Below are 72,089 nucleotides of genomic sequence, written 5' to 3' on the forward strand. Positions count from 1 at the left end.
CTTGGGAGGGGTGTGGGGGGAGTTTTTGTCTTTGTCCAGTCCCATAATTGTTCGATTATAACGACATACCAGTTGAGCACCACCGCAGTTAAAATGTATGACCCATTTGACAATGGTTATTATTTCAGTTATCTCTATTAATATCAGAGGGTTAAATAGTCCTATAAAGAGAATAAAGTTGCTGGATAACTTAGATGTGGCTCTAGTTCAAGAATTACATCTGCATACAGTAGATGTTTCTCGCATTCAGAAAAAAAATGTATAAGGTCGCTACAGCGTCTAGTGATGACACAAAAACAAAGGGGTCCCTCATACTTGTTAAACGGAAATTTCCTTTCATTATTGAAAAGACCAGTGACGAGAAATCGGGCAGGTTTAGTTTTTTGATAAACACATGAACACTGCTCTAATTTCTTTAATACCCAAAAAAAGATAAGGATCATACAACATTTTCAAATTTTAGACCAATTTCATTGATAAATTTGGATTTGTAACTATACGCCAAAGTTTTAGCCTTGCGTCTCGAAAAATAGATATGTAAACTAGTTCATAGTGACCAATCTGGTTATATGCCTCAGCGCCTAGCTGCGGACAATATATGCCATTTGATCCATGTTATAAATGAGTGTAAGGATAAAAAATTCCCCTGCGCAGTTTTATCTTTGGATGCAGAAAAAACTTTCAACAGACTAAATTGGCATTATCTATGGTGGACACTAGAACAATTTGTGATTGGGGAGAAATGTATAAATATGATTTGTGTTATTTATGCTAATCCATCTGCAATTATAACAACAAATGGTCTCAATTCCCAGCCATTTGATATCATGAGAGGTACAAGGCAGGGATGCCCCATTTCACCCATGTTATTTGCATTGTCTCTTGAACCTAATTCCTGGCTCATTACAATCTAGAATTGCAATTGTAAAGATGAACATACTACCACGACTCAATTTCCTCAATGCAATGATCCCTCTACCACCTCCTTCATTAAAGTGGTGGAAATGGCTTGACTCTTTAATTCATAAATTCCTTTGGAATGGTAGACAACCATAGATGAAGCTGGCTACGTTGCAACGACCCAAAATGGAAGGGGGTCTTTTGCTTCCTAATCTTGAGCTGTATCAAAAAGCTTTCCAGATGCGTTGGCTTGAACATTGTAAGCTATCATTTGACCCCATTGTGACAAATATTTGAGCTGGCTTCAAATCACCATGTGTGCGCACACTGGCATCCTCGCACGCCCAGGACCAGAGCCGGAAGGGATCGGATGAGTGGATGCGCTTCTTCGGAACCCCCGGACACCGTAATGAGTCGCCGGGGGTGAACTGCTCACGTTGCCGCCGACAGGCTAGATGCCGGGCCGCCTTCCCCTCATGCTTGCCACGGGCCTGGGAAGACAGGCCGCCAGTGATGCCGCCGCCCCATGCGCCATGGACTTTGGAGGGAAGCGTGAGCGGCCGACTGACCCAGCCCGTGCCTGGGCTTTCCTATGGACACTACCCCACCCCTTTCACAGAGCCCCGTTCACCACGAGGATGCCAGATTCCCCCTTTATTATGAACACTATTCCTCCTTGGACACTTTATTACCAGTTTTTTGGACATTTACGTTTATTATTGTTTCCAATAAATGCCTCTCCAAGGCTTGACGCCACACCCACTGTGTCTGTCTCTTGCTCACACTGCCACAGCTGCTAAAAAATTAATTGCTCAGAGATGGCTCCCCCAACATAATTTAAATGTATGACACTGGATGTTTCAGTTTCATGACATAGTAATGTTAGAATTGTCAGCTGCTAGAATTAATAAGGCCAGAGATTGTACTCTTGAGGCATGGAAGTCTGCTGCAGAAGAACTGTTGGAAAGACTCAATAACATAGCGACCTAAATTTTATACAAAATAGAACTCCTAACTTGTGTGCATATGTAATATGTGTTCCCTATCTGTCACTCACTCGACGTTGTGTCGATGTAGTGACACTAGGGGTCACTCTTGGGAGCCCGAGACACCTCTGGTCTTTGATAAAAGGCCAATGAAAATTGGCGAGTGGTATTTGCATGCCACTCCCCCGGACATACGGGTATAAAAGGAGCTGGTATGCAACCACTCATTCAGATTTTCTATTCGGAGCCGAATGGTCATGCTCATTAAGCTGAATTCTACTGTTCATTCACCTCTGCTGGATCTGACGGCGCATTTCAGCGGCTTCTCCCTCCTCTGCATTGGTGCACTGCAGAGAACGCCCCTGGGCGCTTCGGTAGAAAACAAAGAGAGTATATTTTGTGAAAGAGCTTTTTCCTCTAAAAGAGTATATTTCTCTAAAAGAGCGGCACACACGGAAAGTCTTTTTAAAGACGCGTCTTTTTAAAAATGCCTTTCCGATTGTGTGTTATTCCTGGTTGTGGTCGTTATCTCTCAACTTCGGATGGTCATGATCGCTGTCTTTCATGTCTGGGAGCGACCCACATGGAGGCAGCGTTTGTGAATGGTTCATGTTCTCATTGCGAGAACATGACCATGGCATCGTTGCGGTCGCGGCTTGCTTTCGTAAGAAAAGCCCTAAGTTCCTGTCCAAGCCCTGTAGGCTCACGTCGTCCCTGACGGCTAAAGCCTACAGCGCTGCTAGACAAGCTGCTTCTGCCCTGCACGCCATGGCTCTCCTGCAGGTCCACCAAACCAAGGCGTTGAAAGAACTGCACGAGGGTAGTTCCACCCCAGATTTGATGCAGGAACTGCGCTCGGCGACTGACTTCACTCTCCGAGCAATGAAGGTCATGGCGCAGTCTCTCGGGCGGACGATGGCCACATTAGTGGTCCAGGAGCGCCACCTTTGGCTCAACCTGGTCGAGATGGGTGAGGCCAACAAGACACGATTTCTTGCTGCCCTCATTTCCCAGGCTGGCCTACTTTGCCCAGCAGTTCTCGGCAGTGAAGCAGCAGACAGAGGCGATCCGGCACATCCTGCCCCAGCGCGGCTCAAGATCCCGCACCCCATCTGCTCGTCGCCAAGGGCGTCCCCCTGCGGTGACTGCACTGGCTCCGCCACAGCCCCACCTTTGGCCCGGCCCCGGTGTGGAGCCCACCGCAGGAGGCAGATGCCACCCGTCTCACAGTCGGCGCCTAAGAACCCATAGAAGTCGTCAAAGTGCCCCTGAGACGGGCGACCCAAGGACGAAGGAACCCACTCACCTGGAGCTGGTAAGAAGACCACTCCATCCCCCGGTGGAGGGCCGGGTGGAAAATCTTTTGTTGCCTTTTTGTTTGATTTCGCCGCATGCCTAAGTGGCTGCGGTACCCAACAGTTCAGCAAAAGAGCGGTTTCCTTCCTCCCTGGGTCGAATACCCGGTGTGCACGGTCGTCATCACGACTACCGTCCACAGGTTTTTTCTTGCAGGATTGGCGCTCCAGCGGTGGTCTTTCCGCCCCTGAGCACCCAGCTGTGGCACACAGCCGCCCCTGATGTGGCAGTCTCCACGGGTTATGAGGACAGGCCTCTTCCTCCCCCGTCCCAGGCTGTTCTGGGGGTGGTCACAAGGAGCCAGGTAAGTGCTTCCATGTCCCTGACTCAGCACGGTCATGATGTGGTATGGCACCTCGAGCTCCGCCCCACCGCGAGGCCCCACCTGCCGATATATCCCATGACGTTGTCCCCTTGGTCCCCCTTGCGCGGAACATGGAAGCGTGGCTTGCGCTTTCCAATCCATCGCGATGGCTGATCCGGACTGTCCGACTCGGCTATGCAATTCAGTTTGCCAGGCATCCGCCCAGGTTCAGCGGTATTCACTTCACCTTGGTCAAGAACAAAAAAAGGCGGTGGGTTGCGACCAATCTTGGACCTGTGAGTACTGAACTGGGCCTTGCACAGACTCCCGTTCAAGATGCTGATGCAAAAATGCATTCTGGCGAGTGTCCGGCATCAAGATTGGTTCGCGGCAATAGACCTGAAGGACGCGTACTTCCACGTCTCGATCCTTCCTCGACACAGACCCTTCCTGCGGTTTGCATTCAAGGGTCAGGCGTATCAGTACAAAGTCCTCCCTTTCGTCCCGTCCCTGTCTCCTCGCGTCTTCACGAAGGTTGCAGAGGCTGCCCTTGCCCCGTTAAGGGAGGTGGGCATTCGCATCTCGGTGACTGGCTAATCCTAGCTCAATCTTGAGACATGTTGTGCACACAAAGGGACTTGGTGCTCTCACACCTCAGCCGACTATGGCTTCGGGTCAACTGGGAAAAGATCAAGCTCCTCCCGGTTCAGAGCATCTCTTTGACTGTGCGCCTTACGAACGAGCGCGCCCAGTCGGTGCTGGCCTGTTTGAAGGCGTTCAAACAGAAAACAGTGGTTCCACTGGAACTTTTCAGAGGCTCCTGGGGCATATGGCATCCTCGGCGGTAGCCACCCCGCTCGGGTTGATGCATATGAGACTGCTTCAGCACTGGCTCCAGACTCGAGTCCCGAGATGGGCATGGCACCACGGGGCACATCACGTGGTCATCACGCCAGTCTGTCACCGTCTTTTCAGCCCTTGGACCGACCTCTCGTTTCTACGGGCAGGTGTTCCTCTAGAACTGGTCTCCAGGTGCATCGTGGTAATGACAGACGCCTCCAAAACGGGCTGGGGTGCTGTTTGCAATGGGCACGCAGCCGCCGGCCTGTGGACGGGTCCGCGACTGCATTGGCACATCAACTGCCTCGAGTTGTTGGCAATTCTGCTCGCCCTGCGGAGGTTTCGGCCGTTGATCCAGGGCAAGCGCGTGTTAGTTCAGACAGACAACACGGCAACGGTAGCATATGTCAACCGCCAAGGCAGTCTGCACTCTCGTTGTATGTCACAACTCGCCCGCTGTCTCCTCTGGAGTCAGCAGCACTTCAAGTCACTGCGAGCCACTCACATACCGGGCAACCTCAACACTACAGCGGACACGCTGTCACAGCAGGTTACCCTAAGGGGAGAGTGGAGACTCCACCCTCAGGTGGTCCGGCTGATTTGGAGTCGATTCGGACAGGCATAGGTGGACCTGTTCGCCTCCCAAGAATCCTCCCACTGCCCACTCTGGTATGCCCTCACCGAGGCTCCCCTCGGCATAGACGCGCTGGCACACAGCAGGTCCCCTGGCCTACACAAATATGCGTTTCCCCCAGTGAGCTTACTTGCACAGACCCTGTGCAAGGTCAGGGAGGACGAGGAGCAGGTCATCCTGGTAGCACCCTACTGGCCCACCCAGACGTGGTTCTCGGACCTCACGCTCCTCGCGACAGCCCCCCCCCAGCGAATTCCCCTGAGGTAGGACCTTCTTTCTCAGGGACAGGGCACCCTCTGGCACCAGCAACCAGACCTCTGGAATCTCCTGCGGTGGTAGACATGATCACTCAGGCTAGGGCCCCCTCTATGAGGCGCCTGTATGCCTTTAAGTGCCGTCTTTTCGCTAAGTGGTGTTCTTCCCGACGGGAAGACCCCCAGAGATGCGTAGTCAGATCAGTGCTTTCCTTCCTGCAGGAGAGGTTGGAAGGGAGGCTGTCCCCTTCCACCTTGAAGGTGTACGTTGCCACCATAGCAGCACACCACGATGCATGCAGAGCTTTAGGATCTCTGAGCAGCTCTTTGTCTTCTTTGGTGCACAGCGGAAAGGAAGCGCTGTCTCCAAGCAGAGGATCGCCCACTGGTTCATTGATGCCATAACTATGGCATATCACGCCCAGGACATGCCGCCCCCGGTAGGGCTATGAGCCCATTCTACGAGCCCTGGGCCCTGTCCAGGGGTGCCTCTCTAACAGACATTTGCAGAGCAGCAGGCTGGGCAACACCCAACATCTTTGCAAGGTTCTACAACCTCTGGGTGGAACCGGTTTCATCCCAGGTAGTGGCACACAATACAAGTGGACAAGCCCGGGATAGCCATCCGGGTGTATTGCTTGCACATAGCGCCTTCCACCTCCTTTTGAGCTGAAGACGTGCGCCATTAATTCCCAGTAGTGTTCACAAGCTTTGTTCCCTGGTTGACTTTCTCTGAGCCCTGTGGCAGTTGAGTTTTTGGAGATACTCGCTGCCGGCCCAGTACACGTGCTAACTAAGAGTCCTGTTCTGGGGTAGGTGCTCCGCATGTGGCGGTTCCCTGTAAGGCTAACCCCATGCGATGTATATCTTCCGCTAATTCGTTTCCCAGAGCCCCTCTGCCCCAGTCTCCATGTTCGTAGTAACTCCTCCCCCGTTAGGTAGGATCTACCTTGAAGACTCTCCACATGGTTGGAAAGACCATGTGACATATTCTGCCACTTAAATATCCCCCCCCTCTCTTTGGGTGAGGTGTGGTCTCCGCAGTGTCTTCCCCTTGGGAGACCTGGCGGCCCAGTCGGACAATCCCCCTTCTTTTTTAGGGAGTGAAAAAAAGAGAAGGGGAAAAGAGGCCACGACTGGGTTAAGCCTGTCTCTATCTCTTGGGTAGTCGACTTGTCCCCAAAGGGCAGTTCGACACTCATAACTATGTTGGGGGAGGTTACGTGTTGACCTGGTGTGCTGGCTATGAGGCACACAGTAGTCTGCCCACCACACACTGCCAGTTCACATAACACAGTTCAGCCAATTGTGGCGTTTCGTATAGGGACCCCTAGTGTCACTATATTGACACAATGTCGAGTGAGTGACAGATAGGGAACGTCATGGTTACTTGTGTAACCTCCGTTCCCTGATGGAGGGAACGAGACGTTGTGTACCTCCTGCCACAACGCTGAACTACCCGCTGAAATGGCCAGATCTTATATCGGCTCCTCAGCATAAAACCTGAATGAGTGGTTGCATACCAGCTCCTTTTATACCCGTATGTCTGGGGGAGTGGCATGCAAATAACACTCGCCAATTTTCATTGGCCTTTTATCAAAGACCAGAGGTGTCTCGGGCTCCCAAGAGTGACCCCTGGTGTCACTACATCGACACAACGTCTCGTTCCCTCCATCAGGGAACGGAGGTTACACAAGTAACCATGACGTTTCTCAAAGTGCACTTTTATTTTTCATTATTTGGTTCCTTCTATTGTTTTCTTTTCCAACTGTCTACAACTTGTGTTTGATTGTCATGTCCTGTTTGATAGCAGAGCAAAGCAGGGACTGAGACCTTTGGGGACAGGGGACTGTTGGGTTTGGGGGCTGGTAAGGGGGGGAAAGATTTATCTCTGTTCTGTAAAGAAATTTTTTAAACATGTGCCAATTGACTTTGTGTTGTTGAAAGAAACCATCTTATGATAACCAAAATAATAGGCTACTATGAATAGGTAAAAAATAAATATAAAGAAAGTAGGCCTACTACAATGACTGAAAGAGGGAAATGGACTTAGTCCAAATGATGACAGAAAAACCTCATGTAAATAACTACTGTAAAATTTGTGGCTTATAGTCATATGGGGCTAGTTCAGTGTGACACATATTGTAATATACAGGCATATTAATATAATTTTTTACTTAAAAAAATAAAATAAATCTCATATGAAGTGATGCACAAAAAAACTGAAAACAGCAATTAAAAAAACAAAACAGAGGATGAATAAAAGAATAAAAAGCACTCAAAATAAAAGTGTAATAAAAAGAGATAGAAAATTAAATGAATAAATTGGCCTAAATATGTAAATATGCAAGCAAGCTTAGTTAAAAATCATTAATATATTACTGTACATTGTTGCCACATGACCTTACTACTTTATGGCATCCAGTTATCATCTCAAAAATGTATGTTTATTTGCTAATTTTTTGTCAAAATGTATTATTCTTTGTCACTACAATCAAATAATGGGTAAAAGTAAGAAAATGTTTAAAATTTTGTTAACATATTAAAATATTGTAGTTGACCACAAACTGCCTTCTATTTGTCTTCTGCCTGTCAAGAAAAACATTAGTGTCCAACTCCACATCTAATTTAAAGAAACTAGCTATTCAAATTCACTTAGATTAGTTAAAAGTGAAGGTATAGCACTTCAGATAAGATAATAATGACATATCACATGTAATTCCTCAAATTGTGCCTTGCCTTTATAAATATGTATTCTAAAAGTATTCCTGTATTCTGAATATGATACTTTTTTATTTGATGTATTCAGAATACTTTACTGAATAAATTTAAGAGAGAGTATTCAGTATTCAGCCCAGAATACTTTCTTAAAATGTAAACTGCCCAACCATGTCTGCTGTACACATACTGTAAATTCAATTGTGTGGATTACCACAAAAAAGAGTTATATCTACAAAAATAATTCTGCTTCTCTATAATAAAATCTTCTCAGAATTACTATTTGGAAATATGCACAAATGACTTAGAAGCTTTAAGGGCTGAAACTAACCTGTTTGAGAACATCAGAGTAGCAGCAACCAATTAGATTTAAAGTTAAGTTGTAATAACTGAATTGTTCCAAGGGTAAATTTTGCACCTACTTCCAGTTGGAGTATTCCTTTTGTTGCTTGTTGGCTGAATTTAAATTCTAAAAAGATAAAAAGATACAGAGAGATGATTTTTACCCCCCCCCCCCCACAGTTTAGAAAAAATGGCACCACATAAAATGTTGCAGATAAAATGTCCAGATCATTTATTATAAATTAGTGGACATGTTTTTCTTGTGCTTGTTATATGTTATTTAAAGGTGCACACAGTGTGTATATATACACTACCGGTCAAAAGTTTTGAAACACTTAACTGAAATGTTTCTCATGATCTTAAAAATCTTTTGATCTGAAGGTGTATACTTAAATGTTTGAAATTAATTTTGTAGACAAAAATATAATTGTGCCATAATATTAATTTATTTCATTATAAAACTAAAATTTTATAAAAAATAATTAAAATAAAAAATAAAACATTTTTGAAATTGATGACTTGGACCAAATAATAATGAAAAGCAGCCAATAAGTGCCTAACATAGATGGGAACTCCTTCAATACTGTTTAAAAGCATCCCAGGGTGATACCTCAAGACGCTGGTTGAGAAAGTGTCAAGAGTACATTTCTGCAAATTCTAGGCAAAGGGTGACTACTTTGAAGATGCTAAAATATAACACAGTTTTGATTTATTTTGGATTTGATTTATTTATTTACTATTATTCTAAAATGTGAAAAAAAAAAATAAAATAAAAAAATAATATATATATATATATATATATATATATATATATATATATATATATATAATAAAGAATGAGTTAGTGTTTCAAAACTTTTGACCGGTATTTTGTGTGTGTGTGTATATATATATATATATATACACACACACACACACACACTGGCAGTCAAAAGTTTAGAATGATGTACAGATTTTGCTCTTATGGAAAGAAATTGCTACTTTTATTCACCAAGGTGGCATTCAACTGATCACAATGTATAGTCAAGACATTAATAACATGAAAAATTACTATTACAATTTGAAAAACATGTTCAGAACTTCTTAAACTACTTCAAAGAGTTCTCATCAAAAATCCTCCACGTGCAACAATGACAGCTTTACAGATCCTTGGCATTCTAGCTGTCAGTTTGTTCAGATACTCAGGTGACATTTCACCCGACGCTTCCTGTAGCACTTGCCACAGGTGTGGCTGTCTTGTCGGGCACTTATCACGCACCTTACAGTCTAGCTGATCCCACAAAAGCTCAATGGGGCTAAGATCCATAACACTCTTTTCCAATTATCTGTTGTCCAATGTCTGTGTTTCTTTGCCCACTCTAACCTTTTCTTTTTGTTTTTCTGTTTCAAAAGTGGCTTTTTCTTTGCAATTCTTTCCATAAGGCCTGCACCCCTGAGTCTTCTCTTTACTCTTTACTCTTTACTGTTGTACATGAAACTGGTGTTGAGTGGGTAGAATTCAATGAAGCTGTCAGCTGAGGACATGTGATTTCTCAAATAGGGCATCTATTTCTCAAACTAGAGACTCTGACATACTTATCCTCTTGTTACGTTGTACATCTGGCCTTCCACATCACTTTCTGTCCTTGTTAGAGCCAGTTGTCCTTTGCCTTTGAAGACTGTAGTGTGCACTTTTGTATGAAATCTTCAGTTTTTTTTTTTTTTTTTTTTTTTTGGCAATTTCAAGCATTGTATAGCTTTCATTCCTCAAAACATTGATTGACTGACAAGTTTCTAGAGAAAGCTGTTTCTTATTTGCCATTTTTGACCTAATATTGACCTTAAGATATGCCAGTCTATTGCATAATGTGGCAACTCAAAAACAAACACAAAGACAATGTTAAGCTTCATTTAAAAAACCAAATGGCTTTCAGCTGTGTTTGATAGAATGGCAAGTGATTTTCTAGTACCAAATTAGCAATTTAGCATGATTACTGAAGGATAAGGTGTTGGAATGAAACAGCAAAATCTGTACATTATATATATATATATATATATATATATATATATATATATATACACACACACTACCGGTCAAAAGTTTTGAAACACTTACTCATTCTTTTTTATTTTTATAATTTTTTGTTTTTGTTTTTTTTTTTGTGCACATTTTAGAATAATAGTAAAGTCATCAAAACTATGGAATAAAATAAATGGAATTATGTTGTGACTAAACAAAATAAATCAAAACTGTGTTATATTTTAGCATCTTCAAAGTAGTCACCCTTTGCCTAGAATTTGCAGACATGTACTCTTGACATTTTCTCAACCAACTTCTTGAGGTATCACCCTGGGGTGCTTTTTAAACAGTATTGAAGGAGCTCCCATCTATGTTGGGCACTTATTGGCTGCTTTTCTTTATTATTTGGTCCAATTCATCAATTTCAAAAACGTTTTTTTATTTTATTTTTTTTTATTACATTTTAGTTTTATAATTAAATAAATTAATATAGTGGCACAATTATATTTTTGTCTACAAAAATAATTTCAAACATTTAAGCATACACCTTCAGATCAAAAGATTTTTAAGATCATGAGAAACATTTCAGTCAAGTGTTTCAAAACTTTTGACCAGTAGTGTATGTATATATATATATATATATATATATATATATATATATATATATATATATATATATATATATATATATAAAATTAAAAAGGTTTTACTATGATAAAAATTGCATTTGAAAAATATGTAAAAAATAATCATATCCTGTATTCAATATGACTCCAGTCATATTAGTAATCTAATAAAAGCTCTTTTACTTAACATGGAGCTGGCTGTCTCATGGGGAATGTCATGTTGAAATCAAATGGCCAGCAGCAGAACACTTATTTGATCTGAGTAACCTACCCTCTTATTGGACACATTAACTCTTAGAATAAATTAATGTTTTATTTCTTCAATGGAAAATTGTTTGTGTGATGCTGCATCAGTATATATCCAACTTGACTATCTTATCAGCTAGCACAATATAAAAGATAAAAAAAATTATAATAAAAAAAATTGTGCACATTTTATAAAGGCCTCGAAATACTGTACCTCCGGAGAAGTTCCTTTTTGTTCTTCGTTCAGGGGTAAAAAGAAGTTTTAAACAGCCAAGCAACGGTATACTGTTTCCGAACATTCAGACAACACACACTGCTGTGGGGGGCAATTAGAAGTACATTTAAATATGAGGACACTACATGTAAAACCTTAAACAGTGTGTGTGGCAGCGGGGGCGTGGTCGAGCGTCCATCCGGAGAGAGAGAAAGCGGTAAGGGTGCTTGCACCTGAGCTAGATTATGTGTAACACCTGTCTCTAATTCCAGAGAGCATGGGGAGAGCGGCATATAAGCAGCCACACCACCAGCAGAGAGAGTGAGAGAGTCTGGCACAAAGAAGTTTACAGTGCTCCTGAAGCTGAAGCTGTTACGTTTAACCTGTTATGTTTATGAAGCTGATGTGTTTAAGTGACTACGTGTTTATGAAGCTGATGTGTTAAATGCCTACGTGCCTGTGAAGCTGATGAGTTTGTGAAGTTGTAAAGCAATGAAGTGGCCTATTAAAAGTCCTATCTGAGCCAGGAAAAACCTGCTTCCCTGTTGGCCGAGATCCTCCAGTCCCTCACCAGCCTACATCAGAACCATCAACAATCCCTGCTTGAACTCCACCAAGACCAGGATCGCCGCTTCTTTGAGATCCTGCGAGCTCAAGCAGAGGACCGGCATGCGATCCGGAGCCTTCTTGGCCAGGAGAGAGCCCCGGCTGTGACCCCGGACAACAGTAGCCCCCTGCCCCCACCCACGCTCCTGAAAATGGGGGCAGAAGACGACGCAGAGGCTTTTCTTGACCTTTTTGAGCGGATGGCTGAGGTCTGGAGCTGGCCGCGTGACCAGTGGGCGGCCAGGCTCCTTCTGCTCTTGTCCGGGGAAGCCCAGCTTGCTGCCCAACAGTTGCCGGCAGCTAACCTCCTAGCCTATGACGACCTGAAGAAGCCATCCTGCAGCGGGTGGGTCGAAGTCTGGAGCAGTACCGACAGCTCTTCCGGACATTGAAGCTGGGGAAGTCCGACCGCCCGTGTGCCTTTTCCCAACGGCTCCGATATGCGTGCCGGAAATGGCTGCTGGTGGGGAACCGCGACGTCATGGGAGTCATCGATCAAGTGGTACTGGAGCAGCTTATCCTTCATCTGCCAAAGGGAATGGCGGAGTGGGTCCAGTGCCACCGCCTGGCGTCGTTGGAGGAAGCTGTCCAACTCGCGGAGGACCATATGGCAGCGTACCCGAGGGCAGAAGAGCCCTCTTCTTCTTCTCTCTCTCTCCCTCTCCCTGTGTCCCACAACAACCTCCCGCCGAACATGCATCATACTACTGATGCCGTTACCGGCCCCTCTAAGCAACCCCCCATCAGCAGCTCGACCCAACTTGCTTTTCAAATTCACAACACATGCTATCCCAGGTTGGCCCTGCCCAAAGCCCCATACAACTCAGTGAGCAGGATTTGGAATGGGTTTCAGCAGTAAGAGACATCTGAACCAAAAACAGTGATGGGCTGAACCAACATCAGCAGGATGACTAATGGCAGGTCATGTCAGATTTCAAAGACATTTTTGTTCTTAATGATAATGAGGTAGGCCTCACCCATCTTGCGCAGCATGTTATTGATACCGGAGATGCCCGCCCCATCAGAGTATGACCATGACACCTTCCCCTTGCATGACAGGAGGTGGCAGACAAAGAGCTAGAGTTAATGTAGAAGGCAGGTATAATTGAGCCGTCTGATAGCCCTTGGGCCTCGGCAGTTGTCATGGTGCCCCGGAAGAAAAGTTCCAGATGGCGGTTATGTGTAGATTACAGGCTGCTAAATAAAGTTAAAAAAAAGACTCATATAGCCTACCTAGAATAGAGAAGTCACTCGACTTAGTATCCGGCTCATCCTGGTTCTCCACCCTTGACCTTCGAAGTGGCTACTGGCAAGTGCCACTATCACCAGAGTCTGCTCCAAAGACTGCATTCTGCACAAACAAGGGTCTCTGGCAATTTAAAGTTCTCCCCTTAGGCTTTTGCAATGCCCCCGCAACGTTTGAGAGGCTCATGGACAAGGTGCTGAGTGGAGTTCCCCGTCAGGAGTGCCTTGTATACTTAGATGACCTTTTGATCCATGGTGGGTCATTCGAGGCAGCCCTCAAGGCCCTGTGGCGAGTGCTGGAGAGGGTGGCAGCAGCTGGCCTGAAGTTGCACCCTGATAAATGCCACTTTATGAGACGTGAGTTTCTGGGCCACAAATTAGGGGGTGAAGGCATTGGCACTTTAGAGGAGAAGATTTGCACCATCAGAGACTGGCCGACCCCCACTGACCAGAGGCAACTGAAAAGTTTTCTGGGGCTAGCCTCCTATTATAGGAGATTTGTGAAAGGGTTCTCTTGTATAGGAGTGCTGCTCTTCCACCTCCAACAGAAAGACTGTACCTTTGATTGGTCTTAGGACTGCCAGAAAGCATTCAACACCCTCAAACGAGCATTGATTGAGAGCCCTGTCCTTGTTCCCCTTAACACTGTTCTGCCTTTTGTCCTAGACACGGATGCTAGCAACGTTGGCATGGGGGCAGTACTGTCGCAAGAAGGGCCAGATGGAGAGAAAGTCGTGGCTTACTTCAGCAAGGTGCTCAATAAGAGTGAGCGGCGCTACTGTGTCACTAGATGGGAGCTCCTCGCCGTGGTGATGGCCGTGAGACACTGTAAATGCTACCTGTGTGGGGCGACATTCACAATAAGAACAGACCACACTGCACTTCAATGGCTGATGTCCTTCAGAGAACCCAAGTGGCACGATGGCTGGAAGAGCTTCAATCGTATAACTTCACAGTGGTCCATAGAGCTGGGTACACTCACTCCAATGCAGATGCATTATCTAGATGCCCATGCGCTGCTAAGGACTGCCGCCACTGTGAAAAAAAAGAGACGTGTGAGAATGAGCTACGTCAAGAGGACATGGCGGCACAGCCCACCTGCGGGATGCTTAAGGTGGGTGAAACACCAGAATGGAGGCTGCAACAGGAACAGGACAAGGATCTGCAGCCCATGTTGAGATGGCTAGAAGGACAACAGAGGCCCAACTGGGGGGACGTTGCAGGATGCTCTCCAGCTACTAAAGGATTGTGGTCCAAATTTAACACACTGTGACTGAGCGATGGAGTGCTCCAACGGGCATGGAAGGAGCCTGCTACTGGTGAGGAGAGCTGGCCAAAAGAATTAAGAGGACCAGTAATAGCAGCTTGCCATGGAGTACAGGGTCAGGACACTTCGAGGTGTCCAAGACACTTCGCCAACTCCAATAGGTTTCTACTGGGGCCAGCACAGAAGAGATGTGGAGGATTTCTGCTGAAGATGTGATGCCTGCGCTACCTATAAGGGCCCTCTTGACCAATCCCATGCAAAGCTCTAGCAGCAGGCTGTAGGAGCGCCAATGGAAAGGGTAGCAGTGGACATCATGGGGCCTTTCCCCTGCACGGAGAGAGGCAACCGCTTTGTACTTGCTGCAATGGACTATTTCACTAAATGGCCCGAAGCCTACGCGCTGCCAGATCAGGAGGCAGAGACCATGGCAGATGTGTTAATAGAGGGGATGTTTAGCAGGTTCAGTACTGCAGACACCATTCACAGTGACCAAGGAAGGAATTATGAATCGAGACTGTTTAATGCCCTGTGTGAACGGCTTGACATGCAAAAACCCACACAACTCCATTACATCCTCAAAGCAACGGGCTAGTCAAAAGATTTAACAGGACATTGGCCCAACAGCTAGCCATCCTTACAGCTGACCACCAAAGAGACTGGGACACTCATCTTCCTTTTATCCTCATGGCCTATAGGTCAGCAGTACAGGACTCCATGTTGTGCACCCCTGCATTGCTTATGCTTTGACGTGAGCTCTGGACTCCTCCTGAAATGTCATTTGGGAAACTCTCTGACACACCAACTGTGCCTGCTGGACCAGAGTATGCCAAAAAGCTGCAGGATCGAATGGATACAGCGCATATATTTGCTAGGGATCAATTAGAAAAGGCCGGCATGAGGCAAAAGAGGAACTATGATGTCAAAAGTAGGGGGAGACACTTACATACAGGTGAGTCAGTTTGGGTATACAGCCCAAGAAGGAAAAAAGGACACTGCCCAAAGCTAGACTGCACTAGGTGGGCCCATGTCTAGTTCTGGAAAGAATACGAGAGGTGGTATAAAGGGTATAAATGCCACCTAAAGGGAAAAAGGTAGCCCTACATAGAGACAGACTAGCCCCACACAGTGGTCACCCCACCCCCTCTTTAAAAAAAAAAAAAAAACAAACAAAAAAAAAAAACTGTCCAACCCCCGTGACACACAGAACAACATAGGAAGTGACCCCCTGCCCACATCAGAGACTTCAGTGGCCCAAAATGTCCGTTCCCAAACAATCTCACATGCAGCCACCCCACATGGACTGTATATATATGCAGCAGAAAATGTTTAATTTGTCGTTTATATTCTGAATTCATGACGCTAATGCGCTAATACGCTATACGGGGCCATTATATGTGCCGATTACACTGTTATTGTTATAATGACACTGATTCAATTGCAAAGATAAGTGTATAAAAGTGATAATGTTCAGAATAAAGACAAAATAATAATCATGGGCATATCTTACTTTAGACAGATGTGTGAATGGCTTTCGCTACAGATGGCAAATGAGTGAATGGGCACTTGAGAGTATTTGAGAATATTTTATTACTTTAGTTGACAAATTAAACAAAAATAAATCGCATGACATAGTCTTTTAAAATGTCTCTAAGCAAACGATCATACAGATGGAGGTTAGTTGCACCATGTCGCTAATAACTCTACACACCGATGTGTTCATGTTGACTCATTTGGACTCACTAAACAACATAAACAGAACTTGCTGTCAGCATCAAGGTAGGTAGAGCTCTAAGTCACACCTACCGATGAAGTGGACCAATAGCAGTAAGGTGTATTGCTGTCAAATTGAACTTTTCCTAAAAGTTCACCCCAGCGAGCTGTTACTAACACCTGAAACGAACCAAGTAGTAATAGCTCAGTGTTGGGGAGTAGCTAACTACATGTAGCGACGCTACTAACTTAACTAAATTTTTCAGTAGCTTGACAGTAGCTCAGCTGCTTTTAAAACTGAGTAGCTTTTCCAGTAGCAAACTACTTTTTCCAGCAAATAGGGGTGTAGCATGACCAAATGCTACATAATGTTGGTCAGATTATAACTAATAGCCTTCCTTATTGCGCAGAAGACAAACTTTTACCGGCAAAACGTCCGACGATCTGGCAGCATATTTCTGTCTGTTATTTTTTCAGTGGTTGGGGTGCCATTGGGGAAAAACAATATAAAGGGGTGCCGCAGTTTTAAAAAGTTTGGGAATCACTGCTTTAGAGTAACAATTAGGTCAAGCTCTTCTCTTTCTTTGATTATGAGCTATACACAAAGCAATCTCATACTGTATATAGAAAAAGGGGTGCCATGAAACATGAATTGTTTCGTTTGGGATAACAAAGCCAGTGTCATTTTTAGCCTGACACCCTCTCTGGAGAGTGTTGTATACAGTATGTAAGGCACACATTCCGTTGCATACAGCTCTTTGAATATTGCCCTGGAATCTGACTCAGGAGCAACAGCAAGGTGTACCAGCCAGGTGATAAAAGAAACCTGGGTCACAGCTCACCCATTTCCCCCTTCCCTGACATTACATCCACAGGGGCTTCCCTTCTATCCCACATCTGACAACAGAGGGCCCCGATAGGGGAGTAGAGAAGAGGCTGGGGCTGGGGTTCCTACCTGTTCTTCCCTATAACTTCCTCTGTTGAGAAGGGGGGAGCTTTAAATTCTCCCCTCCCAAATTCAGAGTCAATTTGTTATCAAATCAAGCGTCTGCGCCTGATTCATTGCTATTCAGCACTCTTGCTGATTTATATGCAGAATGTAAAACAGATGCCTTATGCGATACATATTTATGGTGAGCCCTGCTCTCGCAAGATTTATTATAGCTTTTTCATTGGGGTGTGCATGAGCAGCACCATGATGACTTGTATTTCCTCTCAGCTCTCAATGGCAAACTCATTAAAAAGAGGTGCGACTATTAATATACATTGTAACACTGACAACTTCTAATTTATAACCTCTCTGACGGGGTGGAGAGAGTATTTTTTTTCTCTCCTTGTCTTGGGGGATTCTTTTTAAAGTTGGGTATACATTTGTGTAGAGAGGAGAGACGTGGAGTTTGCATTCTATGGATATATGTATCGTTTTCAAGCCTGTACTGTATGTGTCTATAGATATCTGCTTGCATGTGTGTGAGCATGTGCTTCTCTGAATAGGGGCTGTGTAGCAGGGCCTGCTGTTCCCTTCTATTGATTTATGGGGTTCTCTTCTTGTGTAGGCTCAGGGTTTTATATGCCTCAGGCCCAAGCATCTCTTCTCATATGTCCTTAGATCAGTCAGAACTGCACATGAGCTGATCTCCACATAACACCACTGTCCAGAATGCAAGCGTTTCAACCAAAAGTGTCATTCTATATGTCTGCCAAATTATCAAGCAAAAAAGTACAGCAGAGACCACAGTCATGTAGAATGTGCAGTGCTGGGTATTAACAGATTACATGTATTCTGGATTACGTAATTAGATTACAAAATCAAGTACTTGTGATTAGATTAAATTACATTTTAATATACTCGTAATTAGGTTACTGTTACTTTTTATGGATTACATGATTACACATTAATCATGCGACTGCAGAAAACTGTTCATAATTTGTATATATATATATATTTATTCAAAATCAGCCTACAGTTGATATACTGTATGTATAGTAAGTATTTTGTGATGCTGATTCACAAATATAACCAGTCTAATCTGTAACCACTCATGGATGCCTTTGTAATTGCTAGACTGAAAATATTTTAAGTGCCTTTTTTTATTTCACTCAGAAACAGGCAAATGGCATGTAAAACAGTTAAGGCTTTTGCAATGAAAGTGAATGGGACCAGTCCAAAAACACTAAAATACACACAATTTCAAAAGTATATCCACAACACGTAAACATTATACACGTTAACATGATTTTAGTATGATAAAATCTAACTAACCTTATCCGTGTAAATTGAAATCCAATATAACAACTTTGTTGTCATGACAACATAGCACCAATAAACACTGCAATCAAGGTATTTAATATAACTTTACACAGATAAGGTTAGTATGCCATTTTATCATGCTAAAATCATGCTAACACGTATAATGTTAACATCTTGTGGCTATACTTTTCAAACGGTGGGTATTTTAGTGTTTATGAACTGCCACCATTCACTTCCATTGTAAGTGCCTCAACATAACCCCAAATTTCAGCCTGATTTCATGAAATTTAGGTGAATATGACTACATTTCTGCAATTCAAAATGTACATGCTTTATAACACCTTTGGCTGCAGGTTTCCAGTTAAATGTACAGCTGGGGGCGCCAAAAGCGAATAAAATGGTGTCGTATCAGACAAGGTTTTTAGGTGAATTTTAGATGGATGTTTTTAAAACATACCTCCCTAATGTAAAACTTTTGCCTGAACCTAACCAATAGTGTTTTAAAATATAAATGAGACGTTTTAAAAAAGACATCCTTGCCAAATCAATGCATAAACCTAAACGATAGTGTTTTAAAATATAAATGTGACATTAAAAATGACATCCTTATCTTATCAATGCATAAACCTAACCGTTAGTTTTTAAAATGCAGAAGCAAAATGCAAAATGACACTTTCTGAACCAACCACCTCATTTCATGCTGCTTCTATGACTCTGTAATGTCACATGTCAGCTAGAGTCCAACGCCCCATCATGTGAGCTAAAATGTATAATGTATCATTTTTTAAAAGATGTATTAGAGTAAAAGTGTGTTGAGATCATACAATAGCAGAGTCTGAGTAATAGAGAGAAAAATAAGTATTTATAAAGTCATAATCAGCCATTAAAATCATGATTTGAGTGAAAGTGAATAAAATACACAATTGTTGTAGCACCTCTAGTGTTCATTTCACCTGGAAACTTCAGGGAATTGTACCTGGAGACATGTATAACAAGTTCTGCAAAAATTTATATAGACTCACGGTTTCACTAAGAGACCAGGTTGGCAAAATTTCCTTTTTATTATATAAACCAGGTGACGAGTTTATTTTATTGATTTATTTATTATTATTATTATTTTATATATTTTTTTTAATTAATTAATTTTTTTTTTTTTTTTTGTGGTAATCAACATTATGCAACAAATGCCATTGATAAAGCTTAATGAGCATAACTGGAATGCTCTATTGACCAATCAGCTTCAAGGACCAAAACTATCCATTTTTCTTTGGGAAATTAGACATTATTGTCTGATATAGAACATTGAAATCAGTGTTGAAAATGGTGAAATTGACCTTACTTTGGGATTTGCGCTTTTATTCCATTCCTCTCGGTTACATAGCTTGGGTGTGATGAAGATCACATAAAAAGATGACATTTTAAGACTTCTCCATGACCGTAGAGGGTTTTGACAGTTGTGTTCTGATATAATGGGCTGTGGGTGCTTTGTGGCACCTTCCCTTGCTCAGTCCACTAATTGAGCTTGGGCAATGCGTTTTTGAATCCTGATGTAGGCTAATGATATTTTAACCAGCAGCTCTTCTATTGACGAGACAGGGTATTCCCTTCACTAAGACTAATGAGAAAAGGTAGGCTGTTCTACTCTGCTGGCAAGCTATTCATGCACTGGGGGAGATGGACACAAAAAAGAAAGGGTGTTAAAAAAAAAGTTTCAGTCTCAAAGGCCCGTAATGGGTGTTTTAGGCCCTGTCATTATGGCATAAACCCTTCAAATGAGTGAATATTGGGGTGCTTAACTCAGCCCCTCATGGGGGCCTTTATGTGTGGTGGTTGACAGCTAAATGTGAGAGAAGCCTCCTAAGTCCATTTCTTTTCTATTTCTTTCTTTACTATTTTCTCATTGGAGTAAAGCCGCCAATAGGGCGATTGGTAAAATCCCTTTCAAAATGAGCTGGTTCCCAACCAGTACGATTAGCTTCTTATAGCAGACTTTTCTGTCACTCATTTTTTATTTGCATATACACTTATAAAACCCTTAAGAAGTCAAATTTTTTGCATATACTGTATAAAGCAGTAACATGATTAGTGTCTGGGATGTAATAAAAAACATCCTCCACACTTATACTCTGTGGGTGTGGATTGATAACCACCTCCCTTTCGGGTGTCCATCTTAAAGGAATTGTTCACCAAAATATGAAAATTATACTTTAATTATCTACTTTCTTTCATCTGTGGAACACAAAAGGAAATGCTAGACAAAATGACTCAGACACCAATCACTTTCATATCATGGAAAAAAATGAAAATGCAATGAAAGTGATGGTGACTGAGACTAACATACTTCCTAACATCTTCTTTTGTGTTCCTCGAAGAAAGAAAGTCATATGGTTTGGAACAACATGAGGGTGAATGAATGATGACAGTTTTCATTTGGATAAACTATCCCTTTAAAAGTATGACAAGCCAATCTGGACAACCTAATTATTCATACAAGTGCTTGACAGGAGGTGCTCTGTAATATTATGCAATGTATATGGCACAAGTCAACAATTTTACTTCAGAGGACAGCTGAGTGATATGCATGGAAACTGTGATTTTTTTAATGCAAATTGAGCATTTTAAATGGATAATCTGACTATTGACAATGCTCAATTAGCATCATTCCTAAAATAGAAATAAGATCAACTGCAGAGATACACAAAAGTACCACTACTGATCAAATCAGAACATTAAAGTGCCTCCTAGTCACAAAAACGTTCATTCACTTTGAACGTAAGCTTAAGGACTGTGAGCAATACACATAATGCCATATTATCCTGTAGTTAGGATAAATCAGATCAGTCCCTTGACAGGCCCTTTTGCCTCTGGGAAAGGACCCTGTAGGTGCAGGTGCATCTAAAAATATGCATGCATCAGAATAATAATATTCAGAAAGGATTACAACATACGCATTTACTGGGGTGTAACGGTTCAAATTTCTCACAGTTCGGTTTTTATCACAGTTTTAGGGTCACGGGTTCGGTACAGTTCTGTATTTTCCATGTTCAGAAAAAAAAATCTCTATATTACTGCCAAATCCAAAGTAAGAATACTATATTTGTTAACAAATACTTCAACAGGTTTGCCCTTAATGAAAATCATTGTTTTACAGTAACCATAGTTTAACTATGGTATTTGTAGTAAAAACTTAGTAACCACAAATCAACATGGTTACTGTCATGTTTACAATACATAGTATAATCATGGTTACTGTATGAAAACTACAGGATTACTGTTGTAAAACCATGGTTAATTGTATTAAAACCATGATTTCTGCAAAGAAAACCATGGTGACAGCAGTCATGGTTACTACAATATTACTATAGTAAAACCATGGTTTATTTTCGTTAGGGTCTTTAAAAAACCCTTTTCTCTAATAAATCAAAATTTTAACTTAATACCTGCACTATTATGCTAAATGCATCAACATATAATGCATTTCAAACTCTACTGCACATATATTCAATATTCTGAAGTTGTACATTAATATACAAGGAACTTTGCTATTAAAATGGATACGAGGGATGTTGTGACGTGGCTCGAGTGTTTTAATCATACGTGAAAATCACACATCATCATCAGCGGAGCAGGGAAACATATTGTTGGCAATGAACACCCCAATCGCTTTAGTTATGGTTTTATGCCTGTCCGAATCAGCCTGTCCGAGTGCTTGCTTAAAAACAGAAGGGAGTTTGTGCAGTTTCGGCTCAACTGCGGCTCTGTGTGCGCCGCGCGCTATCTTTCCCCGGTGATTTTGGCGTAAATGATCATATGTCGATGTATATTACCAGTATACAGCACTCGTGTTAAGCGATGCCTACAAACAGTGCCTGTTTTGTAAAAAAAATTTGACCATCGCTGATGTAATTGTATGCAAAAATAAAACATTTCCAGACAGGTGACCTGAATAACGCAGGAGGCTTCTCTATCAGCGGCCATTTTCAACTACACGCAACGCTTGCAAAACAGTGATGTCATCAAGTTGACCCACGTGAAGCACAGGTGGAGTGTATCCATCTACAGATCCATTCAGGTGTATTAGCAGAGGTTGTAACTGTGCGTGTCTATTTGACGCTTTATTTTCTTCACAAAACCTTGTGCTCCAGATGCGTCAATAAACTTGAGGTGAACCGCGGTGCCAATGCTTACCGAATCATGGTTTTCATTTTTTTTTTTTTTTTTACCGAGAACCATTACACCCCTAGTATTTACCTTGATCTAAGTCACAATTTCTCTTGTTACATTTGTAACGGATGTGAACACTACTTTCTCTAATTGAAATTAGAGAACAGGCAAAGTTAAAATATAAAGCATCATGTTGTGGTCTGCCCTGTCTCCCACATTTCCCAATAGAGCAATCCACACATGACATGAAGTTCTAAACCCATTTGGATAGGTTGTAATTGTTCTTTAATGCATTTCTTCAACATTTGGAACTGGTGTTTGAAAGTAAAAAACTGGTGATCTATGAAAAGTATCCATTTACTTGCTTTGTGAACAGCCAAAGCAAAGCAAACAAATGCTTTTTCCTCTGAGGGCCCTTGACCTGCTTTCTTGCAGAGCATGAAGTTTCCTGCAATTGATAAGATAGACCCGATTTTGCATTTTCATTTATTTGGACTTGACCCTCTTAACCTGCAGGGAAAATAATGCTGACAAATTGATATTCCATTTATAGCAGTGTGTTTGTATAAGTGAGGACTTGAACTATTTAACTTCATTAAGTTAAGGCCAAACAAATAAAGTCAAGTAATAATGTTGCATTATGATCACTCATAGCTGGAAAAATATTAACTCTTAAAGAACAGAGAAAGAGATAGCACTGTGGAAAAAATAAAATAAATAAACATTAAAGAGAGAAACAAGTGGAGGGATGCTTTTAAGTTTTGAACACATTCTGTCTAGCCCTGTTCTGCCTCTCTCAGCCCACACTTTAGAGGCTTTTATGTTACACGATCACTTGAATTTGAGGCAATAGGTCTCTGGGTGAGAAAGCCCCAAACAAGCTATAGACCAGATGTATGATGTTATATGGTCAAACTGGCAAATACAAAAGGACCAAAAACAAAAGGCATGAATTAAAGGAGAGGATTTCAAAAGTGTGTTTTCAAAACAGCCCAGCTGAGAGCTCGGTTGCCTCTCCTCCCTCTATCTATCCCCCTCCCTCTCTCTCTCTCTCTCTCTCTCTCTCTCTCTCTCTCTCTCTCCTTCAGCCTCTCTGCTCTCACTCCCTTGTATTTTCACTACCCCCCGAGACTAAATGCTTTAAAGGGGGAGGGAAATAAAATAGAATAGAGACCATTTTTGCTAATTAGTCGAGGACTTAGCAGGCACAGGATATGCCGCCATAGTTTTTCATGTGCTGTCCACGGGCCGTCACCCGGCCTGTGAAGTCGAGCCTGTGTGGTTAAGAGCTAAAGAAAAGGGAAGGACTTTTACACACAAACGGCTCACTGGAGATCCTGAACAGGGCTCTGGTGGGGGTACCGCCACAGAGCAGAAAATGGAGACGAGACGAACCATTAGGATTTCAGACTTTAGAAAAAGGCTTAATAAGAAGTGTAAATGGCTCCCACCCCCCACCTCAAGCCCAAGACAAACTCTCATCGGCAATGACAGGGAATAGGTCTAAGTCCAAGATAAACTGGGCCTTTTTTTCCAGCAGTCACGGTGAAATGATCACAGACATACCTCTACTCCAGGCTTTATGGTGTGGGAATAGTGCACGAACAGAGCCAAAGACCCTTGCCATGTCTAAGACATGCAGGATTATAAATAAATAAAAAATATGGAAAAGAGGAAAAAAAGAGAGCATTCTACGATCATATTTTATCACATTTACATTATTTTTTTTTACTGTTATTGTTTTAAATGCATACTGTTTACCATTTTTTTTCTTTTTTTTATGATTTATTGTAATTTTCTTTACCTTTTCAGTGTTGATTTTTGTAGGTTTATATTGGACTTGAGCACCTCTCTCATACAGTTATGAGGTAATTTGAACAACTTTAACAAAATGAGTAAAGCAAAATTAAAACTTTCATTATGTTTTATGTTTATAAATGGTTCTCATACGTAATATTTAACAATGATAAGACAACAAGAGGAATCAACTTTGTTAATTATTTTAAAATGTTTTAAAATGAGGAAATTATTTTTTCCAAGATTATTTTTTTTTAATTATTAATAATTAATTAATACATTTATTATACAATAATTACAAATTATTTTTACGCATTAGATTAGTTGAAAATTGCATTAGATTAATTGTGACATAGTTTGACATTTGTCCTGAAATTAAAAAGCTTTCTTTTGAAGTTTTGTTCAATGAAAGAGTGTATTTTAAAAGGTGTACACACACACACACACACACACACACACACACACAAAATAATAATAATAATATTAAATAAATAAAAAAATGCAAGCTATAAGCCTGAAGTTAACAAAAAAGAAAGAAAGAATGAAAAAATTCTGTGTTCAGACCATAAATTATTTGGCCAGCACTTTCCCTTGAACGCTTTGTTTATCGGTTCCACAGTTTGTCATTAACAGACACCAAAGATCATACTTTCTGGTTTGATTTTACCGGTCAAAAGTTCAAATCTTTCTTCTAAATCTGTCAACTTTGAACATAACTTTGTTTTAAATAGAAATTGCATTAGCCCTCTGATGAAAAACCTCTTTTATTTGTTTAACATTTGGGACACATACATCTGAGGTCATGTAATATGCGTATAACAAGCAGTGCCGAAGTAAAAAAAAACTTCCAAAGCAAAAAGTAAACTTCAGGGCATTAAATTGATTTACATTTTAGAAACCGTCAGGTCAAATACAAGGCTGTCCTTAAAATATGTGTTAATAATCACAGTGAGTAATATATGCAGAGAGATGGCAGACAGCATTCCAGTCTAAAACCTCTTAATACCCCTACAGTATTTCATGTCATCTATCAGAGAGACAAGGGGATGTTGAATAGCAGATCCTTAGAGGCCATAGTCTACACAGAGACAGCAGAGCATGAAGCCTTAACAAGCAATCAGTCAAATGTAACACTAGCGAGAGTCTTTCCTGGCAGCAGAGGAGAAAAGAGTGGGAGAGAGGGAAGACAGAAGGGGTGAACGGCCGTGGCGTTCCCTTTAGTTTAGGAAAGTGAGGACAGGAAGTGAGGGCTGAGGAAGAGAGACCATGAAAGCCAAGGTTCAGTGATCTCTAATAAACCAGGGTCACCATGTCTGCAACTACTAATAACAACATGGCTTTCTTATGTCGACAATGGCGTGTGTTCTTATCTTGTTCTGGTGTAATCAGCAAAATAAAAGGGAAACACTTCATTTTACAGTGTCTGTGTTACACATATTCCATAGTGGTATTAATTATTGTCGTAATAAGAATATCCAAACAGTTCCACAAAATAAGTGCACCATAAGTGCATGTAATTAAATGCATAGAAACATGAAACTGTCTTTGGCTAAATTGTTTTTGGTAAAAAGATGTCTTTCTATTAAAACCTGTTTGTTTGTTGTTGCTGTACATCACAATAGCCATTATGAAATGATATATGGAGCACCCTAAATAAATACATACTAAATATTTGCAGACTTCAAAGGAGTTTGGATTTCTCTTTCTTTTGTAGTCACTGTATATCAGAGACATCTGACACGCTCTCTATTAAACCAAGGGCACCGGAGAGATTCCTCACACTCACTACAGCTCCATAAATGTCTAGGATCAAAATGGAAGCAATGCCATATGTCAGTTATATGGCGCAATAACAGGTTTTAAGAAGTGAAGTAATAGAGCCATTCACCTGATCCTGACAAACAGTAAAGGCAAAAAAATCTCAATGCCAGCTCACATTTTATTTAGTAATGAAGCCTCTATTATTTTGTTGGTTTCATTTTTTTCCCCCCACCAAATTTATATACCTGGACATGGAATTCAGAAATGATCAGAAAAGATATGGTGTGATGTGGTGTAAGTGAGCGAGAGAGACAGATGGAGAAAGACAGCGTGAGATGCAGATAGAGACAGTCTTGCCACGTTTTCTTGTTTTTTCGTTTTTCCCATGAGATGAGACAAGACAGGAAGCCAGTGAAGAAGTGCCAGGAAATATAGTGGTGCTAAGTCAGCCTCTGATTAAAATTCACACCACTAATGGGCGACAGGACAAAGGATGCACGCAACTTGCTAGCAGCGCAGATCAATCCTTGTGTAATTTCAGTTTGTGCTCGGTATTGCTGAGAGTCCTGTTCTATTGGAAAAGTCAGTAGCATTAAAGGGATAGTTCACCCAGAAGTGAAAATTCTGTCCGAATTTACACACCCTCATGTTGTTCGAAATGCGTGTGAGTTTGTTTCTTATGCAGAACACACAATGAGATGTTTTGGAAAAAATGCAATGCATGTAAATGGTCACTGAGGCTAACATTCTGCTTAACATCTCCTTATGTGTTCCATGGAAGAAAAAGAGAAGTTTAAAACAACATGTGGGTGAGTAAATGAGGATAGAGTTTTCATTTTTGGCTGAACTTTCCCTTTAATACACACATTTTCTGTTTTTAGCACTGTCATCTCCCAACCAGCTCTTACATCTGAGAACATTCCTCTCACAGACTCATTTCGAAACAGAAGTCCAGTTGCTGTCATCAGGCAGACCTGAGTAGATGAGCCCCTAACCATGAGCAAGTGAAGCGCAGGGCTGTTGAAACAGGTAATCATGGTGGAGATGATGGTTGGAGAGCATAGTTCAGCAGGGCGTCTCTGAGCCAGACTGAGCGACAGGGTGAAAGCGCTGAGTAATCCTGCCACATTAAAAGCAGACAGGCACCAATATCACACCACAATAGAACATGTACAAAAGAGAGAGAACATTCTAAACTGGCCACTTATGTCATCTCTCTGCAGCTGCCACTCACTGCAAGACTATAAGCAGCCCAATCAGACTACAGCCAGCATGACTGACAGCGAGTAACAAGGAATTTACCCAAGTAATATTAACAAAGACAGTGCTGTTGTTGTGGTTTGCTCTAGATATTTTGTGTCAGAAAGGGAGCTTGAGGTAAGTAATTTATTTATTTATTTATTTTACTGTTTTAAAAAAACAACTACAACAATAATAATAATAATAATAATAATAATAATTATTATTATTATTATTATTATTATTAATAATAATAAACAGAACAATATTGTAAGTTTTGAGATAATATTTATATGTTATATTCAGGCAATATTTATATTATTTGCTAAATTAATTTGAAGTATTAAAGCACAAGAGAGAGTATTTATAATTCAAACTATACACAGAATCTGCTTCAAGGCTTGCAGCCGCTTTCACAGCAGGAAACAGTGAGTTTGTGTGCTGTGAATGTGGCCATTGAAACTGCAGTATAACTGCTCCCCCTGGTGTGCATTTATAGTAGCAGTCAGATGAGGGCATAGTTCACAGAGGGGAGGCTGTGAACCCAGCTGGCTCTAAGATGGCTGAGTGAGAGCTGGGAGACACTAATTCTGCTCAATGAATCCAATTAGTGCGTCTCACCCATTTGGAGGAATATGTGTCTGCTCTTCCATTATCCCACGGTTTCACACTGGACGTGCCAAAATGATTTGTTGTTGTTCATGCATTGTTATTTTTTGCAAAATTATTTTTTTTTTAAATACAACAATGGTGCAAATCATTTATTGGCTTCACAGGAATCTAATTTTTTTTTAGCACTAACAAATACTCCCTGATGCATTAAAACATTTTAGAATACTTAAACCTGTATTCTGAAAGAATAATTGTACTTCCTAAAATAAATATAATAATTTATATAATAGAAATAATAATTGTTTTCATATATATGCAGGTATTTAAAAAACAATCAATGCAGATTTTTTATTTAATCCTACATGAAACCTTTCAGTTACTTACCAGCATACATGAACCGCTAAGGCAGTGAATCACGTAAGACTGCCATTATGAGTCATTAGCGTGTCTTATGCTTTAAACTCCACTGCAGGGAGGAGACTTAAATATGTTGAGTTGCTTGGTCCCCTAAGGGTTAAATGCACATGTGCTCTCTCACTCCTGTTTTCTCTCTCTCTCTCTCTCTCTCTCTCTCTCTCTCTCTCTCTCTCTCTCTCTCTCACACACACACACACACACACTCCTACACCCTGCCATCCTGAAAGCGCACCAGGCTGGTTGTGCATACAGATGCACTCATCATAATTCATTTAAGCCCATAATTCTCAGCAGGCTAATGCCCCACAAAAGACCCTCAACATCCTTAAAGAGTTAAATCATCACTTTGGGGAAGGAACAGAGAAACAGAGAGGGAGAGAGAGAGTGTGTGCATGTGTGTGTGCTGTAATTTTTCAAGGATGACTGCAATTGCCTGGACCAGTCCCTTCAGTCAAGTATGTTGCCACGCAAGGGATTAGAGTGTGCGAAGCTCCAGGTCTTGACCTGCAAGCCTGGAAGCCAGGCTGTAACCTGACCCCATACCAGGTGTATGCCTCCAGGTCAAGAGGTTGGGAAAGCACGCAACTAAAGACAGCTCCTCCATAAAACCCCATACTGCTCCAATTAAATGTATTCCAACCATTTCAAAACACCAGACCAGAGGTCTGTAAACTTAAGCTCTAGCATAACTGCACATTAAATGTTTCTATTGCACAAGTGCACAGACAAACTCTAAAGGTCGCAAATATATCACAATGAAAGCAAAAGGGGAATAAATTAAATGCCAACATAACACATTTTAATAGAAACAAATTTTGATAGTGAGATTCTCCCTTCTCTCTCTCTTGCAGAAAGACTTTGCTTATACTTTCAAAATAATTTACAACATCTTTAAAAAGCTCTGTCATCTACAGCCAGAGACCCATAACTGTCGCGAGAGTCGATCATTTACCCAACGATCTCTTAAGTGTTAGGTGCTAATGGGAGGGAGCTGTACAAAACAGAGTGGAATGACTTACAGTATGTCTAACACTACATCTTATTTAGAAGGGGAGGAGGAAGAAGGGGAAGGGAGGCCAGTTATCATATCATAACACATTAAGTGAACTGCAGCAATTTAATTAAAAGGCCTGTATTACATGAGCAGTAGTGTATGGTGACTGGAGATTTAAAAACACTAAAATACTGCAGATCCCAAATATTGACCAGCTATTACATGCAGTAACTGCTTAATACAGCAACGGAAACCATGAACAACTCACATAATTCTTGCACAGATTTATCCTATATATGAAATGAGGAATGCTCATGATTTTAAAGTAATACTCACATTGTATAAGTATCTTGTCTGATACATCTTGTCAAAACCCTCAAAATAAAATCCACTCTAGAACCCTAATTATATAGAGGCAGGTGACATCATCACATTACCTGCCCACAGAATGTCACATGATGTCTATGCCTAAACTCCAATAATAATGAATGGGATCATTTACATTGACATTATTTTATACAAGTACAAATCAATTTGTACATGTCTCTTTATAAAACAGCATTATAATAAAAGACACCAATGTTCAACAGTTAAATGTATTATTATTATTATATTATTATTATTATTATTAATTATTAGAAAAAACAATGCTTTTGCCAAGTAAACAGAATAGACCTTGTTCACGCTAGTGCCATCTTTGATTTTTAATGGGAATTACAAGGCTGTGAGGGATAGATTTACCATCTCTTCAATGTCACGAATGGTATAAAGCTGTATAAAGCTCCTAGATCACATCTGAATTTCCACAAATCATGTTGTCTGGAGTTCTTTGTATACTGAATGTTCTTGGACAGATATTTTATCAATGTTTTGTCCGCGGAATGATCCAAAAACACTTTAAAGTGCAGTACAGCCCATTGAAGAGACTGTACATCTATCCCTCACAGCCTCGTTGTCATTCCCATTAAAAATCAAAGATGGCGCTTGCAAGAATAAGGTCTATACTCACTGTGAGCTTTTTGTGGTCGCCAAGCAATGTAGCAACTTGGCACATTAATATAGACTGTGTGGCCACAAATGTGCATTTAAGCAATTTTACAACAGCTTCAAGCATTACACATCCAATCTGTTTTATACATTTTTTAGACATGTTGCAGTGGTTTAATTAAAATTTTGAGCGTTAAAACAAGTGTGTGGACATATTGTATACCATTTTCCCAATGGTTTGTAGCATGGTGTCCTGCACCTGTACTCAACATGGGTTGAATGTGTACATTTTTAAAAATAATTTCTCCATAAAATCCGCACAACTGTAGTGAACCAGTCCAATCATATTCTGTACCTTTGAGTAAATTGTATCATAAATAATAATAATAAACAATTTAAGCATCAGAAGTGAAGTATGGTAGTTTAACACCAAGTCTTTGTTATTGTTTTGAGGTTTTAGAGCACTCAGTGTCAATATAACTTTGCAAGAGTGCTGCATATGAATTGCAAAAACAAAACTACAGCCACTCACTTTGCTTGTCTCTCTGTGATATCGCCACCTTTCTTGAATGACTTTTGACAGCAAGCTGAGAGCGTTGGTGTCATAATGTAACATCGCACCAGCTAATCTGCCAGGCCCTTTCCAGCTCCGGAGGATTAATTGCAGAGGTTTGCACTTGCTCACTGTGTTTAGGTGCTTCTTGTTGCAAAAAGGCAATCCTTTGTATCGCTTCACTTTAATCTGTGACTAGGGGCGGACTGGCCATCGGGAGCACCGGGAGTTTACCGCTGGGTAATTTGGGCCGGCCCGTTGCTACGTAAGTACCAGCCTGTCCCACAGGTAAACTAGGCAGCAGCCCTGAGATCGAACTCGCCCGCGCAGACCCCATTACATCTCTGCAAGGTTTAGCTAACGTAATAGCTTTTATTTTCAAAAACAATTAAATGTCTTTTATTTTGAAATTACTTTCACATAGGAGCTTCAATTTAGTTGACCAAATTTAAGTAGTACCTTATGTGGAATACAAATCACAGTAATGGTGACAACCAAAGCCAACATATTAAGTATAAGATGAGTTCTGAATAATCACGAAATGACAAATAACCGCAAGTTAAAACAAATACAATAACAGCAGCATATAAAATAACTGCAAACATTAAAGCTATGAGCAGTACATAGTCATTTGCATAATGTATTCATAACGAAGGGAGCTGAAGTGCAGCTTGCTGAATATTGCTCATGTCTGATAAAAATGCAGAAAATAAGATTACTTTGTGGCAATTTGAGTCTTTGAGGCTTACTTTGTTTAAAGTATACCAGAAACCCTGCTTGTAAAAGCATAGAGCTTTTCACGTTTTCTCAAGAATAATCTGGGGAAGGAATTAAAACACTGCAGATATAAAGACACAACAAACTCACATAGAGCGAAAATATGAGCAAAATATCTGCAAAGATCTACACTTTCAGAGGTATGTTTATTATTTTGGTATATATTTCTATTTGTTTATATCTACATATGTATATATTCTGGCAAAATTTGTTTTCATTGATTTTTTTTTTTTTTGGCTTTTTTTTTTTGTTTTGTTTTTTGGCTTTATATATATATATATATATATATATAAAAACATTTACAATTAGTTAAGTGGGTAACTGACATGAAATTTTAAGCATTGTCTTTAGTGTCCTGCTGTGTAACACATAATTTTATGATCTTTTATAACTTTTCAGTATATACAGTTGAAGTCAGAAGCTTACATTTCACCTTAGCCAAATACATTTAAACTCAGTTTTTCACAATTCCTGACATTTAATTGTAGAAAACATTCCCTGTCTTAGGTCAGTTAGGATCACTTCTTTATTTTAAGAATGTCAGAGTAATAGTAGAGAGAATGATTTATTTCAGCTTTTATTTCTTTCATCACATTCCCAGTGGGTCAGAAGTTTACATACAATTTGTTAGTATTTGGTAGCATTGCTTTTAAAATGTTTAACTTGGGTCAAACGTTTTGGGTAGCCTTCCACAAGCTTCTCACAATAAGTTGCTGGAATTTTGGCCCATTCCTCCAGACAGAACTGGTGTAATGGAGTCATGTTTGTAGGCCTCCTTGCTTGCACACGCTTTTTCAGTCCTTTTTCAAATTTAGGTCAGGGCTTTGTGATGGCCACTCCAATACCTTGACTTTGTTGTCCTTAAGCCATTTTGCCACAACTTTGGAGGCATGCTTGGGGTCATTGTCCATTTGGAAGACCCATTTGCGACCGAGCTTTAACTTTATGGCTGATGTCTTGAGATGTTGCTTCAATATATCCACATCATTTTCCTTCCTCATGATGCCATCTATTTTGTGAAGTGTGCCAGTCCCTCCTGCAGCAAAGCACCCCCACAACATGATGCTGTGTTACACCCTTGGAACAAGTCACTTCACCTGAATGTCACCAGAGGGCTCCTTCACCCAAATTCTAAAACTATCACACCTGTTTCTCCTTAGTTTAATCACATGTGAACTATTTAAGCACTGAATGCTATAGGATAAGTGCAAAGTATTGTTCTGCCCTGGCAAGCATTCTGAGCGTTTATTTTATGACTTAGATATTCTGTGTTTGACTCTGCTGTGTTTTGGATTCTGTTTATTTGGCCTTGCGATTTGGAATAGATGTATTGATTGGACTGATCTCTCTATGCTATGATCTCTCGCCTATTGGATTATTTACCCCTTTGGACTGATTTCCCTGTGTACCGACCTCTGCATGTTTGTACTATTTTGGATTATTACCCTGGACTGTTATTAATATATATATATATATATATATATATATATATATATATATATATATATATATATATCCTCTGTTGTTTACAATAAATCTGCACATGGATCCTTATACCACTCCTGCTCCATCATTACATAATACTTCACCAGACATGGATCCAGCAGATATACACAAATTACAAGTGGAAGTAACATCACAGGCTGCTTTGCTTGCTTCACATCATCAACAACTCTGCAAACTTACCTCTCTCACTGAGGAATTGGTAAAGACATTACGATCTCCAACAAATCCACCATTTTCACCACCAATGAACCCCGATGTTTCCAGCCTCAGTGTTCCAGTTTAATCCAGCGGTGATCCACGACTTGCATTCCCAGAGAAATATGATGGTTCACCTGCCAAGTGTGATGGATTTCTTATGCAGTGTCAACTATTTATAGTTCAACAACCACATCTTTACCCCACAGAAGAGGCCAAGGTTTCCTTTGTTATGTCTGCTCTAACTGGTCAAGCACTAAACTGGGCTACAGCGGTGTGGAAAAGAGAACCCGATCTCCTTTCCTCTTTTGCACATTTTCAAAGATTATTCAGAGAGGTGTTTGAACATCCCGAGGGAGGAAAAGATGCCGGTGAGATGTTATTAACATTAAAGCAGGGACGAGATTCAGCTGCCGACTATGCCTTGTCATTTCGCACTCTCGCAACGCAAACAAACTGGGTGGATGACACATTGAAACTTCTGTTCCGTCAAGGACTCAGTACTGAATTGCAATCAGAGTTAGCTTGCAGAGATGAAGAATTAAACCTTAATCAATACATCAACCTCGCCATTCGTTTGGATAACCTCATTAAGTCACGTCATCCTGTCAAGACGCTTCTCGCTCTGCCGTCACATTCAGCCTCCGCTAGTTCCCACGAGCCGATGCAAATAGGTCAAACATGACTATTTCAGAAGGAGAGGTCCCGTCGTTACAACATGAGGCTCTGCCTGTATTGTGGACAGTCTGGTCACTTCGTCGCCACCTGTCCTATTCGTCCTGAAAACCCCAGAAAGGAGGCGGTGAATGTGAACAGTTCTCAACTATTGCACAACAGTCAAATTATAATTCCCATAACCATTTTTAAGGATGATGTAAAAATACACTTATCTGCTGTGGTTGATTCTGGATCTACTGGTAATCTTACAGATCATAGTTGGATGAAAGCCCACCATTTACCCACTGTCTTTTGTGATCCCCCCTTACATGTCACAGTGTTAGATGGACACCCTTTAGGAATAGGCCAATAACAACAAATCATGCAACCTCTCATCCTACAAGTTGGATTGCTTCATGTTGAAAAAAATTCAGTTCTTGGTCATTCACTCTCCTAAGACACCAGTGATCCTTGGTTTACCTTGGCTATGTTTGCATGATCCTGCAATTTCCTGGAGGGAGGGACAAATTTCAAGTTGGTCTCATTACTGCTTCCAAAACTGTCTAAGAACTGTTGTACCCAGACAAAACAACACCATCGCTGTCACATCCACTTTTGTTGAAGAAGTTCCCGGGCTTCCTGCTGAATACAATGATCTCACTGAGGCATTTAGCAAAATCAAGGCCACTCAGCTTCCACCTCACCGTTCTTGTGACTGTGGTATAGATCTTCTGCCTGGGAGTACTCCACCTGGGGGATGCATCTACCCTCTGTCAGAAAAATAATCTAAGGCCATGGAAGAGTACATTGAGGAGTCATTAGCAAAAGGCTTCATCCATCCATCCACTTCCTCTGTCAGCGCAGACTTCTTCTTTGTGAAAAAAAAGACAGAGGACTTCGACCCTGTATTGATTACCATGGATTAAATGATGTAACAGTCAAGTTTCTATACCCTCTTCCGCTAGTACCCACAGCTCTTGAATTGCTTCGTTCAGCAAAGATCTACACCAAACTAGATTTACGTAACGCCTATAACCTCATTTGCATCCGGGAGGGAGACGAGTGGAAAACTGTGTACTCTACCAGTACTGGACATTATGAGTACCAGGTAATGCTCTTTGGGCTATCCAACTGTCCTTTGGTATTCCAAGCTTTTGTTAATGAGGACTACAGAGACATGCTAAACAGGTGGGTCATTGTCTACCTTGATGATATTTTGATTTTTTCATCAACATTGGAGGAACACATCAAACATGTCCAAGCGGTACTGCAACGTCTGATTCAGCATCAGCTCTATGCCAAAGCAGAGAAGTGTGAGTTCCACAAGACAACCATCACCTTTCTAGGGTATATTCTTAGTCCGGATGGGGTATCTATGGAGGAATCTAAAGTCCAAGCCATTCTTGACTGGCCACTACCAACTACAGTAAAATAACTTAAAAGATTTCTAGGATTCTCCAACTTTTACAGACGATTTATCAGAAATTTCAGTTCTGTAGCAACACCTCTCACGTCAATCCTCCAGAGGTCTACTAAGAAGCTAAAATGGAATGCAGAGGCCAAGAGGGCTTTCGAGGAATTAAAGAAATGTTTCACTACAGCTCCCATTCTTCAGCATCCTGATCCATCTCTTCCTTTTGTGTTAGAAGTAGATGCTTTGGATACAGGTATAGGAGTGATACTTTCTCAACGCCATGGCTCTCCAGCTAAGTTATTTCCATGTGCGTTCTTTTCTCGCAAACTCTCATCTGCAGAATGGAACTATGATGTGGGCAATCAAGAATTATTGGCCATGAAGGCAGCCTTCGAGGAGTGGCGCCATTGGTTAGAGGAAGCAAGACAACACTTCCAAGTTCTCACAGACCACCGCAACCTGGAATACATCCGTTCAGCCAAAAGACTGAACCCTCGCCAAGCTAGGTGGGCATTATTTTTCACAAGATTTGATTTCAGCATTTCTTACCGTCCTGGGTCCAAGAACATTAAAGTGGATGCACTTTCTCAAATTCATGAGAAGATCAATGAGGATCATACCAGTGAGACGATTATTCCTTCCTCAGTCATGGTTTCTCCTGTTCGATGGGAGATCATGGAGGAGATTTTACGAGCCAATACCGCACTCCCACCTCCAAACGATTGTCCTCCTCACAGAATTTATGTACCAGTGGTCTTGCGACCTCATGTGATACACTGGGTCCATTCTTCCCTGTGTTCCGGCAATCCTGGCATTCAGGCCACCATCAAACTTCTTCAAAATCAGTTCTGGTGGAATTCACATTCACAATTCACATCCCACTTATGGAAGGCTTTTTTCAAACAGTTAAATGTCAATGTGAGTCTCATTTTTGGGTATCAGTAGTAGTATGATGGCTGTGTGGACCCATGGTGCTTATACTTGCGTACTATTGTTTGTACAGATGAACATGGTACCTTCAGGCATTTAGAAATTGCTCCCAAGGATGAACCAGACTAGTGGATGTCCATTATTGTTTTTTCATTATTGGATATGTAAACTTCTGACTTCAACTGTACATATATAATATTATTATTATTATTGTTGTCTCTACAACCTCATATTAACTAAGACAATAGTTTATTTGCAATTCTAGAAAAAAGTTGAAAGGTGATTAATATATTTAAAAACTTTGAAGAAATGCTGACTTGTCACAGCACATTAAATACACATTTTCTCTTGATCTTTCAGGTACATTTTAACCTAACATCTGTATGTTGGGAAAAAGGTTTTTGCCCTTCCGGCCCCACCTGCCAGCAGGCTTTTCCCTACCTCTCTAGAGCTAGGGAGTGGGATGAGGGGAGGAAAAAACAAAAACAAAAAATAAAGAGGAGAGGGAAAGGGCAAGGTGGAGCGACAGTGAGAGAGAGGAGAGAGAGAAAAAAACATGCTCGCCGGTTTCCAGACACGCCGTCACCTGGTCCTCGACCACTCCTTCACTCTCTGGCTGATGGAACGCCACTCCGTGTTTTGGCGGCCGGCAGCGAGCCCCTCCTCCCCTCGTGAATGGCGGCCATTCCTCCACGTCCAGGCGGCCGGCAGTAACTCCTCCGTCCCCCGGTGGACGGCCACGGCTGCTCATTTGGGTGGATGGCAGTGGCGAGGACTCCACGACAGCACATCCCTCCTCCATCCCAGGCTTCGGCACCAATGTAAAAAGGTTAAAAATGGGAAAGGAGGAACGGTCAAAATAATATTTAATGAAACAAAAAGACACACAACACAAATGCACACACGACAGCTGCGTGTGGCTCTCTCTCTCTCTTGAACTGCCAAATACCATTGAACTTATCCCTCTCCTCGGCTGATTAGCCCGATTGGGGGCCGGGTGTGCGTAGTCACGGCCCGGCCACGCCCTCCTCCTCGTCACATATATGTTTTAAAGTTATGACAATTTTTGCACTGGTGGGGCCCAATGTCATGATTAACAGTAAATAGAAATGTCTTTTTTTTTAAACACAAAAATTTGAAATTGAGCCGGAAAATGAAATCAATGAGCCAGTGTGTTATAGTGTGGTGTGTTGCAGGCCGGGTTTGGTTTGGTTTTGTGGGCCGCTCTGGGCCAGAAAGTCCAGGGCCACTTTTTAGTCCCAGTCTGCCCCGTCTGTGACACCATTAGGGAAGGAAATGGGAGTAAATACAAAAAAACATTGTCTTTCTTTAGGGAGGGAGGCCACAATGCTTGCTTGAGATGTTGTGTAACTATCTTGTCTGTAATATTCATTACACACCTGGGTGTCTGCCTAATGGTCTCAATTATTTCACAGAGAGAGAGTGGAATGCACATACGTACATGCCAGTAAAATACACAATGTCCTGACTTGAGTCATGCTCTCTAATTTCTCAAGGAATGTCTTATACTAATATTCCTTTCTGTTGTTAGAGATGTACGTGTCAAAGCTCAGCATAGTCTCAACAATAACCTCACACATGCAGGCTGGGAAGACTAGTTTTAGAAAGAACCGGATGTGGGTTATAAACATATACAATATTTTTGCATGGGGGAAATTCTGGCAAATACAATATACTGAACAATTATGAACAATTAAAATTACCATAACTTTTGGCAGAGTGTGAAAGTGCCTGAAAGTATGACCAATGATGTTACCTAAGATTATCTCAGAAATCCCTAGAAAATTATAATTTTACAGTCCAATTCTCTGTCTTATACACTAGTGTAATACTGCCTCTTACATTGATTAAAAAGCTAAAAGAGATGTCAGCCCGTTGTATCCATACAGCTGGTGCTATTCAAATTCATCTCCTTCTTGCTCCATCAGTGTCTATCCCGGTCCCCTCCTATTTCCTCTCGTTCACTCTCCTCTCGCATTCTCCCCTTCTTAGTAAAATGAATTCTGTGGTGCATTTGCCAAATGACCCGTGACCATGGGCGGACAAGGTTACCACGTCTGACTTTTACTGCCACTCAGGTCTCCTCTCTGCACAACCCCTCTGCCTGCCTCAAATACAAAGGCAGATACCAATAATAATGAAAAACAGCAAGATGGGGAAAGATGGTTGGGGGGGTGGTGGGCATACAGGACAAACCTGCTGCTCCGCTACCCTCAAGGCCAGACCTGACAAAAACATCAGTATGATGACAGCAAAATATGCGAGGTATAAAATAAGCACTGAAAGAGGAAGTTGTGGTAGGAAAATGCTAGAGGTGAGGACGGAGCTGATAGTGGAAATACACTTGGTCATGTATTTTAATGATCAGATAGCTATATGATAAAAAAAAAATATATATAACAATTGTAGATGCTCTCCATTTCGCATTTGAGATGGACAGCAATCAGAAGGTGATTTGAGACATGCAAGGCATGACTCTGTGAAGTTTAAATGCATCTGGTTGTTTAGGTCACATATTTAAACTTTACTCCTCCAAAACGAAACTGCGGAAGTTTGGGAGCCCAACGACGAAAGAAAATGGGGCACATATTGTAACAGCAGTTGCCTTTTGTAATGCAATCGTCAAAGCAACTTTAGCCTCTTGTTATTAGTTTTTATGAGCCACATGATGTGCAGCAAAATTTTGCTGCTTGGCATTAGCATTATGCCAGAAGCAAACTCAGTGGATGGTCGGGAATAGAAGATTGGATTTATATCCATTTTGTGGTGACCCATTTATGTAGGTGAGTGTAAATGGAATTAAGCATACCTAATTTGAAAGCAATCTGATCGATCAAAAGAAACATTGGAGTGATTACATGTAAATAAGGCCATAGAAAATGTTCTCTTGTGAAGTGTAATGACATGTGCCTCAGCTCTGTGTACCTTTCTCTAAACACCATGTTTGCATTTACAGTGTGAATTTATGCTTAATTCTGCTTATGATTGTACGTCATTCCCCAGCAAATAACTCAAAGCGTTGCTGTCGATCAGGAAGATTTTTTTTTTTCCTCTAATAGGATGTTATGTACGCCTAACCCGGGCCATGGCATCCATACATCAAATAGATAATGAGAGTAGTGGCTCACAGATGTCTTCTATCTGAAAGACATATAATAAGGTTAGCAGCTCAGCAACAGAGGTGGCATTTTCGCCCTGATTCTTAATGGTTAGATATGGCTTTAACAGATGGAACTAAACCATCTGAAAAGATGTGTTTCAATCAAAAACTCTGGAACATAAGGCTCAGACTTCTACAAGAATAGTCTTCAATTAGGTTGCATGCTTGTGGATCTTTGTGAGTCTTGGCAAGATCAAAATGTGTCATAGTATCTCACAACCTCAATTGCAGTCATTCAATTATAGATTACGGTAGGTTTAGTAGGCCATCAGTACTTTTTACATTTGTAAACATTAATAGTTTTTCACATACACGGGAGAATTCACTAAATGAATTGTCCCAGCTCTCAAATAAACTGTATGCTTTTTAAATGTTTTCCAAACGTTACTTTGTGGTCATGGGAACATAAAAACTTCAGTAGAACATGTTTAAAAGGTTATCACTGCATTCATGAAAACTTCATTTGACTTTATATTATTGATGTCACAAGGATGTTCCTTATTATACTAATAACATCGTAAGGATGTTCCATTAATGTAATTTTAACAATATTTGTGTTCCTTTTTAGGTGTATTTTCTTATACATGTTGCACAACTATGCAAATCAGGTAATGCATTTAGCACGGCTCAATTCCCCAGCTTGCAGGATGGTTCTGAATGCAGCAGACCACTGCCTTAATCAACTGAAAATGTACACAAATATCTCCTTTTAAATTCCACTTATTACCTGATTTCCGTTAGCGGTAATAATGCAACATTAATTGCACTAGGTAAATAGCGCTCTGTTTTGCTGGTGGTTAGTGAGTAAAACTGTAAAAAAAGTAAAAAAGGCTTTTGAGCTGAAATACAGTGCTGAAAAGTGGTAGAACTATTTAGTTAATTATAATTATTTTAATTATAATCAAATCTTATGGTATTACTTTCTTCTATGGAACACAAAAGGAGATGTTAGGCAGTGTTAGTCTCGGGTAGTCTAATTTTTATTGAATCCTTTTTCAAAACAATGAAAGTGAATGGTGACTGAGGATGTCAGTCTGCCTAAATTTTTGTTTTGTTTTCCACGGAAGAAAGTTCCACAGAGTTTCATTAGGGGGAATAAATGATGAGAGAATTTTCCTTTTTGGGTCCCTTTAAATTTGGCTACACCTTATCCTACAAATGTCACCAAAATAGTCAAATTGTTGTCCATCAGCAAATAGCATAGCATGAGTTTTGCTGGTGGTTAGTGAAGGTTTTTTTAGGTGAAATACAGTGTGTAAAATTGTCACAACTGGTAAGTTATTTATAATTGTTATAATTATAAGCAAACATTCTTATAAACCAAATTTATCATAGTGACTTTTTGCTCTACTTCTGAGCACAAAAAAAAAAAAGTAAAAAAGTTTGTGTGTGTGTGTGTGTGTGTGTGTGTGTGTTTGTGTGTGTGTGTGTGTGTGAAACAGCGGCTCTGTGGTCTGCTCTTTTAGCCTGGTGCTTTACGTAAACACAGGAGAGTGAAGTATTCGAGCTGAGCCTCTTTCATGTCTGTGCCTGCGGCGCTGCTTTCTCTGCAGAGTGCTTACATTAAAACACTGATAAGACTTTAGAGGCCCTCATCAGGCTGTTAGAGGTGTGTGCGGATAACACTCTCCATGGTAAGGTAATTATTATACTAGTGTCCATCCTTTTGTTAGCACGCCTCAGGCTATCCGCTTTGACCATGCCAGAAAAGGAAATGTGAACTTCGAATAATCCTGCGCTGATTTCTCTCTTAAAGGGACAGCACACAAAAAATAAATACAAAATAAATGTACGCATCCTTATTTTTCCCCAAACCTGTATTACTTTCTTCCATGGAATGCAAATGAGATGTTAGGCAGTTTTATTTTTTTATTTATTTTTTTTTTAACAATGAAATTGAATGGTGACTAAGACATTCTACATAACATCTCATGAAAGAAAATCATACAGCTTTGGAACGACTTGATGGTGAGTAAAAGGTGACAGAATTTTAATTTTTTGGTAAACTATCCCTTTAACTTTGACTACTTCTTTTCCCACAAATGTCAGCAAAATAGTTGTCCACTGTACACATCTGTGAGCGACTGCACTAGAAGAGGACATGACTGTTAAAAGATTGTTTGTGCTGTTCTTATCCATTTGAGTTCTAAACTGATCATCTTGTTTCTCATTGTATTACGTTCTATTTCTCTCAAGTCAATTTTGCTCCACTGATCTGATAGCCAACAATCACAGCTCTCAGATATCTCTGTCAAATCAGCTTTCACTGCCGACTCAAACAGCAGTCCTCTGTGGTTGGTTTGGAAACTAACCCACAGCCTTAAAATTGAATGTCCCTTACAAATATTGGGATGGCACATTTGCTCACTGTCTCAACTGTTTTTGTTATGTTTCACTCAAGAAGATGGAAGTCCATTTAGAAGTAATTGTTTGTGACAGTATGGACAGAGTATGACATTATATGCCTGACGCCAGCTTCAGTCAACCCATACATGTACGTTCCACAAACTAGTCTCTGATGGTTAATCACGTTTCAGAATGGGGAAGGGTGCCTACACCCATGAGATCATCATCAAGTTACTTTAAGATTGTCTGCTTTGACAAAGGCATTTGTGAAGTCATTTCAGATTAGCTATCGTGCTTAGCTGAGGACATGGTCTTGTATTCCCATAGTTCTTTTAAAGCCACGTCTGAGAATTAACCTTTAAACTTGATATTTCATTGCCTTTAGAATACATCTGGTCTGATCCACTGAGTGCACGGCACTCTTAATCAGGTTCTCTTAGGACCCCTCAGAGTGATTTAAGTAATATAAAATCATAACAACATCATGACAAAACAATGACATAATGTTCTTTATTTGCATAATTAAGTGTATGTCTATGAAATAAAAATAAATTAGGAAATACTTTAAAGACTGTTAAATTGCTTGAGGAGCACAGATTTCTTTCCTGCGTTAATGTATTGCCTATTGAATGAGGAAGTTGAGGTGGGACATATTAAAGGGCTTGTTTCTTTTCTTTTTAATTATTACACGACTCTCTGGAATACGCAATTCTGATTGGTCAATCACGCCATCCAGTGGTCTGATATTTCTGAATAATGACAAGTCATCTTTCTTACTTTTTGTATCACTCTGGGATCTATACAAGTAAGCTAATAAAATAATTTCAACTCAAATCAATTGCATGTTCCATGTCCATTTATTTGGCAAGTAATCTTGTAAAAATTTGGGATAATGAACAGTCAGATGATAATTTCGCAATATCGGCACCTTACAGAACTCCGACACAAACCGGAAGTGGAATTCAGCTGTTTCTGGAGAGTCTTTCTTCTCACAAAATTTTTTGTCCATTTTATTATTTATTTGGTAAGTGGCCAAATAATAAGCTAGGTAATGTATAGTCAGTCAGTCATTATCACAAAACCGGCTGACGGTAGTGTACCCCTTAAATAGCCAACAGCTTTTATTTTACGTCACAGCCATGAACCATGACCGGCTATGTTGTGTTTACCCAGTATGTTTTAATAGATTGTTCTGTGTTCGCTGTGTTATTCCTAAGAGTGTTTGACATTCAATTGCTTTTGTCTTGAGAGTGGGTGCGGAAGTACACATTGTGATTAAGAGTGAACGCCATTATTGTGTCGATTGTCTTCTTCATATATGACGTTTTAACTACAGGCTACAGTTCACCCCAGGACATGATAATGTGGTGGCAGATCTCCTCTCCTGCTCTGTCTCTGTTCAAGCCCCTCCCATGGACAGTAATCACATGGAAAAGGACATCATTTAAATGTTACACACACCACTTGAAGCCGTGGTTTCATTACAGGAGCTCAAGGAAGCCTCTGAACAGGACCCTGTCCTTTCTCAGCTTTGCACCTACATACGTAATGTTTGGCCCTCAGTGGTTCCAGCAGAACTGGCTGCATTATCCCGTGTTAAACAGGAGCTTTCTTGCTGGAACAACATCTGTGTGGCACACGGGTTTTGCACTGTGGTCCCAGGTTCCCTTTGTGCACGTGTTCTAGCTATGGCGTATGAGGGTCACCGGGGCATAGTGAAACTCAAAAAGTACTGCCATGACCTGGTGTGGAGGGAAATTGAAGCTCTGGTTAAAGATGGTTCAGCTTGCCTTGTGATTCGTAAGAATGGCCATCTAGCTCCCCCACCTCTTCAGCCACTCACCTGGCCTTCTCAACCATGGCAAAACCTGCAGTTGGACATCTGCTGTGAGATTCATGGGGTCCCTCACCACCAACGCTTCTTGGTGGCGTCTTATGACTTACATTCGAAATGGCCGGACGTTACCACCACTGTCTCTGTTACCTCCTGTGTCATTGTCGACTTCCTAGACTTTCTATTCTCATGCTGGGGCCTTCCGCAGACAATCACAACAGATAATGGCCCTCAGTTGGTATCCGCTGAATTTACCTCTTACCTAAAGTGCAAGGGCATCAAACATATCCACACTATACTTTATCACCCCCAGGCCAAAGGCGGGGTGGAACGTTTTCACCAGTCCCTGAAAAACTGGTTTCTCCCCATCCTCTCTCATACTGGGTAGGGAGCTCATCCTACCTCTTGACAGGCTCCGCCCCCCTACACCCAGAAACCCCTCAAGGGTGTCAGAGTTCACAGGCCCCACAGAGACAATAAAATGGCTTCATTCTGGTCTTCTAAGAAAATTGTTCGGCGGTTAGGCCTAGCCTCCTACCTCCTCAATGATGGCACCTGTTGTCACTCCAGTCGCCTTCGGAAGGTACCTACTAAACCTCCGGTCTGATCACAGTTCAGTGGGGACATGCCCCGGGCCATACCTGTACTAGTGCAGGAGGCTCCCATGCCTCAGGTGGATACACAGGTCACAGATCCTATTTGGCCCCTGCATCCAGCTTCCCCACCTCAAATGGCACTGCCTTTGCCTCCTGTTCCCCCATCGCCCTCAGCATCCCCTCAAATCTCAGCCTTCCAGCGACCTGTTCACATACACTCGCACCCTGGTTACTTAAAGGACTTTGTGTCTTAATTCCAGGCCTGGAACTGTGTGTGTGTATGGGGGGTGGTACAAAGTATGTGTTAATAGATTGTTCTGTGTTCACTGTTGTTGGGCCTCATGTATTCAGATAGAAGACAAAGGCAGGTCTAACACAGTCGTAAAAACCTAACTCAAGCCCCCACATTCCAAGTCGTAAATTATACTGATATAAATTGTGCCAAAATCAAACAAAGGGAGTCCAAAACAGACTACAAATCCCATGAAGCCTTGCTCACTAAAGGATCGAAGGCTCAACTCCTATTGGATGAGGCACACAACAGAACGCATCTCAAACCATGACATCATCAGGAGTAGAAATACCTCTGAAATGCTTCCGGGATTTGCTTCCAGCAACTTTGTTTGCAGTGTGTAGACGCAGCTCATCGCTGCTCTCAGGTGCAACCTCGTGGCACAAGGAAGTAACGTCCTACTTGAAACTGTGGCCATACAATCTCCATCTCGCTTGACGAGTTGAGATTACTCTGTGTTCCACCGAACACTCTAACGGATCCGAAGGAGACTGCTGAGCAATCCACATCTTCACCCGTTTGCCTGCAGAAGTGAAGAGATTAAAGATTTCTCTTCCATCTTCAATCAAGTCGAAATTTTTGAGTTCTCCGCCAGCCCGCCGAGAATCAACAGCCGTGCCCGCAAACAGAGTGAGGAAATGGCCTCCCGTCATCACCCGAGCCTCAAGGAACCGGGTCGGAGTTAAAGGACGGAGGAACACACATTCTACCTGTGTCCTCATGCGATTCAAGTAAGAATCAAGTATAAATATTATAGTGTGTTATTCTTGTGTTTCAAGGTTTTTGCTTGTACAGTTTACGGACCGCCATGTCCGCTCATTATTAATACTCAGGGTATTAATTATCATGAATTTGTTTTGCTGTATTGTGGTCCAACCAAATTGGACTGTTGTGCAATTTCGCCATCGCGGGTGAGACAGGTAAACTGAGTTCATCCATTAAAGAGTAAAAGAATGCGGGACTGTTTACGAGCCGTCCACCGCGTCACTGAGTGATAAACTAACAGCTGCTTTCTCTCCCATGATCGCGAAATCGGCTTTAGGGCCATCACTTCTCTCTCTCTCGTACTAACCACACACACACACACACACACACACTCGCTCTCTCAGACACACACACCCTCATGTGTTATAGAATTATTTTTATTTATAATCATATCACTGTTTAGTTTGTAGTTGTAAGTCAGAAGTTTATTGACTGCATTGTATTAATTATTAATTGATATTACTGCATAAATAAACTTTGTTTATATTAAAAAGAGAAGTGTTTTGGTTTGTTTTGCATACGCCTGTGTCATGCTGACGGGATGTCAGTGCTCGGATTCAAGCCTTCGTTCATTGTTTTTTTTCCCGAAAATCGATATTCTTCGGATGTCGATTTTCCTAAGAAAACAATCTAATATTGAGATTGTTATAATATCTGGTTATTAGTCCCTGATTCCAGGGTGGTGCCCCGTCAATGTTAATCCTTATTAATATTCTATTGATTTTTGATAATTGATAATTATCTTTAATGATTGTTGAATTTGAATGATCAATAAGCTAGTGTTAATTTTAATTAATGTTTCATCGATGTTAACAATTAACGATTATCTTTGATAATTGTTGATTTAAAGGATTAGAAAAGCTAACATTGATTAAAATCAATGTTCTATTGATTTTAATAATTAATAATTATCTTTGATTAATTATTAATTATTGCTAACAACCAAACTTGCTCCTAAACGTAGCGCACTACATTTACTGGAGCCCCATATGAGGTTTTAATGAGTTAGATTCAATTACTTAATTTAAATATTAATGAATAACTAAAGAAATAATTATTAATTATTTCTGATAGTAACACTGATCTAAACAACCAGTAAAGCCTTACACTGTGTTATGCCTAAAAATGTTTGATGTTCAATTGCTTTGGTCTTGAGAGTGTGTGCAGAAGTGAACATTGAGATTAAGAGTGAATGCCATCACTGTGTCCATCATCTCTTTTATACAGACTACTTGATATAGCTAGTCAGAAGTACGTGATATTAGGTGGTATGTTCTCATTCTAAAAAGCCTTTTATTTAAAAATGATTTTGTGTGTGCAAGATGCATTATCAATATTTTTGGTCCGTTTTTCTATAAGAAAAAGACATCAAATTTGAAATGCATGTTTCTGCTAAAATATATTTTCTCTAGGAGTACACTAGCATATAAATGACCTCAAAGCTAACAGATAAGAACTAAAAGCCCAAAAAACTCCCCAAAAAAATTGATTATATGGGCTGTTAGGGAGAATACCTGGGAAAATTCCACTGACCCTCAGGAGTCATAAAGATTATCATATGTCCTCTGTATATGGTTCATTTTAAGTGTGTGACATTGAATAAGATTCATCATGCAAACTGAACATCGCATTTCAAGAAATGCTAGATCTCATTTTATACTTAAATGATTGAGATATTCAGCAGCCTCCCTCTTAGCAGAATTAGTCTAGGCCATGAAGAAGACTTTTTCCTGTGCTGCTAGTTCTGATTACTTTTGTCAGCATTAGATCTGAGTGTAATCTAGCGGCCATGTGCACCATGAGACCATGAGCATAATACAAAGACATCACTCTAGAACCCCATCGGCCCTCCTCTTGTGTCAGCACTTGAGATCTCAATCTGCAACTTAAAGGGTCCTTCTCTTGCTTTCTTTGTGTCTAGCCAGAGAGGTTACATCAAGAGGGAGAAGGATACGGAGGGGGAGAAAAGGATTGTTGTATTTGAGAGGGAGATGAAGAGAAAAATACATAGAACAAGGGAGATAGGTGGAGAAAGGATACAGAGATGGGGGGTTAGTGTATGTGTATGCATGCACATATGTGTGTCACTATGTGTGTGTTCTTCTATGTGCCCCCTGGGGACCAGATCCTGTCATAGAGATCACAACAGACTGTCATGCACACAGCCAGAAGTTGGAGATCTCCACTCACTGGTGAGTAGAACTGAAGATGAACAAGGAGAAAAAATGTTAGCCAGCCATGTTCTACAGCAGCCATCATCAACCACTGCAATGGTTTAGAGACATAAAGGCAGTTTTGAACAGCAACACACAGAGGATTAAGCATAAGCCCTTTATGACTGGAATCCGACCACTAGGTCTGTCTGCCGCAGTTGCCTAATATCTGTGTGAGGTAGAAAAGCCACCACAGCGCATTTTCACTCGACTAAAAACCCGTTGCTGATTCATATTCCAACACACAATCGCGGAAAGCTTTAGTATGTGCATGTGATCATGCCGTAAGACACATTTTGATGGAGGGTATCTGATGTCCATGTCTATACATATGTTTCATGTGAGTGGGGAGGGGTTGTTCTCTATCAGTACAAGCTAAACAGGATGCCAGGATGTTGACAGGAAAAAATAATGATGGTCACTCTTTTGATCTCACACATATGTTCAAACTCTGTTGCTTTCTCTCATTCTGGCTCCCTCCTATACCCCCAAACCCCTCATTCAGATAAAAAGGAAGACAGACAGTCATTGAAAGAGACTATGCCATCTTTTGTCGACATATACCGTAGATCACTTTCTTCTCTCCCTAGATGACGGATGCCATCAGTTCAGACACCACGAGAAAACGTTCCCTGGAGGCAAAGGGTTTCTTATGAGTAAAGCCAGAGGGTTCCTCAGAGGAGCTAGTCTATTAGTCTATACGGCGGTTCATTCCCGCTTTTGCTTTGTACCTGTCTGCTTATCTAGGGATGACTGCAAATTGCCATGGGTTTACATCACTCAATATGCAGAGCTGTCATCAAGGCTTCCATCACTGCTACTTAGCCTAGCATCTAACAAAAGACCCTCCACACAGTGGGGATCGGTTTGTCACTTTTACAGCTTAACCATGTTATTATCATCTAATTTACAAAGACAAGATGATAATTATTTGCAACTAGAATTATAAACCTGCCTTAGTGCATGTGGTAAGCCTTAGGTAATACAATGAAGATCACTCTCATTGGCTCAGATCTTGCCCCAAGAGTCTCCTGAAGCTTCAAAATGATCATATTACATACCACTTTACAACTTAACTATATCATTACTTACAGATAAAATAAGGAGTATTGGCCTAACTGTAGGTTGCGAGTAGCAGTTGATTTTAAACTTCCTGTAAATGAGTGAGAAAATTGAAGGTATAGTTCACCCAAAAATATAAACCATGGTATCATTTACTCACTCTCATGTTTTTCCATATACATGATATGACTTTATTCTGTGGAATAAAAAAGGAGATGCTAGGTAGAATGACAACCTCAGTCACCATTCAAATTCATTTAATGGAAAATTATGCAATGAAAGTAAATTGTTACTGAGACTAAGGCCACATCAACACTAATACCTTTTCATTTAAAAACAGATTGATTTTGCTATGTTTACACCTCTCATCCATGCTGGAACAGCATGTTCCTCCACCGAAAAAAGGAGACTTTTGAAAACGCTCTCCATAACTTCATACTTTTGAAAGTTATGATGTTAGGAAACAGAAAAATGTTTTCAAACTTAAATGGATTAGTGTGGACATGTGCCTAACATACTGCCTAATATCTCCTTTTTTGTGTCCCAAAGAAGAAGCAAACTTCCGTTTAAGAGCCAATGGAAAAGATACAAAATATATTTTATGATGTCTGAGGAATGACGTTCAGAAGAGCCTGATCCATCTCATAAAAATATACATGATCTCTCTCATTGGAAGATACTTAAAAATGGCTACGTTATGGCCCACCCACTATCATGCAACAATGCATAACATGGGAATGTTGCTCTCAAGCCTTGGGACCAAAGGTCAACTGTACCTATTCATTCACTAAAGTGTCAAGTAAGGAATTCTTCACAAACCAGTTCCTGATTTCATGGCAAATTTCCACCCAGGAGTACATCTGTATGGGGGATGTAAAGGCAGCCAGCGGGAGTGGGTTCCTCTGAATTAGGCCTGCTCATCAGTTTATCATTCATCAGTCAGCGGGGGGACAGCAGAGGGTGGAGGACCCAAATCCTTAATTCTCTGCAGCCGTACCTTCCTTTGTAGGGCCCAGGATTAACGAGGGGCCCTGAAAGAACCTGATGAGTTTAAAGCTGGGGATGACAGAAGGGTGAAAGGCAGCAAAGATCAGGACAGAGATACCATGAGAGACTCCCATAAATCAAGCCATGCTTACGGTAGAGAGACCGCAGTTTAAAGAGCAGCTGCACTTTTTAACCTCCACCTTTATTTCCACCCCCCAACTACTTTAGTTATGTACGACCATGGGGGACAGAATAATATTCCCCCTCCTAAAGCCTTCCTGGCAAACTCTGAGCGGTGTGGACATGGGGATTGTCTCCTAATGAGATCAACCTTCGCTGAGGAAGGTGGTTCTTATAGCTTTGGTCTTAATTGAAAAAGATCTTAAACTCTCATTGCTTTGGGCAAGTTTTCTTCAAAGCTGAAGAAGAGTAGAATTACAAGCAAGGCAGAATGATAAAAACAGCTATAGATATTTAAAAAATGGCAGTTGAATTTACGGACTTGGCCGCTCTAGAGTTTTTTAACCCCTCTGAAAAAGATTGCCTTGTGGCTGCCATGCCTCACAGACCACTAATGATGGTGCTAGCTAAAATTTATAAGTGGAACCACATTTTTAAGAGAAACATTGATGAGGCACAACACCTTGCATGGCTCATGAATCAGTCTCACTGCCTTTTTCATTGCCTGAAAGATTTACTGGCACATTAGAAGAACTAGGGGAGTGACAGAATTAAGGAAGCAGGAATGTAAACTGACTCCGTTGGGAAATGTCAGTAGATTTACTTTATAGCTGGTGTCTAAAACACACTCATGATTTACTTCTCTTTTTTTGTGCTAGTTGAGTTCCCGCACCGGGTGGCCAGATGCAAACTTTGGTCAAATATAAAGGGAAGATGGAAGTATGGTTGATTTATTAAACTTGCACTCACCTGTTTCATAAGCCATGTTTCATATTGCATTATTTGTGATAGGCAAATATCAAAAGATTATGACAGGTGTGGCGTGATTCAGAAAACAACCCTTAATCAAATCTGTTCACTCTCCGAAATAGGCTCTTTAGGCCATTAGTCTGATCCAGTAAAGAGGAAAGAGTGAGAACCTGGGCGTCTTCCAGAAAACAACTTTCCCTAAATTCAAGTGGAGGTAAATAGCTCTTTAAAGGACACAGGGGAACTGTCTATTTAAAATGAAAAGTTTTGTTTAATCTATAAAATAATAACATGCAAATAAATTTCCCTTTCAGAACAGAAGATTCCAGTTTCCCCAAGTTTGGTTTCTGCAGTGGACCTAAGCATCACAAAGTCATCAATTTTACAGATGTAACCAATGCAGATGTTGTACTGCTAACCTCAAAGAGAAGATCTGTGTTTGATATGCTCATAGGAAGACAGAAGGCAGATTTACATCCTTGCATTAATGCATGCAGGGTGCATGTGTATTAAATATGTTACTAACCTCAGAGTTTACATTAGTTGCATAATTTAATATCCAGTTATGGGTGTGCATTGGTGTACATGATGTAAAGACTTCATAATTCAAATACAATTTGTAATGTTCAAAACTTGCATTGCATTATACAACCAATTTGAATAATTTTAAATTAATTACAATTGCACTGGAAATGTCTCCACCAACTCTGCAACCCAGTATTGTTTTAAAATTGTAAGTTGTAGAGGACATTTTTTGTTGAAAACTCATTTCATCTCAGTCGAAATGACAATATGTTGCCTTTGCTGTGCATTCCACAATTGAGCCAAAACACTTTCAAACACACACACCTTTTTCCTTAACAAATCAAATTCCTTTATAACAAGCCATGTCCACTTGTCTAATGATCAACTCCTTCCATATTCTGAAGGTTTGAATTAGGTTGAGAGAGAGTACCAGTCAATGACTTCTCAGTTTGAAATTAACTCTGTAAGGTCATGAAACAGGATGAAGGGGAAATTGTGATGACAATCAAAGATCCCAGCACTCCATAGCTTGGCCTGCTGCAGGGGAGGGCCACACTCCAAACCTCTGACTCCTTTGGGAGATAACCGGGATTCTCCAGGCCTTCCCAAACCTGGCAGCTTCCCGTAGACACCTCTCTTCTCTTCTCCTTCCCTGATGTTATCAGGGGCCAGGACCCACTGTGGCCCTTTGTGGCTCACAGCCCCAGTTTCCGTCCGCACACGTGTGTGTCACATTATCTGTCAAGAGGCCAGACGCCATTTCCTGCATATTGTAAGGGGTGGGTAGGGGACAGGAAAGGAAAAGAACATACAGACTGACATCCAGGGAGGGACCAAAAGAGAGATGTGAAATGTTTCTCAGCCCGGGATTTAGTTTCAAAAATTGGCTCCCATGGACATTTTGTTTTAAAGGCTTCATGGTACAGTACAATTCATGCAGGTTTTAATTACCCGTTTGTGAGCAGAATTCATACTGAGGTCAGAGACTGAAGTTGGTAGAAACATGGCAAAAATGTTTTCATATTATTTAAAAAAAAATAAGAATAATTAAATAATCAACAAAAATTGTTGTTATTATTATATGCCCCCTTTTTCTTTAATGAGAACATGCACTCGAGCTGGCATGACCTCAATAAGTTTGTGCAAAACCTGATGATCCATGTTATCCCAGAATGATAATATTCCAAAGAGCATCTTTTGTGATTAAATGGAAGCACAGAAATCTGACATTTCGTTAATATAATCAACGTAAAAAAAAAAAAAAATATATATATATATATATATATATATATATATATATATATATATATATATATATATATATATATACAGTATCTATTAGGGGTGTAACAGTTAAAATTTATCTTGAAGGTGTATGTGGCCGCTATAGCGGCTCACCACGACGCAGTGGATGGTAAGTCCCTGGGGAAGCACGACCTGATCGTCAGGTTCCTTAGAGGTGCTAGAAGGTTGAATCCTCCTAGGCCGCACCTCGTCCCCTCGTGGGATCTCTCCGTGGTCCTGCTGGGCCTGCAGAGAGCCCCGTTTGAGCCCCTAGAGTCAGTTGAGCTAAAGGCTCTCTCATTGAAGATTGCCCTCCTGACTGCGCTCACGTCCATCAAGAGGGACACCTGCCTGGAGTTCTGTCCGGTGTACTCTCACGTGGTCTTGAGACCCCGACCGGGATATGCTGCCCCCTTTGGGACTACGAGCACACTCCACTAGGAGTGTGGCAGTCTCCTGGGCCTTGACCAACGGTGCCTCTCTAGCAGACATCTGTAGAGCAACGGGCTGGGCGACACCCAACACCTTTGCGAGATTTTATAATCTCCGAGTTGAGCCGGTTTCGTCCCGTGTGTTGTCAGGTATGAACAGGTAAGTATGCGGGACCGCTGGCCGGGTGTACCGCTTGCGTACAGTGCCTATCCCCTTCCTGAGGGGAAGACATGTGCTTTTTTCCCCCGTGTGAGTTCCCGGGACCGGTGAACCCTGGATGTCTCTCCTCCTCAGCCTTGTGGCAGGCGAATTCGGTGGAGAAATTCGATGCCAGGCCCAGTACGTGCGCTAGTATGCCCTGTACTGGGGTAGGTGCTCCACATGTGCTGGTTGCCCGTGGGTAACCCCGTGTGATGTATTTTCCGCGGTACGGCTTCCCTGTTGGTAAATCCGCGTCTTCCTTGGGCAGAGCCCCCTCTGTCACTGGTTGCCATGTTTGTAGAGATCCTCCCCTCCGGGTAGGATCTACCATGGGGACTTCTTCCACATGTGATACTGACGGTCGGTAAGTCCATGTGACGTATTACCCACGTTACCTCCCCTTCAGCAGGGTGTGGTCTCTGTGGTGTCTTTCCCCTATGGGAAAGGACACGCTCCCCGACGTGGATACATATGGCCCCAGCTGAATGATTTTCCATTTTTAAGGGAGAAAAAAGAAGAGAAGAGGCCACAGCTGGCGCGGCCTGTTCCCACTATGAGTTCATTTTGTCCCCGGGGTGCGAGGGACCGTACGACGTTTGTGGGGCATTGGGGAAGGTTATGTGGGGGCTGAGTGCACTTGCTACAAGGCATGCAGTGGGTTAGTGTTAGGGTTGCCTGCACCTGCACCGCCAGTCCACATAACACAGTTCAGCTGGTTGTGGCGTTTTGTATAGGGACCCCTAGTGTCACTACATCGACACAACGTGGAGTGAGTGACAGATAGGGAAAGTCTTGGTTACTGTTGTAACCTCCGTTCCCTGATGGAGTGAATGAGACATTGTGTCCCTCTTGCCACAACGCTGAGCTACCCGCTGAAATGGCCGGGACCCTGTCTCGGCTCCTCAGCGCAAAACCTGAATGAGTGGTTGCGAGCCAGCTCCTTTTATATCCGTATGTCCGGGGGAATGGCATGCAAATTCCACTCGCCAATTCCCACTGGCCTTTTCTCAAAGATCAGAGGTGTTTGGGGCTCACAAGAGCAACTCCTAGTGTGACTACATCGACACAATGTCTCGTTCCCTCCATCACTAACCAAGATGTTAATTTTCATTAGTGTCCTTAACTAAAAAATAAAATAAAATGTTTTTCTCTAATTACTAACCCAATTAATACCTGCATTTATGCTACATGCATCAACATAAAGTGCATTTCATACTCAACTCAACATATATTCAATATTAGAAAGCTGTACATCACTATAGAAGGAATAACCTTGCTGATAAAATGGATGCTAGAAGGGATGTCATAATGCAACAAGAATGTTTTAATCATATGCGGAAATCCCACATCTTCATCAACAGAGTAAGGGCAACATAACTTTGGCTATGAACACTCCAAGCACTTTAGTTCTTGTTTCATGTCTGTCTGAACTAGCACCGTGTGCCTGTTTAAAGACGGAAGGGAGTGTGTCTGTATGCAGTTTCAGGCTCACCTGCGTTTCTGTGTGCTATCTATCCTTGGGTGATGTCAGCGTAAATAAATAATCAAACATCAATGTATTACCAACATACGGCACTCGTGTCGAGCAATGTCTTCAAACAGTGCCTGTTTTGTAAAGGTTTTATGACCATTGCTGTTGTGATTGACAGGAGACTTGAATGATGCAGGGGCTTCTCTATCTTACAGCTTGTTTTCTCAGCTTGCCATTTTGCCAACTAACGCATGCAGAACTGTGATGTCATCAGCAGATTTAACATACAGTTAATAGGACAGCTTCTCTCTGTAGAAAGTTGACCCACATGAAACACAGATGGAGTGTGTCCATTTACAGAGCGATACAGGTGCATTAGCGAGGTTATAACAGCACATGTCTATTTGGCACTTTATTTTCTTTGCCAAACTGTATGATCCAGATGCGTCAATAAACTTGAGATGAACTGCGGTGCAAATGCTTACCGAACCGTGGGTGGTGAACCGTACGGTTAGATTTTTTACCGAGAACCATTACACCCCTAATATCTTTAGGTATATATATATATATATTAATAATAAAAAATAAATACATTTTTATTAATGACCTAGAAGTAGTGTTCGAATTGAGTCAGAGCTCTCGGGGGTTCCCTTATATGCACTCCTCCAACAAGTGGAGTGAATAATTACGTCACACGCACGCATGACTCCCCAAGAACACCTACTTGAATCCCTACAAAAAATTCACAGAATAATTCAATATATTGATATAATTTGTCATTTTTATATTTTAATGTGTTGTAAGATGAGTAAGATGTTAGGCTTAATAATAGACTATACTTTTTAGAATTTAAATAGTGGTCACCGTGGCTGAGATGCATGGTGTACTGTATAGTAAAGTTATAAATAAGAAGTAGCTCTACACTGAACATTAGTTTTTGCTGTTTTAAATTGTTTTCTCTGTTGTCGCTATCGTTTATGAGCATGGCTTGTGTTTTTAAAGATACTGAGGGAGGGCTGCTCGTCACAGGTGCAGCATAATAAATAGACAAATATATTTTTTACAAATAAGATCAATGTAATAACTTTACAACTGTTTGATCATAAACTAACATGTGGTCTCAGGTATATATATACGGCACCTCAAACTGTGTATGCCATCATCATTTGAGGGCTGACACATACCGGTCATGACATCTTTGTCTAATTATTAATTTTAATAATAAGTATGTTTACATGGATTCAAGGACTGCATCACACATTACTGTGGAAAATTAACACAAAAATTGTCGAGACTTCCCCAAAAAAACTTTTCCCTAAATAGAGCCACATGTGCCATGAGGCCATGGAAAACAAACGCAAACATGGTGTTCACAGTTTTACTGAAATATTCAATACTCTGTCCATTAGGTGCAACTTAATGAGCCTTCTGAGCCACGACAGTTAGCTATACTTTGACCCCAATAAAAGAACTATTTCACAGGAGGGAGAGAATGTGTTTGCCCCTGCCACTTGGCTACCATCTGTTAGAGCTAGGCCATGATCCGACTCCATCCGCATCCTTGCCTGGGCTCAGAGGTCTGATTTCAATGGCTGCCTAAGCAGAGTTTGACTTTGAAGGCTTTGATCCCAGGGCAATGCAATGGCATTTGACTTCTGGTAAAGAAAAAAAAAAAAAAAAGGCAGCATATCAGACCTCTAGGGTCACTGGGATCACTTAGCGCTTCTGAAAATAACCAGTGGTGAGCCATGATTTGGGGAATCTGAAAGAGGCCTGACATTAGCAGGTGCCCCGAGGTGGACTAGAGAGTGCTACAGAGCAGATCATTGACCTTGGACCATGAAGAACCTTTTTTTTTTTTTTTTTTTTTTCAGAAAAACCTGGAGGCCTGACTTCATTTTACGGCCAATACTTAAACAGTGGTTTGAACTTCACAGACGACCACTGCCAAAACATTCATAAAAACATTTGTCTTAAAATGGTTATTTTACATAGTCTGCTTTTAGAGTATAAGGAAATAGGAAATATTAATTTTAAATTTCAACATTCCCTTTGCAAATACAATTGATTAGAAGAAGAACAAGGAGTCCTGCAACATATGGTATGGCCCCCACAGAGCCCGGACCTCAAAATCATTGAGTCTGGGATTACATGAAGAGACTGAAGCAACTGAGTTAGCCTAAATAGATAGAAGAAATGTGGCAAGTTCTCCAAGAAGCTTGGCACATATATCTGCAACAACCAAGTAAAACTGTGTCAAGGTGTACCTAGGGATAATTGGTGCTGTTTTGAAGGCAAAGGCTGTCACACCAATTGATTTAGGTGTTTTTTTTTTTTGTTTGTTTGTTTGTTTGTTTGTTTTACTTTATATAACGTTAATTGATCAATGAAAACTTTTTATCACATTATTTTTGATGGAGTCTTCACTATGGACATTTTTTTTTTAAAAGTGCCTAAACATTTTGCAAAGTACTGTATACTATATATACTCTACATAGTGTATCTATACAATTTAGTCAATTTATATTATTATTATTATTATTATTATTATTATTGTTGTTGTTGTAGCTGGTGGGTTGAAAATAATCACCATAGGATACATAAATATATTTTTCAGGTTTTATTCTGACAGCTGTTGGAAAAAAAGGAACAACAGTGTTCGACGGGGCCATATAGTATTAAAAAAAAGAATAAAGAAAATACATGTGCTTATGAAATATGGTAATGAAATAAGGTACAATGAAATATGGGTAGAAGCTAATGTCAAAAGAAAATACAAACAGGGTATTAGCCTAACCATATGCTTCAACATACATCTTCTTAATACATGCTTATATCATTCACAGCATTTTATACATTTAAGTAATTGCTTAAATCACTCAAAGCATTTTAAGCATTTAACACATGCTTAAATCAATCACAGAATTGTTCTTATTTTTAACCAGGCTTTAAGGATATATTGCAGTTTAAAACAATAGAATTGACAATACACATGTTCATTCAATTGGAAAACACTCTGGCCTAAAATCATTAAATGAGATATGATTAATACTACATTTACATACCCAGTTCTTGCAGGTGTAGAAAACATGGTTAAACTCCACACATGCAATCTATATGCATCCTTCAAATTTTTACATACAACTCTTCTGAACACATATTTATTGCAATTTATGAGCATTTTGTGTAAAATTTGATATTTACTCAAGGATACTAAACCGATGAACAAGCTCTCCTGCACAAAGCATGCTCTATGTCTCCAACACGAGAGCGTACTGGAAGGCATGTGTTGCAAAACCCCGGTGTTGCAAAACTATGGTCTTAAAGGGGCCACGTCCAATTCATGACTAGAGTTAAATTGCATGATAATGTAGCCACTTGGCTACATTATTATTTTAGAAAATGCTGTACATATAAAAAAAAAGTGAATGACACCAACATGGACACAAATATTAATTTCTATGAACTTTTTGTCAACAACCCTATTGCACTGCAGGAAAAAAAAAAAAAAAAAAAAGAGAGAGAGAGGGAGAGAAAAGACACCTCATGCAAAACTACGCTAACGACACATCTACAGTATATGTGGTATGGTTGACTCCATGCCACTAATATACTTTTAATTACTACAACCATTTAGGTTTAAACATGGATGTAACTCTAACATCTATGTGACAGGCTCAAATTATATGTTATCAGTAGCCACCAGCTAAGTTACGTAAGGTTTGCATTTAACCGAGAAGCAGAAGACAACACTGTCTTCCCTCACAACGCCCCAAGACAGTTTTCAGAGATTGAGCTGTCACTTCTCATGTGTGTCTTTTTTTTTTTTTTTTTTTTAACCACAGATTGATTTAAGCATGAACACATCTGATACACTGCCAAAACCACAGCACAAACCTCAGCCTTGAGTGTAGGAATACATAATTACACAATGGGAGTCTTTTAAAGTTAAGGTATCCTCCACTACAATCTCTTCCATCATCTAACTACAGTAATCTAAACTCATAATTAGAAGTTCTGTCTTCCTCAACACAAAAGTGTAGTGTGTGAACTATGCCTATTGTATTCACGTAGGACTGCAAAGTCCAGATTTGACACTGAAACATTTTAGTCCATCATGGAAAGCATTCCTTAAAGGTGATGCTTGTATTTATTTATTTTTTATTTGATTTTTGATTTTTTCAAATAATGTTCAGCCTTATCCAATCACTGCCATCCATGTTAAAATTAAATTATACATTAAAAATTCTGAATCTATGTACTGATTACCATTGTCCTACATCTGCCAAACATGTTAAGTGGTCCAAACATCATCTGTAGCCTGAAACTGAACTTTTGGTCAGATTCTGTGAGCTGTTAAGCTGCAAAGGAAAGCTGTATGATGCTCCCTTGCTCCCTATTTAGTCAAATTACTTACCTCCAGTGTGCTGTCTATCTGCACTGATCTCATAACAGTTTAAAATGTACTGCACCTTATTTTCATCCTAACTCCATACAAAGCCTCTGAAAGCAACATGTTTCAGAATTTGGATGAATCCATTGATTCTCAGTGTGAAAATGCACAGTAAATATAGGATTTTTGAGGAAAAATATAGCAAAAGAACACATTAGCGTACATTGTGTTTAGCTGTGTGGCGTTTTGCGATAAATCGCTCAAATTTAACAAAAATTGCATATCGGATGAAACTAGAGACTATTATTTTGACTCAAACAGGTTTCAATGTAAAAACTTAATTAGGGTTCTTCCCAGATGTAGTTTTGTTGCCGGTTCTCCCTAAGACAAACTCCACTGTCATCGATGCCATGTTCTTTTGTCACATGACTCTGTACATCAAAAGTTTAACCCTTTACTGACAACCCAGAGTCTTCTGAACTGAGATCAGTTGGTTTAAATGAATACAAATTTTGCGTTGTGTATAGTGAAGCCAAAATACAACGTCCACACATGTGTACGTGGTGTTGCATGAGGTTAAAAGAGCAGTATATCCAAAAATGAAAAGATACCACACAAAAAAATAACTAACTAACTAAATAAATAAAAAATCGATCTACTTCTCTCATGAATGCACCAAGGAGAGCTATAGGGAGGATGTCAAGATTTTCAGAGAGTAATAAATAATTTTGTTCTGTTCCTCACACAAAGCTGTCATAGACTTACATAGTGGAATATAGCATGTATAGTTTTTTATTATACTGTTTATTATATAGTTTTTTGTATTATACATTAATGGTGCTTTTCTTTTATAATTTTGGTCCTCGATAGTCCTAGTTCTCATTTACTTTTATTGCATGGAAATGATTGGCCAGAATATTTCTTTAAAAATTACTTAAAAAGTTTACTTAAAAAGTTACACTAAAGACAGTAGTGTTTGGAATGACACAATGGTGAGGATTTTTGGGTGACTGTCTATTCCTTTAATATGCAGAGACAACAAGCCATTTGGAAATTGATTCCCCTGAAAAGTATAAACACGGTGGCTCTATTGCACCATAAAACACAAAGACCGATATCATATTTTGATGAAGTAATTCAATCAAATCACTTTTATTGTCACACAACCATATACACAAGTGCAATAGTGGGTGAAAGTCTTGGGTGCAGTTCCGAGCAACATAGCAGTCATGACAGTGATGAGACATACACCAATTTACAATAAACATCAGATTTACATATCTAATATACACATATTTACACACAACACAATATACAAATAATAATATACAATGTACAATATACAATACACACAATATAGAATACATATACACTCAATATAGAATACACATTATACAATAAAAAATAGTATATATAAAATATAGAGTAGGTTGTATTGTACTGTACTGACATTCAGGCTGTCGGTTGATAGTCAGTTGCCAGTGTGTTGTTAAGAGAGAATATAATTTATGACAGTCCAGTGTGAGATAATAAGATTAATAAAGTGCAGTGCTGATGTATATTGATCGTGAGAGATCAAGAGTTCAAAAGTCTGATTGCTTGAGGGAAGAAGCTGTAATGAAGTCGGCTGGTGTGGGTCCTGATGCTGCGATACCGCCTGCCCGATGGTAGCAGTGAGAGCAGCCCATGGCTCGGATGGCTGGAGTCTCTGATGATCCTCCAAGCTTTTTTCACACACCACCTGGTATATATGTCCTGGAGGGAGGGAAGCTCATCTCCGATGATGTGTGACAGTGATGCAGCCAGTCCAGATGCTCTATACAGTGCTGGTGTAGAACCGTGTGAGGATGTGGCGGTTCATTCCAAACTTCCTCAGCCATCTCAGGAAGAAGAGGTGCTGATGAGCCTTCTTCACAACGGCCTCAGTGTGGACGGACCATGTGAGTTCCTCAGTGATGTGGACACCGAGGAACTTGAAGCTGCTGACTCTCTCCACCGGTGCTCCATTGATGGTGATGGGACTGTGTTCTCTGTCTTTTCTCCTGAAGTCCACCACAAGCTCCTTTGTCTTGCTGATGTTGAGGGAGAGGTTGTGCTCCTGACACCAGTGTGTCAGAGTGTGCACCTCCTCTCTGTAGGCCATTTCATCATTGTCAGTGATCAGACCTACCACCGTCATATCATCAGCAAACTTAATGATGGCATTGGAGCTGTGTGTTGCCACACAGTCATGTGTGTACAGGGAATACAGGAGTGGGCTGAGAACACAGACCTGTGGGGCTCCAGTGTTGAGGGTCAGTGATGAGGAGATGTTGCTGCCCATTCTAACCACCTGGCATCTGCTTGACAGAAAGTCCAGGATCCAGCTGCACAGCGAGCTGTTTAAGTCCAGAGCCCGGAGTTTCTCTTCAAGCTTGGAGGGCACTATGGTGTTGAATGCTGAGCTGTAGTCTACAAACAGCATTCTCACATAAGTGTTCCTTTTTTTCCAGGTGGGAGAGAGCAGTGTGTAGTGTAGATGCAATGGTATCATCAGTGGAGCGGTTGTTGCGGTAAGCAAACTGTGATGGGTCCAATGTGGGAGGCAGCACAGAGCAAATGTAATCTCTGATTAGTCTCTCAAAGCATTTGCTGATGATGGGGTCAGAGTAACAGGACACCAGTCATTTAAGCAAGTGATTTTGGATTGCTTTGGTACAGGCACAATGGTGGACATTTTAAAACATGTGGGGACAACAGACAAGGAGAAGGAAAGGTTGAAAATGTCCGTAAAAACACCATCCAGTTGGTTCGTGCACGCTCTGATGACACTGATGATGCCGTCTGGACCCACGGCTTTACGGATATTCACCTGTCGGAAGGATCGGGTTACATCCGCTACAGAGACAGAGAGCGAACTAACCTCTGTAGCTTCGGCCGTGAGAGCACTCTCCGCGAGGGTGGTGTTATTTCCCTCGAAACTAGCATAAAAAGTATTTAGCTCATCCAGGAGAGAGGCAGCGGTGTTCACGGTGGAGTTTATTCCCTTTAAAGTCCGTGATGATATTAATTCCCTGCCACATGCTTCTAGAGTTGGTGGTGTTAAACTGTCCTTCAGTCTTGTCCCTGTACTGGCGTTTGGCTGCTCTGATAGTTTTGTGGAGTGCATAACTGGCTTGTTTATGCTCCTTCGCGTTTCTGGAATTAAAAGCAGAGGTCCGCGCATCAAGTGCCGCGTGAAGATCACTATTTATACATGGCTTCTGGTTGGGGTAGATATGTATTGTTTTGGTCGGAACAACATCCTCAACGCACTTTCTGATGAAACACGTTACGCTATCAGCGTAAACCTCGATGTCGTCTTCAGAGGCGGACTGGAACATCTCCCAGTCCGCGTGATCAAAACAGTCTTGTAGCATAGAATCTGATTGGTCCGAACAGCACTCGATCGTTCTGAGGCTGGGTGCTTCCTGTTTCAGTTTCTGCCTGTAAGCGGGTAGAAGCAGAATGGAAGAGTGGTCCGATTTGCCAAATGGTGGGCGGGGGAGGGATTTGTAGTCATCCCGGAAGGGAGAGTAGCAATGGTCCAAAATCTGGTCCCCCCGTGTGTTGAAACTGGTATTTTGGTGCAATTGAATTAAAATTGGCTTTGTTAAAGTCCCCGGTCACAATGAACGTGGCCTCAGGGTGCACGGTTTCCTGCTCACTTATACTCCCATACAGTTCCTTGAGTGCCTGGTCTGTGTCGGCTTATGGGGGGATGTATACAGCAGTAATAATGACCGCTGTGAATTCCCTCGGTAGCCAGAAAGGTCGACACAGAAGCATGAGAAATTCCAGATCAGGAGAGCAGAAAGACTTGATAGAATGTACATTCCTCTGATCACACCAGGATTTGTTGATCATAAAACATACACCACCACCTCTGCTTTTACCTAAGAGGTCTTTCGCTCTGTCCGCTCAGTGCATGGAGAACCCCGCGGGTTCGATGGCTGAATCTGGAATCTCAGCAGACATCCAATTTTCTGTAAGGCAGATAATGCAGCAGTCCCTCGTCTCTCGTTGGAAAGAGATCCGCGCTCTCAGCTCGCATATCTTGTTGTCCAGAGACTGAACATTTGCCAGTAGAATACTGGGTAGCAGGGGTCAATTAGCGCAACGTCTTACTCTGATGAGAACACCGGCACTCCTTCCCCTTTTCCTTCTGCGTTTCAACGGCCAGGCTGACAAAGGGCTCCGCTGCTGTGTTTGTAAACAGCGGGTCAGCATTGAGGAATTTGAAGTCCGGTTTACGGTGTGCAATTGCAGAACCAATGACCAAAAGTGTTTGTCTGTCATAGACAATAAGGCAGACAACATCCAAAACAAAAAACACAAGAATTGTAAACAAAACAAACAAAAAACTGCAGTGTTTTGTCAGAGCTCGCAACGGAGCAGCCATACTCGGTGCCATCTTGAGTTAATCTACAACATCACACATGTTTTGTACACTAACCTCATGAACTTTGGCCCATTAGTCTTTGTCAGCAGGCCCTACACCTATTGAGAAACTGGGGCACAGCTTGCCATTTTTCACCTGCTAAAAAGTTAATGACAAGTAAAGGTCTTAGCTCACAAAAACAGAACCACTGGCGGTCCTCTTCTAAAACACCGCAAGTCAGTGAGATCAATTCACATTACTGAAAATAACCCCTGTGCAGATGTCTCTCATAAACTTCTCCTTCAGACAACAACTCCACCCCCCTGGCCACTCCATCCAGCCATATTACAGCTACCCCTGGAGCTCTGTGACAACAGCAGGTGCTCTTTGTCATTGAACCAGCGGCACATGCTCCCAGACTCCAGAATAGCAGCCGAAGGGCCCCTTTGCTCGTCCTTCAGTAACCCCTCTTTTGTTTTACACTGTAGCCCCGGCTCAATGCCATTTTTGTTCTTGTGTGTCAAAAGTTCACTATGAAATATGGCTCTCTGGAATATTCAGTTTAAGTGCTATTAGAGGAACACACCAAAATGGACATGAACTGTTTTTTTTTTATTATTTCTATTAATGACTCTTTGATAAACCTCTGCATAACCTACCTCTTTTACTGAAGAGGGATCCCTATTTTGTAATATGAGAAAGCATTCACCAAACTTCACATCTGTCATGTACACAACAGAAAGAAAAGACACTTTAAGACTTGTGCCTTTCTGGCCATTAAGATAAATCTTGTCTGGGCACATTGCTAGTAATGCTGTGAAAGAGAGGAAATCATTGCAGATTGTGTGAGAATGTGTAGCACTTTAGTGCCATCTGTGCCCCCCTCCAATACTTCTTATTGCACAGATGCAATGCACACAAAAGAGGAACACATGCAAAGAGCTTTGGAATGGAAAACATAAAAATGGTGTTAGGGAAATGTTACAGCAGTGCTCACATTGTTCTAAGAAGTAGAATTTCTTCTCTGCTTTTTCTGAAAAACTGAACCTTTTAAATGGGCAATCAGCAATATTTTGCTGAGGTTTGTAGTTTAAGACTGTTCTTGATTGATCAGCTGATCAATATATTTTAGTTAAAAGTATTAAAAGGAATGTTCCATGTTCAATAGAAGTTAAGCTTAATCAACAGCATTTGTGGCATGATGTTGATAACTAAAAAAATAAGTTTGACTCGTCCCTCGTTTCATAAAAAAAAAAAGAAAAAAAAAGAAGAAAAAAGTACAAATCATGATTACAAGGCATTTACAGTGGAAGTGAATAGGGCCAGTCCATAAACATAAAAAACTCAGTGTTTCAAGAGTACAGCCAAAAAATTTACCAGTAAACATAAACCATGTTAACATGATTGTAGTGTGATGAAAACTCATTTTTACATGATTTTAGTATAATAAAAAAAAAAGAGTTTACAGCATTATGTCGTCACAGCAAAAATGTTGTGATATTGGATATAACTTAACACAGATAAGATAAGTGATTTTATCAGACTAAAATCATAGGAACACATACAATATTTACATTTTGTGGCTATATTTATGAAACAGTGTGTATTTTAATGTGTCTGGACTAGCCATATTTGTTTCCATTGTAAGTGCCTCACTGTTACTTTTTTTTTTTAATTATTTTTATTTTTTTATAAACCATGTATGTTCCATATATTATTTCAAATGATTATAAATGTAGGTAACTCTTAGAATCCTGAACTAAACACATGTTATTTCACACAACTAACACTCTGTGGGCACACTAACTTCTTACATCTTTCTTATTGTAAATCTATTAATGATACAGTCACTTTTAACACATACACAGTACAAGTTTTTTTGTTTTGTTTTTTTACTGAAAGATGACGTAGATTTGTAGTAGTCTGGGTTATGAAGCAAATATATAAAACAAATCAATAAATAAAATAAAATTACAATTGCCCTTAATCTCATCATTGGTATAACTCATTATTTATAAATATTGAAACAAAAGCTTAGTAATTAATTTATTACCATTGACCATTCTTTAACAGCACAGATTTTGTTCAAATATATGTCCAGGTATCATTCTCTCCTGCTGCTCCACCTAGTTTGCTCTATGATTTAATTTGTTTTGTTGGTTTGCTGTTCTCCTTAGAGAGCACTTGTTCCAACAGACAGGCAAAACTAGGTGTTCTTGCAGCACAAGGGCATGAACACAGACTCTTCTGTTTCAGCGCTATTTCTTTCACTCATAGTGGCCCCTAAAAATCAATAGAAGTTCAGGATCTAACTGTGTCTGGGGCACAGATGTACACTATGTGTATAAGTTCAGTTGAGGACAAGCAGCCACAGAGGATTAGTCTCCGGCCATATTATTTCCTATGTGAAAATTGTACAGAGAGCGTGTGAGTGATTTGCCCACTCAGAGTAGGAAATGAGAAATGTTATGGCATCTGGAGGAACCAACACCATTCTTTCCTCCCTCTCCATCCATGCCACTTCCATTTATTTACACCTCTTATAGACACCCTTCTCATCCACACTACAGAGTCTAGGTAGACACAAAATAGAGCCTGAAGAGTCTAGGTAGCCACGACCCTTTGGCATTTGTATGCTCTTTTATAAACTCGGCCATGGCCGACTTCAACATTCATGAATAATTGCGTAGAGCATATAGTAGGGCTGGGCAATATGGACCAAAAATCACATCTCAGTATGTTTAGGCTGAATGGCGATAATATATATCTCTGTATTTTCTACGAAGTGGACTAAATATTCAGTTGTAAGTCAAAGCCACGTGTGAGATGGTAAATGAAGCTTTCAACGTGCTTTGTTTCGGGGCAGATGACTTTTCGGACTGCAGGCTTTGGGGCCGGGATTGCAGCAGCAGCACGAAGTTTAACACATACTGTAGTTTATGACGCTGTTGAAAATGGTGGAAGAGATTTGAAGTGCTTCCACTTTTGGATGCAACCTGTTTATGGCATTCTGTACAGATGACATGCAGGGCTCGACATTAAGCATTGTGATGTACTTGTCCTTCGGACAAGTAAATTAGTCATTTACTTGTCCAAGTAAAAAAGTTACTTGTCCAGAGAGAAAAAAGGACATGTATTGGTTACATGCTCAAGTAAGAGTTTCTGTTGTATGTTTTCTAAGATTACTATTATGGCCCACCTAATAGTATTATGCAATCAACTAGATTCTCTGGGACAGAAATGTAAACTGCGCTGGGTAGGGGAGGTTATTTTATGTTACATGTATGCAGGGGCAGACTGGGACTAAAAAGTGGCCCTGGAAATTCTAGCCCAATGCGGCCCACCAAGCCCGGCCCATAACACACCACACCATAACACACGGCTAATTGATTTAATTTTCCGGCAAAAATGAAAACATTTGGCCCCACAGTACAAGGGAAAGTGTGTATTTTAGATTCTGTGAAAAGTCAGCATTTCTTCAAAGTTTTTAAAGAGCTTAATCACCTTTCAACTTTTTCTAGAAGTGCAAATAAAGTATTGTCTTAGTTAATATGAGGTTGATGAAACAACAATAATAATAATAATAATAATATATTATATATGTCTATATAGCTATACAAGATTATAAAATGTTGTTTAAAATAGTTAGATGAAGAAAGTGTCACACAGCAGGTCACTGATGACAATGCTTAAAATGTCAATGTTAATTACTCACATAACTATGTGTAAATGTTTATTTAAAATAATAATAATAATGAAAATAAATCTATGAAAACAAAGTTGGCCAGAATATGTAGATACATAAATAGAAACAAATATAAATACAAGTAAAACAAAATAAACATACCTCTTAAACTGTAGAACTTTGCAGATATTTTCCATGTGAGTTTGTTGCGTCTTTATATTTGTAATGTTTTAATTCCTTCCCCAGGTTATTACTGAGAAAAAGTGAAAAGCCCTATGCTATCCTTTAAACAGTCAAAGACTCAAATAGCCACAAAGTAATATTTTTCATGACTTATTTTCAAAATTATTATCAGGCATGAGCATTATTCAGCAAGCCGCCCTTCAGCTCCCTGTGGTATGAATAAATTATGCAAATGACTTTGTACTGGTCATAGCTTTAATGTTTGCAGATTTTATATATGCTGCTGTTATTGTATTTGTTCTAACTTGCAGTTATTTGTTATTTTGTGTGTATCATAATACCAAAATTTCAGTAGTCTTTAGTGAAATGTGATGATTTTTTTATACCAGCTTCAATACCACAACAAATAATAGCCTAACACTAACTAATTTGTTACTTCTAAAATAATTAAGTTTTCAAGTTATTATTCGAGTATAAAACAGTCAGTAATAAAATAACTAAAGAAATGCAATGAGTAGAAAATAAAAATAAAAAACACTATAGAACAAAAATAAAAATAAGAAAACAGTGCTTTTTTTAACAGCTTTAAAAAAAAAAAAAAAAAAAAAAAGAACAGTATCAAGTATTCAATTACAGTAAACATTCAGAATGAATTTGACTTCACACTACTACTGGTCTTCCTTGTATGAATAATACATTAATACTTTTAAACTAGATATATACAAGTAAAGTTATCCAGCCAAGAGCAGTGAGTGGTTTTGTCATTTTCTTGTTATTGTTGTTTGATTAATATTAAGGATACACTAGACAGCGGCATGTCTATTAGGTTACATTTAAACGTACAAGTCGTACATTTCGATACAAATCAGCTTTCCCCCCAATGTTTACATTCACTTTAAACATAACTCTCTGCATTTACATAAACACCTCACCAAGATGGCCATTTTGGTGGAATTTTGAAATGTATTTGGCCTTTTAGGTGTGAGCATCCCTTTAAATTGTTTAACTTGGGTTAAACATTTTGGGTAGCCTCCCACAAGCTTCTCACAATAAGTTGCTGGAATTTTGGCCCATTCCTCCAGACTGAACTGGTGTAACAGTTTTGTAGGCCTCCTTGCTCGCACATACTTTTTCAGTTCTGCCCACAAATTTTCTATCAGATTGAGGTCAGGGCTTTGTGATGGCCACTCCAGTACCTTGAATTTGTTGTCCTTAAGCCATTTTGCCACAACTTTGGAGGTATGCTTGGGGTCATTGTCCATTTAGAAGACCCATTTGCGACCGAGCTTTAACTTCCTGGCTGATGGCTTGATACGTTGCTTCAATATATCCACATAATTTTCCTTTCTCATGATACCATCTATTTTGTGAAGTGTACCAGTCCCTCCTGCAGCAAAGCACCCCCACAACATGATGCTGCCACCCCCATGCTTCACGGCTGGGATGGTGATCTTAGGCTTGCAAGCCTCACCCTTTTTCCTCCAAACATAACAATGGTCATTATGGACAAAAAGTTCAATGTTTGTTTCATCAGACCAGAGGAAATGTCTCCAAAAAATAAAATCTTTGTCCCCATGTGCACTTGCAAACTGTAGTCTGGCTTTTTTATAGTGGTTTTGGAGCAGTGGCTCCTTCCTTGCTGAGCAGCCTTTCAGGTTATTTCAGTATAGGACTCGTTTTACTGTGGATATAGATACTTGTCTACCTGTTTCCTCCAGCATCTTCACAATGTCCTTTGCTCTTGTTCTGGGATTGATTTGTACTTTTCGCACCAAACTATGTTCATCTCTAGGACACAGAATGCGTCTCCTTCCTAAGCGGTATGATGGCTGCATGGTCCCATGGTGTTTATACTTGCGCTCTGTTGTTTGTACAGATGAACGTGGTACCTTAAGGCATTTGGAAATTGCTCCAAAGGATGAACCAGAATTGTGGAGGTCCACAATTTTTTTTCTGAGGTTTTGGCTGATTTCTCTAGATTTTCCAATGATGTCAAGCAAAGAGGCACTGAGTTTGAAGGTAGTCCACAGGTTCACCTCCAATTGACTCCAATTAGCCAATTAGCCTATCAGAAGCTAATAGGCTAATTGCCTAAAGGTGTGACATCATTTTGTGGAATTTTCCAAGCTGCTTAAAGACACAGTTAACTTAGTGAATGTAAACTTTTGACCCACTGGAATTGTGATATAGTCCATTAAAAGTGAAACAATCTGTCTGTAAACAATTGTTGGGTAAATTACTTGTGTCATGCACAAAGTAGATGTAGATTGCCAAAACTATAGTTTGCTAATATGAAATCTGTGGAGTGGTTCAAAAATGAGTTTAATTACTTCAACCTAAGTGTACGTAAAGTTCTGATTTCAACTGTATACCACCCAGCCCTAGCATATAGCCTTGATTAGCTATATGCTGGTGGGCGGATGTTAGAGCATGAAGCCACCACTTTGATGTGGAATTGTAACTGCATAGAGCAAGAGCTTGCAGACTTAACAAGCACTCGCGGCCCAGTGTGTATGTCACAGGGGGAGGGAGACACATTGCAGGGCACATTCATCAAAGAGAATCTGAGCTGATGGAATCTAAGTGCAGTGTCATCACAAGGAAAGGCTTGATAATCACTCATGTTGGAGTGGGATCTGCACAGGCCAGGGGAAATCAATAGTTGGTCACTGGAAAGCAGCATAGACAAAACTATCTAGAGGGTGTGTCTCATTCCACTCCCTGGTTCCCTATGGCTATGTTCACACAGCAGCCGAATATGGTTATCAGTCCTGTTTAAGGGGCGCATTCTTCCATTAAAAAAAAAAAAAAATCTAGAATAGAAGCGGCGCACAAATTAAAATGAAGGTTTTTTCTAAACTTGTGATGTGGCACAACGGACACCCATTTAGAAAATTTTTACATAGAAAAACAATTGAAATACGACAGACAGATGCACAAAATGTTTTGTGTGAATGGCCCCTTAGAATGTTAAAGGAATAGTTCACCCAAAAATAAATATTCTCTCATAATTTACTCACCCTCATCAGGGGCGTGTCCAGATGGAACCACGTCCGCGTGGAACCATGCACGACTCAGACGGGTTAAGCTGTTGCGCACCGTCTCCAATATGCGAGCACCCCGTGCCGCCACCCTTCTGGACCTGCCCCTGAAACTCATGCCATCTCAGATGTGTATGACTGTCTTTCTTCAGCAGAACACAAAGGAAGATTTTTAAAAGAATATTTCAGCTCTGCAGCTCCATACAATTCAAGTGAAAGGATGCCAAATATTTGAAGCTCCAAAAAGTACATTTAGCCATCATAAAAATAATCCATACAATTCCAATGGTCTAATTAATGTCTTCTGAAGCGAAACACTAGGTGTGTGCAAGAAATTGATCAATATTTAAAACTTTCTTTCTAAAAATGTTTTCTTCCAACCAGCTTGAGGTTTGTACGTTGACAAGGGTGGAGTTCAAACTGCCTCTCGCGTGATGTAAGAGCGTAAGCCTCCTTTGCATATTATTAGCATATTATTAGCTCCTATGCATTTTATTAGCAGCTGTTTATGTAGTAGTCTGAGCAAGAAGCTTGATCTGAGGCATCTCCTCAACTCACTCTTTTGCATTCCAACCAATTCAAACAGCTCTCCTTGTTTACCGTTCCAAGATTGTACAACTGAATGAGTCCCTTGAATTTCCAGGACTCACACCTACATTTTCAGAGAGAGTTTGTTAAACTGAAGCAGCGTGGATGGAACTGCAATGGAGAACTAGTTGTCTGTCATGTGCTTCTGTAGCTCAACTGGTAAAGCATGACACTAGCAATCATGGGTTCAAGTCCCAGGGAACATATAAACTGGTAAAATATACATCTTGAATGCACTGCAAGTTGCTTTGGATGAAAGCATCTAAAAAATATGAAATGTCATGCAGTACTATAGATGGCCACTCTGCATATTATGTAAATAAAATGTGATGAATCATTCTGGTGTTGTGGGAGTTGCCATCTTTGATATTTACTATAGTCACTGTTACTATAGTTGCATGCATTTTCTTAAATAAAATTTTCAATTCATAAAATCATTTAGCAATAGCTAATATTAAATGTTTCATTATTGCAAAAAAAAAAAAAAAAAAAAAAAATAGGTTAGTTACAATAACGATAACTTGTTAGATTGTTGGTTGTAACAAGCCTTACATTTGAACTCAAAGTTGGGCCACTTATCCTTCATTTCTAATGGCAAGAGAGACTGAAGAAGACATAATGGCATTTCTGGTATGTGAATTTAATGAGAAGCCAAAATGGTAAATCCAATACAATACCCTAAATCCTCAATTGAATGTTATTTGCACTGCTACTTACTTTTTGAAAACTAAATTAAATAGATATAAACTTAACTTGGTATGATCTATGATTATATTTTAATACATGGCCCTATGATAACAGCAAAATGAAACAAGCTGTATGTTGAAAAACAAAGTATCAAATATCAAATCAATCAAAACCTTGATCACATTATTACTCATTGGCAAAACATCTCTCACAGCAAAAAGAAGAACACACAGAAATGAATGAATGAATGAATGAATCTGGAAGTAGGAGTATCACTGGAAGGATCTGATGAAGGCCTGTTTGACTGATGAACCCTCTGAGATAATACACCCAAACTTAAATAAAACTGTTGAGTGTCTGCCATGTTCTTTGCTAATCCCAACATAATCCAGGGGATTGTTTGTTAAGGTTCATTTGAAATCGACTTGCATGAGCGGGATTTCTTTTTAAATGTTAAGTTATTTAACACCAAGCAACACTGCATGGTAGAGCT

General features: G+C 40.5%; 1 long non-coding RNA gene across 3 annotated transcripts; it reads left to right on the forward strand.

Annotated features, from left to right (window-relative positions):
- The first annotated feature begins 27,402 nt into the window (after nt 1–27,402).
- Nucleotides 27,403–52,232, forward strand: LOC127416997 (uncharacterized). 3 transcript variants are annotated; one of them, XR_007893221.1, is made up of 4 exons: nt 46,493–47,707; nt 50,617–50,677; nt 50,830–50,921; nt 51,022–52,232. It is a non-coding gene; the product is annotated as an uncharacterized LOC127416997 (long non-coding RNA). The 3 variants fall into 3 exon arrangements; XR_007893222.1 differs by lacking the exon at nt 46,493–47,707 and adding an exon at nt 27,403–27,597 and having other exon boundaries at nt 50,617–50,921; XR_007893220.1 differs by having other exon boundaries at nt 50,617–50,921.
- Nucleotides 52,233–72,089: the final 19,857 nt, after the last annotated feature.

This window comes from Myxocyprinus asiaticus, chromosome 26 (genome assembly GCF_019703515.2).
Source record: "Myxocyprinus asiaticus isolate MX2 ecotype Aquarium Trade chromosome 26, UBuf_Myxa_2, whole genome shotgun sequence".
Lineage (NCBI taxonomy): Eukaryota > Metazoa > Chordata > Actinopteri > Cypriniformes > Catostomidae > Myxocyprinus > Myxocyprinus asiaticus.